Source organism: Ictalurus furcatus, chromosome 2 (genome assembly GCF_023375685.1).
Source record: "Ictalurus furcatus strain D&B chromosome 2, Billie_1.0, whole genome shotgun sequence".
NCBI lineage: Eukaryota > Metazoa > Chordata > Actinopteri > Siluriformes > Ictaluridae > Ictalurus > Ictalurus furcatus.
Window position 1 is genome coordinate 25,410,533 of NC_071256.1, and position 60,197 is coordinate 25,470,729.

The 60,197-nt window shown below is 38.7% G+C and overlaps 1 protein-coding gene across 1 annotated transcript; it reads left to right on the forward strand.

The window, feature by feature from the left end:
• Positions 1 to 2,479: 2,479 nt before the first annotated feature.
• Positions 2,480 to 27,343, forward strand: LOC128599237 (ral guanine nucleotide dissociation stimulator-like 1). The gene is made up of 17 exons (XM_053610738.1): positions 2,480 to 2,877; positions 10,383 to 10,672; positions 12,084 to 12,128; positions 12,882 to 13,051; positions 14,705 to 14,850; positions 16,034 to 16,264; positions 16,514 to 16,617; positions 16,861 to 16,945; positions 18,402 to 18,473; positions 19,455 to 19,541; positions 19,808 to 19,840; positions 20,584 to 20,705; positions 21,692 to 21,790; positions 21,907 to 22,030; positions 22,674 to 22,934; positions 25,394 to 25,508; positions 25,603 to 27,343. Exons 1-17 carry the CDS (start codon positions 2,854 to 2,856, stop codon positions 25,746 to 25,748), a joined length of 2,154 nt encoding a protein of 717 aa, XP_053466713.1. The 5' UTR covers positions 2,480 to 2,853; the 3' UTR covers positions 25,749 to 27,343.
• The last annotated feature ends 32,854 nt before the right edge of the window (positions 27,344 to 60,197 follow it).

Consider the following 60,197-nt stretch of genomic DNA (forward strand, 5'->3'; position numbering starts at 1 on the left):
TGTGTGTGAAAATCTCAGATCAGCAGTTTCTGAAATACTCAATCCAGCTGATCTGGCACCAGCAACCATGCCACGGTTAAAATCACAGAGATCACATTTTTTCCCCATTCTGATGTTTGATGGGAACATTAACTGGAGCTCTTGGCCTGTATCTGCATGATTGATTGTATGCATTGTCCTGCTGCCACATGATTGACTGACTGGATAACTGCATAAATGAGCATGTGTACAGGTGTTCCTATTAAAGGTACACTTTCATAGTGTTCTGTTTAGAATTCTATGCCATGTGGATGCTATCTAATCTGGTCTATTAAATATTTTTGAACCTTTTGCTTTAATCACATTCTTAGAGAATCATTTCTGACTCGTGTAAGAAAACACACTGTGCCTGTATGTTGTGCCACAGTTTGTGTTATAAAGCAACGAGATCCTTAGAAGATCTTTAAAAAAAGAAATAGAGATATTTTCACATACCATAGCACTTAAGGCTGAACTTGGCCTAACCATGTTTATCTTCTCATTAAAACAGCTGTGTTACCTGCCAGCTTGTTATTAATCGGATAATGAAATGGCTTCCTGAGAAAATTGAGTGGTTTAGACACTTCACCTATTTGCATTGGTAATACAGGTACATTTATCTGTCTCTGTATATTTGAGATACATTTAACATATGAATGTATTACATTTACATTACATTTATTCATTTATCAGATGCTTTTATCCAAAGCGATTTATCCAAAGGAAATACAAGAAAAGCGATATATCAAGCTGAGAACAATACAAGTAGTTCTACCATACAAGATCTTTTAATTGAGTTCTAGAAAAGAAAAGTGTGCAGAGTAGAGGTGTAAATGCCAGACTAGGTATTATTTATTTATTTATTTATTCTTAGGATAATGTGGGGTTATAACAAATATAACAAATATCACATGCAAAAAATTATGAATTTAAACGTATGGATGATGTAGTATAGTTTTATTTTAATACATTTTTAAATAAAAAAAAATCTTTAAAAAAAAGCTATGCTTGTTTTCTGAATAACAGTGGCTTTAATATTAATGGCATTCCTTTATTTAATAGGTAAAGTGTAAGAGCACTAAGTTGGCCATATGTTGTTTTGAACTTTTACTAACCATTCAGTTTATGTATCCACAGGAAGGGTTATTTCCTTTTGCTCTGTCATAAAGCAAAAAGTCTTCCTGGCTTCTTTTCCTCCCAATGAGTGACTGGACTGGAAAAGGGAGGCTTCAGGAACTGGGGTTCCTGAAATAAATAATATTACAAACAATGCAAACTTATATAATGCACTAGGTGGGACTTGAAGTGGCATGCAAATGACTTGTGACTAATGAGCAACCTACACATTTATCGCACATTATTTCAATTATATTGCGCTGTAATTTCCAAGAAATTACATGCCCTTGGAATCTGTTGATTACCTTTATTTTATGTGTGGTCTAGTTTTTATTTGTTTACAACTTTGTACCACTGCTTGGTTGCTGTATGTAGTGCTTTTTATTCAAGCAGTGTATTTTGTTTGGTTGCTGTAACCGTCAACTCCCTTTATGGACTCAATAAAAAATTAAAATTTTATGGACTCAAAAAAAAGAAAAAAAAATTAAGAATTCATTAATATGTGAAATGTAAGTAATATGTAAAAAATAATATGTAATATGTACAAACAGATCATGCCTGATCCTATCAAATTGTATACAGTAGAAAAAGGAAAAAAGACAGCTATGTGCAGAGATTTTTTAGCCATTAGTGTCTAAACCCTTCAGTAAATCCACAGAACTCAAGATCTTATTTATATCATAATGCAAAAATCATTGGTAGCAAAAACAACAACAACCCCTAAATAAATAAAGTAACTGCATCATTGTTATAATGTGAGAGGAAAAAAAAAATAGCTCTTTTAAGGATTAATTTTTTTTTCATTTATTTCATTCATAAATAAAAACATTCATTTATCCTATACGTTCTATTATATAACTTTTTATAATTTATTTTCACTACTTGCTATTTAATTATACAACACTTTGAACTACCACATGTAAACTACTGAAGAGCTTTATAAAAAAAAGATTATTATTATTGTTGTTGTTGTAATAATAATAACAGCAATAATAATAATAATAATAATTATTATTAGTAGTAGTAGTAGTAATTTATCCACTACTTATTAAAGTGGATTTGTTGCATTTGTTGCTACTTTTATAAAGTAGTAGTTTATCCACTACTGTAAACTGACACTAAAAGGATATCCGAGGTCGCATACTACAGTGCTAAGAAGTATGGCAAGGAATTTTACATCCCTTCTGTGCGTTGCATATTCTATAGTACGGTAGTCGGCTGTTCTGGACGTACCCGGAAGTTTTCCTTATGAAATATTAGCTTAAAGACTACACCCACACTAGCAGTGACCAATGACAGAGCAGGCCGTTCTTTTGGCCCCGCCCTCTTGATGACAGGTCCAGTGCGCTCGCAGTCACTGTGCTGATGAGTGCAGTGGGAATTGGCGTTGGCAAGAAGCTCGCACATAGGGACAAGCCGAGGCACAGAAGGAGCGGCTTTGACATTATAAACAACAAGAGACCTGCTACTGAGGGTTTTAAAATGGGACATTTCTCTGCGTTTTAATATGAAACATTAAACTCGAGCAACCTTTACAGATATACAAGTCGTGTTCTTCACGAACATAGTTTTAGGTCTATTATAACGTGTTATATCTGAAGGAATATTGAGCGTTTTGAAGGTCGGAAAATGCAGAGGTAATAGTTTGATGAGATTTTAATTAAACATAAGATGGACGCAGTTGCACCTTAGGTTTCTGGTTGGACTTTGCTGTGAGAGATGGGAAAATGGGAGTTAACCATGGTAAGGTTACATTTATTGTTGCGTTTGTGTCAAGAGTTTTAATCTACTAATACTTTGAACAATCTCTACTAATGCTACTGCTCACAAACCCAGCTGTACACTGTGGCTTCTTTAGCTGTCTGATTAGGACATAAGTAATATACTGCAATCAAATGAATGCTCTTGAAATAGTCCTCCCTCTCCGCACACCTGTCCTTCATATATCACCGGTGTGTGTGTGTGTGAGAGAGAGAGAGAGAGAGAGAGAGTGTGTGTGTGAGAGAGAGAGAGAGAGAGAGAGAGCGCGAGCGCGAGCGAGCAAGAGTGCAGCACTTGGAGGGAACACAGAGCACTTTTGTGCCCTTTTTATAGTTTGGGTTGAGAATTGTAGAGTTTGGGTTGGGGTATGAAGGTAGAGTTTGGGTTGGGGTATGAAGGTAGAGTTTGGGTATGAAGGTGAAGTTTGGGTTGGTGTATGAAGGTGGAGTTTGGGTTGGTGTATGAAGGTGGAGTTGGGGTATGAAGGTGGAGTTTGGGTTGGTGTATGAAGGCGGAATTTAGGTTGGGGTATGAAGTTGGAGTTGGGGTTATGAAGGTGGAGTTTTTGTTGGTGTATGAAGGTGGAGTTTGGGTTGGTGTATGAAGGTGGAATTTAGGTTGGGGTATGAAGGTGGAGTTGGGGTATGAAGGAGGAGTTTGGGTTGGGGATTTAGGGGGGAGTTTTGGTTGACTTGACCTTGCACACTATGGTCGAATGTTGTAAGTGAAGGCTACAGTTTGGGTTGGGGATGATGGTAGAGTTTGGGTTTGGGGGATGAACCCATGGGTTGGGGATGAAGGTGGAGTTTGGGTTGGGGGATGAAATGGAGTTTGGGTTGTGGATGAAGGTGAAGTTTGGGTTGGGAATTGAGAAGGACTTTGGGTTGTGGGATGAGGGGGTGTTTGGATTGGGGAGGAAGGTGGAGTTTGGGTTGGGGATTGAGAAGGAGTTTGGGTTGGTGAATGAAGGTGGAGTTTGGGTTTGGGGAATGAAGGTGGAGTTTAGGTTGGGGGAGGAAGGTGGAGTTTGGGTTGGGGATTGAGAAGGAGTTTGGGTTGGGTAATGAAGGTAGAGTTTGGGTTTGGGGATTGATGAGGAGTTGGGGGAATGAAGGTGGAGTTTAGCTTTGTGGGATGAAGGTGGTTTCCACAAGCTTGCATTACTTTTTCACTGTGATTGAATGCATATGAGCTAAGTACAGAATTTGCATTCATTTGAATGTTTCTCTGAATATGTTGCTTAACAGACTCTAGGTTGGCCTTGTTGACAACTGAGTTGTGTTGCGTGTTTATTACTGGAGGTTATTTATTCACATTGCCTGCTCTCTCTCTCTCTGATCCATGTTGTTTCTGTTCCTTATTTCTTGTAAATGCTGTGTTAAATAATGTAGCCTGTGCATGTTTGCATGTGTATAAGGATATAAGGATTAAAAATGATGCTTGTAGTTGACCCACCACACAGATCCCCTATGCTATCAACTGGTTATTCCATAAGAAAAAAACTGCTGTTTTTAATACTGATAATGTTTCTGTAGTTCTGACGCAGCACTGCTTTCTTTCTCTTTTTGTCATTGTGTAATGGTGACGCACAGCCAATGCAAAACTCCCCCATGGTTGATTTGTCTTTAGGCCATAGGCATTATGTGCTTTTGCCTGACCACTTTGTGCCTTTGTCTCTCTGGGACAAATATGATCCATCAGTGTGTATGAAAGCAGATTGTTCTGCAGTTTGCATTATTGACATTGTGACTCAGTGCTTGGCTTAAGGACCTAATGATCTGATTTCAACATAAATACCCACAACTGACTTTTGAATTTCTTTTGAGTCACTAAAATGGTATTATCCAGTCTAACTATCCAGCTTAGCAGCATTGTATACAGTGCGTGCAGAAAAGAATCTGGATCATTCGACCCACATCTCTTATTTGTCCTAACTCTCTTTGTTCCTGAACATTTCTTCAGCCAGAATGCTCTGATCTGACGCTCTGATCAGTAATAACGTAATAATGAAGACGTGTGTTTGCATACCAGTCAATAAACCACGTTATTGGAATGTGTCAGATCACCATATGATCTGTGTGTCATGTGAAAGAACAGAGATTTGTGAAGTGATAGAGTTCAATGTTATGCTGTACTTCTGGCTGTTCTTTCCATGCCTGCGTGCTAGAGATGGAACTTGACACTCCTGACCCAGATTGTATCAAGCACGGAACCTGACTTGACCTTGCACACTAAGGTCGAAATTTGTAAGTGAAGGCTACGTTTTGTACATTTTGGATTTCTGATCAGAAGGTCCAGAGTTCAAAACCCAGCACCGCTAAGCTGTTACTGCTTGGCCCTTGAGAAAGGCCCTTAACCCTCAACTGCGCAATTGTATGAATGACATGAATGTAAGTCGCTCTGGATAAGGGCGCCTGCCAAATGCCACAAATGTAAACGTATGTGGTCTGGACCCGGTTTTGGAGGTTGGGAATATAGAGCACTTGGCCTGTTTTATTTAATTGTCTTTAAATGTCAGTTTCAATCTTATTTATTTGTGTAGCACTTTGAAGAATAGATATTGTCACAAAGTATCTTTACAGAAATATGAATGTACATTTAGATCTCTAATGAGCAAGCCAGAGGCGACAGTGGTGAAATGACAGACTCCCTGAGACGACATGAGGAAGACGTCTTAAGAGGAACAAGACTCAAATGGGAGCACATCCTCTTCTAGGTGACACTGGATGGTGGAATTATAAATCATTCTATAAGTGTACACTTTAAAGTCAAATTATTAATTACCCGTCCCCATTTTCTATTTGATCAAGCTAATGAAGCTCTTCAGCAGAACTGAACATCAAAATCCAGATGTGTTAGAATTGGATTATAAGTGTTAGCTGGAAGTGTGGAGATATACAGCAACAAAACAAACAGCTGGTAGAAACATTCAGTTGGTCTTGGAAATTAGTAGTGTTCAAAATTCAGGGAGCAAGGACAGATTTGATGTTTAGTGTTAATGCATGCTTATTATTATTATTATTATTATTATTATTATTATTATTATTATTGCTTCTGATGCCACCCACGTTGTCCTTGTGAGATGTTGTGTTTTAATGTTCCAGGTGTTTCTTTGAACTGTGGCAGCGTGTTTCCTAATGATCCTTCTTTGGACTTGTTGGATTCATTCATTTACATTAAACAAAGGACACCCCTAATGCATATTCATCAGAAACTATAATGAACTCTTGTCCTCTCTTGAGCTGGAGATCAATGGCTTGCACCTGGCTTGCACCTGAGATCTGGCAATCAAAAGTACAGAAATGTTCACATCACATGTTCTTAATAGTAAAATATAAAAGCTTCTGATAGTAGAATACATGCTTAGTGTGGCTCACAAAACAGATATGTGGAAAACATGTCAACATTTTAATATTCGAATATGTTGACATGGTTATACTAGTTTGATAAAAAGTGACCAATATCACGTCGTCATATTGTTAAACTTTGTAGCCATGACCATCCCCTGTCGAGTTCTCATCTATGGACACAGTGGAGTAGCCAGAAATTAATGTCAGAGGGGTTGAGGACATATGATAAATAAAATAATTGTGTGAGCTGTACAATTAGAAGTGTGAGCACGCTCACACATTTTGGGTGGATGTCAGATGCAGTAGAGGCACAACTTACCATCAGCTAATCTTACCATATTAATAATGTTTTTGTGTAGGAAATAAACTAAAAATGATTAAAATAACATGCTAGTAATATTATGGAAATTACATTAAAAAGCTAGATCTACTGGAAAAAAGCATGATTTCGATTTTGGTTAATATTGTTTCTCACCATAGTTGGTGGTAGGCACCAAAATATGATTAAACCAATTAACACACGCTTGTTTTACGTTTTATGAACATCACTATCGCAAAATAACTGCAACACAGTGTTATTTGAGATGTACATAATTAACTGTGCTGAATGTGTGCTATGTTAACCTCCTTATGAATCAGCACAGAACTGTGATAAAATATTTCAGGGGGTTTAAACCGGAATCCACCCTCTATCCACATTTGTGTGGACTCATGTGTTTGCCTTGCTGTTGTCTCTGTCCATATAGCTTGACACCAAAAGACCATAAACAGTAGTCTAAAACAGCACAAGTGCTCATTATGAGCTTTTCTGGTGGTGTGCAGTTCGGTTACTCAGCAGAGACTCGTGATTCATGTGTTGACTTGTACCGTACCATCTCTTTTGCTGACATCACTTGTTGGACCAGATCTTTGAGGGGGTTAGCGTGTGATGAGACTCTCTTTAAGTGTTTGCTGTGGGTTACATGGCTCTTCTTTTAGCTGACTGCCCAGCCCTTGCTGTTGTTCCTGCAAACAAAAGAGCCTAGGGGCTGCAGGTAGCTACTGGTTCGACTAAACAAAATGGTTGGAAATGGTTGAAGTTCCTATGAGAAAATGGTTTCCCATTAAAAGTTTTTATTTCAGGGAAGACTTTATCTACAAATGGTTGCAGTCTACTGTGAAAAACTACGCTTACTGTACATACTAAATCTGTGCAGTAGCAGTGGCGTACAGTGTTGACGCTATTTATGATTTCAGGGTTTTTGGGTGGTTAACCGTTGTGGTTTTCTAGAGCGGTTCTACTTTTCTAAAAGAATTATTCTCTGAATAGGGTTCTAGATAGAATTATGTTCCTTTAATGGTTCCTCAGGCCATGTCATATCAGCATTTTTGTGAGTACATGAAGGGCCAAAAACTATGCTATTATCCTATTATGCATATATTGTCCTAGCTGATTTTATTAATGAGTTATTTGTTTCATAACAATGACAAACAATGTTATTAATTCCTGCAACAGCTCATTTCCTCTATTATCTTTGCTAATAACATGCTATATGTCCTTAGTCTCCCACTCTCCATTCTTATTTCAGCATTTTTTTAGTCATTTGGGGTCAAACATTATATTAAAGGCCAGTTAACATCGGAGGCAGTTCTGAAGTGTTATTAGATGTGCACACATGAAGCAGATATATATCTATATTCACCATCGAGATTTTTTTCAATCCATAAGCACTAGGGCTGGGTGAAATGACAAAAATATCATATCGTGATACTGGACATTTCTACGATACACTATGCGTATCACGATGTATAATTTAGCTAACAAACTGTCTGCAAAACAGTAGTAAAATAAACAAAAAACGTTCAACTGACTTTGATACTTTTTTTAATGCCTATTAAGGCAAAGAAGATTAAGATTTGTTTTTGAATGGCGTCAAGTCAACAGCATCCATTCAGTACCATTTAATTTGTAATTATTAAAAACATTTTTAAAAAATCCATCACCATACCAATTATATTTCAGAAAAGTGTCACAATATCATAATCATTTTTCACAATATCAATATTATATCAATATCTTCCAGCTCTAATAAACACTCTGCTCTCTGTTGCAGTTGTTTTAAACTCCGTCAATAAAAATGCATTGAAAGCTCCCATGTCCACTTTTTTCTGTTTCCTTTTCTGCAGTATTCTGTGTGCATCTCAGTCTTGGTTTAGATACAAACACTACAAAATACAAAATGGTTTTTACTGCAGTGTATGCCATCATGTAAACAGAACATGAGCTATATTTCAGCCTGCAGTCCTACAGGGGCACTGTTTTGACTGACACAAAGTGTAGCATGGAAAGTCCCTCTGGATAAATATCATAAATCAAGGGGACATACATAATGCTGAAAATATGTTTGTTGTAAAAAATACATTTCTTATATCTATATATTTGTGTTTGTAAAAAGATTTGTGTTTAAGATTTCACTGTTTCAGGTTTTAGATGGACAAAACTCACCAGTAAAAACAATAGCCTAGATTATCCCTAATTGTGTATTTATGTCTATTTTATGTCTTATTGAAAGACTTGTTTTGTGTGTGTGTGTGTGTGTGTGTGTGTGTGTGATCAGACACAGTATCAGACACGATGGTACATATAATGATATTACATCACACATGCTCAAATCAATATGTAAAAGCTAATGTTCCAAAAACTTTGCCCATCCATGGCCTAAATACATGGGTACTGCTGCAAAAAGGAAATGAATCCATTCATATTTTTCACAGTTATTCTTCTTCTAAGCACTGTAGAAAGTCTGTTGGTTTTTAAAAATATATATATTTTGGCGAGCCTGGGTAGGCATAGTGCAGAATTGAGAACATGGCTCAGTATGAATGCAAGCAGTTGATTTAGCTTATAGTAATTATAGCTGATGGTACTACATTGAATATTGAATCAGCATATTTCTTGCTTTAAAAAAAATTACAGTCACAAAGTTACACTGACAAAGTTATTTTAGCTGTCTACCACAGTATAATAGCGTATATTACAGACCTTCAGCTTTCAGCTGAGGGTATTTCCATCCAAAGCAAGTGAACAGTATATGAATTATAGACATGTGTGTTATTCTCTCATTATTACGCTTACAAGAAAGCAGATTAAAAGATCTAGAGTTGATTTCAAGTGTGGTATTTGCATTTGGAATTTGTTGCTGTTAACTTTCAATATGAAGTCCAAAGAGCTGTCACTGCCAGTGAAACGATCCCTCATTAGGCTGAAAAGTCTGACAGATAGCAAAAAGATTAGGTGTGGCCAAAGCAACTATTTGGTGCATTCTTGATAATGAAAGAATGCAATGGTGAGCTCAGGAACCCCGAAAGGCCTGGAAGGCCACAAAAAAACAACTGAGTTGGATGACAGAAGGATTCTTTCCATTCCTGGTGAAGAAAAACTGATGAGATCTGATGAGAATTTTACAGATCTGGAAGCCTTTTTTTGAATATCTTGAAGGTGATTACTGATCGCTGATTTCAACACTTTGGATATACTCTTTAAAAGGTTTCTTCACATACCCCAGCATGTCAGGAAGCTGGGGTCAGAGTGCAGGGTCTGTACAGTGCCCTCCACTAATATTGGCACCCTTGGTAAATATGAGCAAAGAAAGCTGTGAAAAATTATCTTTATTGTTTAACCTTTTGATCTTTTGTTAAAAAATAATCGCAAAATTACAATTATTGGCACCCTTTTAGGCAATACTTTATGCTGCCTCCCTTTGCCAAGATAACAGCTCTGAGTCTTCTCCTATAATGCCTGATGAGGTTGGAGAATACATGACAAGGGATCTGAGACCAGTCCTCAATACAGAATCTCTTCAAATCCTTCAAATTTCTTTGCTCATATTTACCAAGGGTGCCAATATTAGTGGAGGGCGCTGTAGGTGTATGTACATGTGTAGATGTTTCTGTATATGTGCCTATGTATGTATAGATAATACATTTATTTATTTATTTATTTATTCATTCATTTTTTTTTTTCTTTCTTTTTGGCTTCTGATTGTCTGGCATACTGAATCAATAGAAATAGGCAGGACATCATCACTCAGTGCATGCATGCACAATTTCAGCCTTAACTGAAATCTAAGGTTTGTTCTGTTTGTGGTTTTATATAAGGACCCAGTTCAGGAGTGGGGTGAGGAGTTTGAAGATGGCGCAGTGTTCGGCATCACACTGCGCAGAGAGCGTGTGCAGCAGTCGGGCGAGGCAGCCGAGGCCTTCCCCTGCTCTGCGTACGTTCAGTACCGTACATCTAAAATCCGCAGGCTGAAAGCAGCCACCCTGAACCGGGTGGTGGATCACCTGTTTGATCCCTGCTGCCAAGAGCAGGACTATGGGAGGATACTGCTTTCTACATACCGCACCTTCATCAGCACCAACAAACTCATCGAGCTGCTTTTGCAGAGGTGTGTTTGTGTGTGTGTTTACATACTGAATGCATGTGTTTATGTGTAGGTTTCATACTGTGTGTCAGAAACTGCTGCACAATGGGTGTACGTCTCAACGTGTTTTGCATCAGTCTGTTTAGGGTTGCAACTAAAAATTATTTTCATAATTGATTATCAGCGTAATAATAATCAGCTGATTATTATTTTTTGATTAATCAACTAATCAGGTGGAGAAAAAAAACTAAATTTCAATACCTTTTTTTGTTTATTTAAAATAAAATACACAAACAGAGTGTTACAAATATAAACTTTAGATTAAAACTTTACATTAACACAACTGTTTGTCCAGTTTATATATTCGTCACTTGATGATTACATTTCTGTTTGATGGTGACTGAGGTCATGTTGGGCATAAAAGGGAATGCTGACATTAACAGTAAACTGAAGAAATTAATTTTCATTGACGTGGTATTCTGCAAAAGCTAGTGGCGTTGCATAACGTGCATTTGATGTCAAGTGCCATCAGTTGGGATACGGCTTATTCTTCCAGTCAGTAAAAAACCCTGCTGGTGTTCCATTTAGACGATAGAATACATAGTGCATAGTGTAAGTGTATAGTACGTAATTTGGGACAGAATTTGGTCTGTGCTCTCTGATGCGTGTTTTTGGAACAGAAATAACATAATGAGTTAATGAACCCCGTTCTGTGCGCAGTCTGACTAATCGATAATGAGATTCGTCGACAACGTTTTTCATAATCGATTATTATCGATTAGTTGTCGCAGCTCTAATTCTGTTCCATCTGAAGTTCCTGCTTTTTAAGTTATTATGCGTATGTCATTATTCATCATGGCATTTCATTACTAAACTGTTGCCTTGAACTCAGACCCCATGACTGATCCCCCTGGGACCCTTCTATTCCTGGAGGAATTATGAGCCAACAGTGATTTCTCATGAAATGTTGACAACACAATCAGGGCTAGGCTTTTCAAGAACCCTGTACTTGTGTGCCATAAGCCTCTTTTATCTTCTCTTTACTTAAAGCAGTCTCTGCATAGTAGCAGAGAGGTTATCATCCAAATTCTGCTCAAATTTGCCTTGGAAAAAGGTTGAAAGTCTTACTAAAAGGACAAAATTTGCATAAAACATCACTTGCAGAAAGACAGTGTTGATTACTTACATGCACTGTAAGATTCCTCATAGATAAAATTTCTGTATCCTGTGTGTGAAGACAGTTAACACTTGGTTACATGTTACATGTGTTATGTGTTGTATAATTAGACCTAGAAGGAGCCTGATTTTATGTAAATTAATAGGATAATGTTTCTGTAAAGAATTTAAGAATGAGTTTAATCAGTGAATGAATTTGAATTAAATTAGAATTTAGGCAAAAATTGTCCATGTATAACTTCTTTTCTCTCTGAAATAGAGACAGTCTTGACTCTGAGCTGGACAACAGCAAGTGTCATAAGAGGTAAGACACAGTATGAGGGTGCAGGTTTGCACCTCTGAAAGCCCTTTTAATGGAAATAAAGGAAAATGCTTCTCTCTCTTTATTTATTTATTTATTTATTTATTTATTTTACACAATCTGAAAAAAGTGAATTTCAAGGTAGACTATAACTGAGAGGATAAAAAACCCAGCTAAGAGAATAGGGAAAGGCTTTGGAGGTAGATATGAAGGCAAAGGGTAGGCAAGTCATCAGAGACACTTGTTTTACATTTATGAATGAAGACTTCAGTCAGTGTCAGGGCTTTGAGATAAAGCTATTTCTTTAAGATTTCCACTGGGGGAAAGTCCTCAAGGCAGAGGATCTTACGCTTTGTGGTTTCTCAGTTATGTGACAACCTGCATTTTTTTTCTAGTCTTCTTAATGTCAAGAGAGAAAAAGAGAAGCTGGTGAGGGAACAACTGTTTATAGCTGTTATAACGAAAGTGATAATGGGAACGGACTTGTTTTCTGGATGTTTCACAGCATTAGATTTAACTATAAATGGGTAAAAATGTTTATTGTTTAATAAATAAAAAAAATGATCATTGACAAATTGCTGTGGTATAAGAGGAATTAAACACAATAAACATGCTGCTATTAGAAAATGAACAATTTTGCTATTAACTAAATTCTTATTTACTCTAAGCCTCTATTTATCAGAAACTTGTCTCAGTAAAGTGTGGTAGGATTTTCTGCAAGCAAATACTCAGCATTTTTTTTCTTGTTGTCTTTAGCTCTCTATGGATTCTACTCCAGACATGGTTGGATGAGTTTGCTGAGGATTTCAGGGATCCTCCAATGCACTCTTCGTTGCGCTTAATGTGCCTGCAGCTGAGGCGACACACCTCTCTTTTGGCCCTAGCCAAGTGCTATGAGGATCTCCTCAAGAAATTCCAAGCAGAAGGTCAGACATTTGCTGCAACACTGTTTACTTGGAGTCCTTAAGTTATATAAGTCAGCTATATTATATACAGTGGAGATCAAAATTAGAGAACAACCTACAATTTCCTAAATTTCAGGGTCACTGCTTAGTCCTATTTGAAGTTATCCTAACAGGAGTAGAAGGGCAGTTTTTAAGCATATTTCATAAGTTGAATATATTCTGAAGGCCAGTATAATAAATATAAATTAAATGAGACATTTAATTTACATGTACTCTGATCAAAATTGGAGAACACTTTCAGATTCCTCCCAGTTATTGGTGTTAATCTGGCACCTGGTGCTAATTTCCTTAATTACTTGAGAAACCCTGTTTAACTGGCAGCATTCCTATCTGGATAACTTTCCAATTTCACTGACTTTGCAAGATGGTGAGCCACTCCAAGGTGACTGAAACCCTGTGACAGCAGGTTGTCCAGATGAAGGCCAAATGGATGACCCTTTCTTCTTCTCAACAGTAGTTGGTTGATCCAAATCTGTGATTTCTAGAATATTGCAGCTTTACAATGGCACAAATTCATTCAAGTCCCCCAAAAAGGCTGGTCGTCCATGTAAGACAAATGCACGGGGAATTGGTTCAACACTGCAGCTGGAATTGCTTGCCGGTTCAGTGCTGAACAGGGTAAGGATCTGTCTCAGCATCCAGTGTCTCGCCGTTTAGGAGAATTCAGACTGAATGCCCACTCTGCAGTGACCAAGCCTCTCATCAGCAGAAAGAATCTAAATGCTAGGCTAAACTTTGCTGAGCAGCATGTTGTGTGTACAGAGAGAACTGGTCCAAAGTTCACTTTAGTGATGAGAGGAAGTTTAATTTATTTGGGTCCGATGGGAAACATTATGTTTGGCGTCAAACTGGGGAAAGACTGAACCCAAAGTGTGTAAAGAAGTCAGTGAAAGGTGGAGGAGGAAGTGTCATGGTTTGGGGGATGTTTTCTGCAGCAGGAGGCCTTTTATATAGCTACATGGCAGGGTGAATGCAAATTTTATCAGAACCTCCTTCGGCAACATGTGGTTCCTTCCCAGCATCTCCCCTCCGAACATCTCCCAATCTGCCTGCAATTTTCATGAAAGACAATGCCTCCTGTCACACTGCAACATGGGTAAAGCAGTTCCTTGAAGCTAGAAGCTAGATCAGTTCAGAGTCCTGATCTAAACCAGATTGAAAATCTGTGGAAATTCATTGGCGACAAAGTTAAGGCTAAGAAACCCACTACAGTTACTGAACTGTGAAGAGACTTCAGATGTGCTGAAGTCATTCAAAGCAAGGGCCTCTACACTTCCTATTAATTTGTGGCAGCTGTAACGCTCAAAAATGTCAGTTGAAATCATCTTTCGTCCTACAATGGGTACCATTCTCTAATTTTGATCACTGTGTTTTCCAAAAAATAAAGGTTTTTGTTGTAGTGCCTTGGTTATTTTGTAAAACATGCTAGTAGAACAGTGGTAAACCCACAGCTAATGTTCCTTCATATTTTGAGCGATGAAGATTAACAATATTTTAGAAAAATCAAGTGTTTATAAATTGTTCTCTAATATTGATCGCCACTGTAGAGCTATTATATCCTGACACAGTGTAGCAGTGTCCAGTAACAAGCCTAACTCGTTCTCTTCCTCTCAGATGCTGCGAATAAAGATCAAGCTGGTGGGGAACAGGAGCAAGAGTCGAATCAGGGAGAGAAGGACTTGGATGATGTAACCAATCAGGCAGACTTCATGGATTTCTCTGTCACAGAACTTGCTGAACAGCTCACCAAACAGGATGCGGTGAGTGTCAATAGTTACATTTACATGCTAAGCCTATAAACCCAATAATAATGTATTAATGAAGGGTTTATTATTCTGAATGAACTCTTGTATACATGTATACAATTAAATATGAATAACATAGACCAGTCAGCCCTGTGATGGATGCATCCTGTTCAGGGTGTGTTCCTGCCTCAAACCTGGGATAGGTTCTGGATCCACAATAAAATGATTACGGAAGATGAATGAATTAACACCAGTCAAATTTCTGTCTAATGAATAGAGGTGGATAAACTGTTTACTGTCTAAACTTTGGAATCTTTTTGTTCATTCTGCACAGTCTAGGTGTTTGGGTTAGATGTATGCCAACCAATTTCAACTCTTGGGGAAAAATATGTATGTTATAAAGTTTAAAATGATTTAAAAATAATTAAGAGGTTTGATGGTGGTGGGATGGACATCTGTGGCCTTCTGTTTAGTGAGTACAATGTGAAATATCTTATGTTTTGCTCAGAATGACATTTTGAAAGCACAAGCAAGATGATTGAACATGCTGAGCTAATGTTAGCTACATGTTATATTCTGATCAGACTCACAAGCTTCTTGTTGTCATGGTAGCATTGACACCAATTTTTTGAGTGTGCATAAATTGGCTTTGTATTACAGTCCCTCCAGGACTTAACGCAAAATCAAGCAAACTCCGCAATATTTGCAGGAGCTTGCGATTTTTCAAAATTATTACTGATTTTCCACAGATTTGGGCCAAGACGTATCATGCGGTGTCATCACAGTGTGCATTCAGCCAAAACCCTTCGGCTTACCTGCATGAACATGAGTACTGTTAATAGGTCTCATTTACTAACAAACATCACTGCAAAAGATTGTGCAAAACAGTTTCAGTTCCAATTCAAGTCCACAAATTGCGTCACAAATTTTGGAGGAAAAAAAAAATCGCACAGAAAATCTGTGAATTCCTGTACGGACTGGTATTAAACGTAATGATATATAAAAGAAAATTTAAACAAATTGTTGCATTTATATTTAAGTTCATTCTGAAACTGTACTCAGACTGAATTAATTAAAACTGATAAAGGTCAATGTGTGTACACATAACCAGTGGCAAATTTTCCACATCTGTTGGGTTTTTTATTTGTAAATGACCAACAACCTTCTAAACTTCACACTTCTCTGTACGGTCTTATAGGAGCTGTTTGTGAAGGTGGTCCCCTTCCAGTGTCTGGGCTGCGTATGGTCTCAGAGAGATAAGAAGGAAAACCTCTCGCCCACCATTCGTGCCACCATCTCCCAGTTCAACTCTATTACTAACCGTGTCATCACCTCACTGCTTTGCCCCTCCACCTCGCCTTCTTCCACTCCATCATCCACTCCAAACCAGAGAGCAAGAATCATCGAGAGATGGATACGAGTTGCACAGGTTAGATCAGTAATGTTTTGATTATTCACTTTAAGCAACTTTCAGAGTAAAATTCTGTTTAAAATGCCTGATTTCACTGCGCCTTTGTATCCCATGCTGGATTTTCAGCTCATTGGTTACACAGTATTTCATGATCATGTAGGGGGTTTGAATGGTCACTTGAATCCATCACTGTCCAGAAAGCAGATGATATTTTTCAAATTTCAAGGCAGATGATACTTTTACACCATCTTTCATTTGTTCCCACAGGAGTGCAGGCAGCTGAAGAACTTCTCCTCCCTGAAGGCCATTTTGTCTGCGCTGCAGTCCAACCCGATTTACAGGCTGAGGAAGACCTGGGATGCGCTGAACAGGTGCACATTAAACCAACACACACTTACATGGTTTATTTAGCTGAGTGTTACATTAAATGAATCATATTATTTGTGTAATTATGACATACCCTATTTCTTGGAACTGGGTCTTGATTTCTCAGCAATATTATGTAAACCGGTTTGGGGCCTTGGCGGAAAATGACTTGGGGCCATTTGTAGACATTGGCAGTTTTATTGAAACTATGTTTAAATCTGACTTTATATCTGCTTTTTTTTATCCAGAGAAAGTGTGAGCACTTTTGAGAACCTGTGTGAAACCTTCCCAGATGAGAACTGTGTGTTGACCAGCAGAGAAATCCTTGTGGAGGTTAGAGAACACACACGCGCAAGCTGTGATTGTACAGTACTGTGCAAAAGTTGCATTCAAAATAATGAAATTAAATGTTTCTACATAAATAAAATACCGTAAAGACCAGTAGTAGAGAGTAGTAAATGAAACAAAGTCAATATTTGGTGTGACAAAAAAATAAAAATAGCAGTCTACGGTACAATTAGTGCAGTTTTATAAGGAAATGAGCTGTGTTACTGAGCATGTTGTAGAACCGGTCACGGTTCTTCTGGAGAATTTGATTGTCGCACTTGCTTCTTATTTTTGCAGCAAAACCCAGCAGCCTTCATTGTACTTTTTTTTTCCTCTGAAAAGTGTCTCTTGCATAATATACTGCTTTCTTTAATGACATACAAACATTTTTTCTGTAATATTTAATTTTGCACTAGAAAACCAATGTTTGGGAATCTAAAATGTTTTTGTATTGACTCGATAATGTAGAAGTCATAAAAAAACAAACTATAACAAAGTTTGTACAAAAAAAATAGGGTGCCTAAAACCTTTGCACAGTACTGTATGTTAACAAATGTCTAAAATATCACACCATGTCATAAACACACCTCACACCCACTGTTAATATGTGTCAAGAAGGTTACCTGTTATTAAATATTAAAACTAGCTTCACATAGTGATCAAGTGTTTATTTTCACATAGATACACACACTCAGAAGCTCTATTAGTACTTGTTTACACAATAACAGTTGTTATTGTCGATCCAACCGCCATGGTGTTGTTTCAGCCATTCAGTGTATCAGCAGGTTCAGGTTCTGTTTTTGGAAGTAAGGTGTGTTAACCACTGGAGATTATGATAACTGAATCGATAGTTTGTTCTCTATTCAGAACAAACTCTGAGGCTACTTTTGGCCTTAGTGCATTGAAGTGATCTATTTCACAATGCACAAGCTAAGGTCTATATTCAGGTTGCAGCCATATTCCGAATATGATGTTTACTGTACATGTATACAGGCATCAGAATATTCCCGTATACATGATTGTACTGAGTTGCCATTTGTAAATACCTAGCCTACAGCTAAGCACTCACATTTCCTTGTGGACTGAGCATGCACATATATCTCCTTTCAGTGGATTTTCTGGTGTTTACATGAAACAAATTTCTGATTAAAACAGGCAAATTCCAGGGGTGGGAATCAGAATATTGTCTTAATCTGAATTGGGCAATCAGATTGCGGCATTTCCATGACTCAATATTAATTAGAATATTGCCAAATTCCAATTAATATCAGAATATTGATTTGTGTGTAAACATAGTGAGTGATGTTCATAGAAATGGGTAGCTTTGTGTCTACAGTATGTAATCAGGCTTTGCTGATTTTCCATTACTACATTTTTTCTCCTAGTCAACACCCTAGTGTGTGTGTGTGTGTGTGTGTGTGTGTGTCTTAGTTATCTGATAACTGTTTCTGATGTGTTTTAGGAGGGGAGCCAGGCAGCCATGGACAATATTTTACCCAAGACATCCAAGCAGTGTCCCATGTCCAAACAGATGGTAAAGTCCTCAAATAAACATGCAAGCACATTTCTCTAATTATAAAAAATGAAGGAAAAGATAACTGAAAGTCAAACAGGAATGTCCACTATTGGGCTCTTAGATGCCATTAAACTAGACATTAAACAGAAAAATTTCTGTCTACTTAGAGTTTTTTAGGGACCAAATGTTCTGAGAGAAATGTGCGGTTAACCACATCCTCATCTCTCTCTCTCTCTCTCTCTCTCTCCCTCACTCACTCACTCACTCACTCACTCACTCACACACACACACACATACACACACACACACACACACACACACATACACAAAAGCTTTCCTAAACAACATATAGCCACTTTGATGATTCATTGCATTGGAAATTGGGATAAAATTAGTTTTTACCCTAAGTCTGTAGTTGTTCTATGATCTTTGTTCTAGTTATACACTATATGGCCAAAGGTTTGTGAACACCTGATTGTCACAACCATATTTGGGCCCTCCCCAAACTTTTGCCACAAAGTTGGAAGCACACAATTGTATAGGATGTCTTTGTATGCTGTAGCATTACAATTTCCCTTCACTTTTCTTCAATGTGAGGTCCATGGTTTGCCAAGGTTGGATTATAAGAGCTTGCACGGAGCCCTGACCTCAATCCACCTGAACTGTATGCGGAGTATACTCCAGGCCTCCTCACCCAACATCAGTGCCTGACCTCACTAATACTCCTGTGGCTGAATGGACAAATCTCCACAGCCACACTCAATAATCTAGTGCAAAGTCTTCCCAGAAGAGTAGAGGTTATTATAACAGCAAAGGGGGTATTAAATCTGGATTTGGGGCGTGGGATGTTTAAAAAGCACGTATGGGTCTGATGGTTGGGTATCCACAAACTTTTGCCCATATAGTGTATATTATTGATCTATCACTGTCTGAGAACTGATACACGTTTTGTCAATTACTTACTAATTCATCCTGTTGCTAATGGCACTTTTTCTGTAGAGCACCAACAATGGAGTCGTGCCTTACCTGGGAACATATCTCACTGTACTCACCATGCTGGATACAGCACTGCCTGATACTGTGGAGGTAATGTCTGAAATGCTACTTCAATGTCTCCTTGACTGCATGAGTGAGAAAATCATGTTTGTGTTATTTTCCTTCTAGTGAGTGAACATTTTGCCCAAAAATGACTGTCAGTTTAAAAACAGTGTCTGATTTATAGGCTACAGTAGAAGGTTGTAAGCAGATAGCATTTCTTTTTTAAAAGGCTCTACTATATAAGTAATACATTGTGAAGTTTCCTATTCTTATAATAAGCATCTCATTATCGTATAATTCTTTTTTTTAAACAGCGTGACTTCATAAATTTCGAGAAGCGCAGGAGGGTGAGTGTCTGGCTTTCTCTGACGATTGACTTGGGTGTTACGTTGCACATGTTAAGATTACACACTGGTGTGCTTTTAGAGATAAGACTTTTCTAAAGTCATGGAAAATCTTCCAGCAGGGGTGGGCGATACAGACCAAGTTTTCTATTGCTATGTTATGAACATTTTGAGTGGCATCAGTATATGTAATTGAATACACAATTCGCTATCTACAAATGACAACCAAAAGACATAAATCTATAAATGTTTTTTTTCCCCACTTATACATTCCTGTAAACTGGAATGAAACAAATCAGAGATCAAATAAATAAATAAAAAAAACACCAAGGAAAAACATCTAATGTTCTTAATATATTACTTAAAGGTCTACATTGTTAACTTCAAGCCAGTATTTTTGTTTGCATTTTGTACATCAGTTTCCTTTGATGTTTTTGCTGAACTTCAGTACAAATAGTATTTGAAAATCTTTGTTGATTGACAAATTCTACCACTGTCTCATTTATACTGGTATACTGCTGAATACTAAGCTCCACTATCCCATATTGAACTGTAGGAAGGGGTTTCACAACTCATGGCTTTGTGAAACATCTGTCTAGTTCTTCTGTAATTCAGGGAGGTCCAGTATAATCTCATGACTGCTTGGTTGTACCTTGTGGAAGCAAGATGATACATTGGCCCCTACCCAATGTCCCCCAGCAATGATACACTCTATACACTTGTATTTTTTTTTTTTTTTTTTGCAGGAGTATGAGATTTTGTGGCAAATCCGTCAGCTCCAATCATCCTGCTCTCAGTACACTTTACCAGACCATCCTCAGATTGCAGCCTGGTTACAATGTCACAGTCTGCTCACGGATCAGGAGAGGTGAGATTCTATGTCCCTGCAGGGGGGTTTTGTATATTTTTTGCTTATTGATTAAATAGATGCCGTTCTATTTGAAGTTCAAATCTTGAATAATACCCTGGGTCTGTTCCACACCTATAAAACTTGAACAAACTACCATAACATATGTTCTAGCTGTCCAAATTTCCTCTCACCATTTTTTATATACTATAAGTATCATTGTAACCAGCAGATGGACTGATTACATTTTGGAATTGATACAAACAGGGTCAAGGTCACAGCAAGGTCACATGTCTGAAATAGTTTTTATTCAGTTGCCTCCTTTCTGTTTGCAGTATATTTTAAGGGCATTTCTGACATACAGTTAGTAACAAGAGTGACTAGACTAGAAGGTGGTAGAGGAATCCCCATTGACACAGTTGGCGCCAAGTTTGACTTGTCTTTGATGTTCTCTATCACTGATCTACATTCACTGACCACTTTATTAGGTCTTGGCCTGTCAGCCAAGAACAGTATTTTGAAGCTACAGTGAGCATCGTTGAAACTGGACAGTTGAAGATTTGAAAAAACATCAGGCGATGACAGGATTGAAACCCGATGTAAACTTTGACTATTTTAGCCCATCCACCTCAGGGTTTGACATGTTGTGTGTTCTGTGATGCTTTTCCCTCCACCATGGTTGGAAAGAGTTGTTGGCATAGCCTTCCTATAGCTTGAACCAATCTAGCCATTCTCCTTTGGACTGTCTCATCGCCAAGGCATTTCCACCCACAGAACTGCTTGTTCGCGCAATGTTTTTTTTTTTTGGCACAGTTCTGTGTAAACTCTGTTATGAGTGAAAATCAAAAATATTTCTGAAAAACTCAGACCAGCTCATCTGGCACCAACAACCATGCCAATTGTGTTGCTGCCAAGTGATGTATGGGTGTTCCTGATAAAGTGGTCAGTAAGTGTATTTTATAGTGGAAACTTCATGAATCTCATTTTTCCTGTATATACATCCTCAGTTATGAGTTGTCCAGACAGCTGGAGCCTCCACTTGACAGCTGTTCGCCGTCCAGCAGTACAGCCTCAAATCACGTTTCACTCACCAAAAGGCTCACTTCGTGAGTATGAACAATCACAGAAAAGCATCTTCTGATTTATGCAACAGCAAGGCATAAAATACAAAATACAGCATCTCACACTGTATGTGTGTGTGTGTGTGTGTGTATGTATGCAGCCTCCTGAATGTGACTGAGACCTCCAAAAAGAATGCTGACCAGATTAGTGTCTCATCTTCTGGATCCAGCAGCTCTGAAATGGAGGATCTCTCCACAAATCAGTCATCTCCTCTTGGAGCACAGGTACTAAATAAACATCTATCCTTCTACCCAGCACAGCACAGATAGGCAATTTCCCTGCTGTAATATTATTAAGCATGGTCAAATAGTTAAATCTTTGAGCAGAGAAATCACCAAGCAATGCTGGACTTTGGCCCTACTGGACTGGAGTTGTGAACTGCTTCCTTTGCTACAGTAAATCATCCACTAAGCACTAAACAGATTATTATCTTAGATCATCATCTTAGATGAATATTTGGAGTGTATAACACATCTGTCATAATCCTCAGATTTATAACATTCATTATAATGACTCTTGTCTACTTGACATCCTGTTACAACTTAACTGGGCTTGACTATGGAATGTATTTCATTTTATATTAACCTGGATCCTGGCACTTGACTAGAGGGCTGTTTTCGTAGTCGACAGCACTTGAGCAAAGCACAGTTGTCTCAGTACATCAGCCATCACACTCCCTTTGTAAAGAACACACTGTACTTGAGACCCACTCTCAGAGACACGCCTAATATTGCTAGACTAAATTAAGTCTAGACTAAAAAACTAACGTGAACAGTGTAGGGTGTGGTAGAAGTTTTGGACCATTCTGAACCAAATCTGTATAATTCAGTTGACATGACACATCACATTCCTTCTTTCTCCTTCTAGTCGCTCTCGAGCTCCTGCCAAAACATGGCTGACAGCGTTTCTACCTCATCTCCTACGGGCTCTTCTAGCTCCTCCACCAGCTCCAAGGCCGACCTCATTCTCTCTCCACTGTCGACTTCGTCAGCTCCATCCAAGCCTGGCCATAAGCGCTCGGTTTCCATGACCGCACTGCCCCTGTACAACAGGCAGGTGGCTGACTCTTGCATTATTAGAATCAGTGTGGAGAGCAGCAACAATGGAAACATGTACAAGAGCATCCTGGTGAGTACTGAGAATCCAGAAACATTTTGATGAATTAGTAATGAACCAGCACTATACTATAGTAGCTAATATTGGAAAGTTGGACATATGAATGTATCATTTTTGCTCAGCACATAACTGGATCATCTGGATATGGTCAGCATATTTCAGTTTCATTTTGGATAAAATGTATAATGTGTAGATGTACAGCAAATAAAGCCTCTATTCCCACATGTACAAAGCTTAATCAGTAAGGTCCTTTGTCAGAAATGGGTGTTTTGTTTCCAATACATCATGCTAGTACTGCTTTAACACAATATACACATCACTGCAAGTCAGTGGTAAAAGGAAGAGAGAAGAAGGGGTAGTACTGGGACAAACTGAACCAGAAATCCAAACTATCATGGATGCAAAAAATCTGGTGACAAATATGATGAGGGCAAATAAACAAAAGAAAAACAATCCAAAGACAAACTTGCTTAAACAATTCACATTAAAGGCAGTTCTGAAGTTGTATCAAGCTTTCATTTTAATCGCATCCACATCAGCTTTACAAACAATTGCAGAATGATGGAGTCTTTGGATGTCTTTTAAAATGTGTTCACATCACCAAAACCACGTCGTATGTAAGGTCATTAGAAAAAAAAGTAATTTAAGTTTTTGGCTATGTAGCTGACTGCTACAACTGGTATAAAGCCTCAGTTTATATTTTTCACATGCCACAATATCATAATATCAAAAGACCTACATTTTATGTAGGTCTAAGTTAATCTTAATGTTGTGTGTGTCACAAACAAGTTTTATCATAAAGGAGACCAGTAGGCTAACTAACAGGTCAAACTGATATTTTATAAAGTATTAGGTTTTACACACCATGTTTTGCATGAAATAATTTTAAAAACTACACTTTTAACACATTTAACAAAATGTGTTGGGGACAAATTCTGGACACATGAAAAAGTGTAGACATGTCTCCAGTGTCCTCAGCACAAGTTAACCCTATGCAAATCAAACGTCTTGCAATATTTGTAATATTTGGTGAAGTTTGCCTCACATTATGGTAGCTGTCAATAAAATATCTACTCAGAGGGTTAAATACAGTTGATGTGCCTCTGGCTCTGTAAATGGAAGAAAGAAATCAATTATATGGACCACCATCATTCACCCAATTAGGACAAGGACTCATGTCTACTTGCACTAGCATTTAGGTATTTGAGCCTAGGCAGGATATGGAGTAAAGGGTGAAAGGAGGGGCTGAACTTGTTTGGATTGTAGATTTTGAAACAGCTAGCTTCAGCTAACTCCCACCAAAATAAGACCTTTTTAACTTAGAAATACAGTGCCTCCACAAAATATTCCCTGGCCTTTGACTCCACCAAACCACAAGCCTTCTTTTTTGAAGCCATTTCTTTGTAGTTTTGTAGGCCCTAAATGCAGATGTCTGGCTGACTGGAACAGGTTTTCCTTAAAAATTGCTACTACATATTTGGCTAAATCCTTGTTGCCTGGGATGGCAACAAGCTTTCCCGTTCCTCCTGCTGTGCAAGTGCAACCTTGAGCACATGATGCTACCACCATCGTACTTCTTACCTAGGTGTTGGGCTGTATTAGTTTGTGCCAAACATTATGCTTTGGCAATTGGCTCAACTTAAGTCTCATCAGACCACACAATCTTCTTTTTTTCCCCCCAAAGCTCTCAAATTTGGGGGAACCTGACCTTTCTCAGAAGTGGCTTCCTTAGAGGTCAGATCTGTGAAGAGCTGATGATATTGTTGAGGTCTGCACAGGTTCTCCTATTTCAGCCAGTGAGCTCTGCAACTCCTTCAGTGTTGTTGCTGGACTCTTGAATACTTCTCTGGCAATTGCCCTTCTTGCCTGAGCACTCAGTTTGACCTGATCTTGGTAGTGTCTGGGTTGTGCCATATATTTTCCACTTTGTTCTGATGGATTTTACAGTGCTCTTAAGGTACAAAGCTGTTCAGCTGCTTTAAGAACCTTATCCTTCTCCTTTATTTGATTTCTGTAGGGTCACTTAAAAAACAAAAACAAAATCCCATTCTAATACAAAATTCTTAATTTAATCTTGCAATACATCAAAAAGAAGCAATAACTGGGGGATGAATACTTTCTGGAAGCACTGTAGTTTGGCACCAGGTTAGTTTGTTCTGTTATGATCACCACTCTTTCACTGTAAATAGCATACATCTTTATAAGCATTCAGTGCAAATGAAATAAGAACCAACCCATTTTTATTCTGGTGTAAGATTTTGGGATGATGTAGCTCCACAGTTCCTCAAAGTACCAGTAATGTCTATATAGCGAGTAGCACCTGGGTGCCGTTTCTGGGATTGATACAGACAGTAAGCCTAAAAAAAGAAGTCTATATTGAAATTATTGAAAAAAAACACATTAGAAAAAAATACCACCCAATTTTCTACATTTGTGATGGTGTCAGTGACCATGGCCGTGTTGTTTCGTAGCTGACTAGTCAGGAAAAAACAGCCCAAGTGATCGAGAGGGCCCTGCAGAAACACAACCTGGAGAATGCCAGTGTACAGGACTTCAGTCTTGTCCAGATGTTGGCTCAAGGCAAAGGTGAGTGTAAATAGTGTTAAACCTGTCTTAAAACTTACTACCACAGTTACTGTCCTGTAACCTTTATTTCTAATAGATTCATTTGTATTTCCAGAGCTGATCATTCCAGACAAAGCCAATGTCTTCTATGCCATGTCTACTTCAGCCAACTATGACTTTGTTTTACGCCGTTGTCCAAAAGGCCAGCGGAAACAACTCGCACGCTCAGCATCAATGTCAGCAGGCCGGTCTACGAAATAGCAGCGCTCTGGAAAACTCAATGAGAAGAAACTGAATTTGCTTAAAAATCCGCACAATACTGAAATGCCACTGAACTCGTTATGATTAAAATTTTATATCCAAAATGTACATAGAATATATGTATATAGTCAAACATATTTATGCTTATTTAATGGTAGCTATTTGCTACTTGACAAATATTTTTCTAATAATGTTAATAAGTTAATATCTGCTCGCTTTGAACTTAACTGAACACTGTTTTCACTGTTTTCACATGGTTCTAAACTGCCAGAAATGTAGAAGCTTTATATTTATAAAGATCTAATAGTGGTATGGGTTGTAGCAGTAAGATTCCTAATCCTACAAGTCATCAATGTCTTTGTCACAGAATTGCAGCAGCTACAGTACCCGACTGCATAAAATGCAGCTCACACATGGCCTGAGTTTCACTAGTTTCACTGTCAGTTTCTGTCAAACTGAGCATGACTATCACCTCAGTCAGTTGCAGTCTTTGCATACCAGGTTACATAATTTAGAGCTTCATGGTAATGTACAATTCATTGCCTGTACTGTTTTCTCATAATGCATACTGAAGTTACACAATCACTTACAAGATACTTCTTTTAATGTGGACCTGAAATTCATTTCTATACTAGTGAAGCTCTTTTCCCTGATTATTCGCATCCTTACTGTTTATATTATACAACATAGGTAATACTTAAGAGGCTGATAAAACTTAATATAAAAAAAGGCAAAGCAAATCTAGTTGAGTGTGTATAACATGTAGACATTACATTAACATTTAATGTCAAAGGCCATGTTTATACCAATAAGTTTCTTTTTCTATCCATATATCTGATGTTTTGTTGATCTGTTCAGTTTTTATTATTTGTAGAACAACCTGCCTTTTAAAAGTAAGATGTGATGCCTGCCTTTAAAGTAGATATAGGTGATAGAGGCAGTCATTATGTTCCCTTCCCATGGCTCAGCACCATGATGATATATCGATTGGGTGTGTACGTTTGTGTGTGTCTCTCTCGCTCTCTTTCTCTCTCTCTGTGTGTGTGTTTGTGTAAGATAAAGGTACTGCACTGACAGGCATAGTGGCATTCCACCATCACATTGTAAGAGTGGTAGAAGTCTAATCAGCAGTTGCTGCACTGTTTAGCAATTCCACTGAAATGTCTTGCACTTTCATCCACTTGTTCCTGACTCAGGCTTTACAGAATCTCTGCGACTGATGTCTTCTGATGTTATTTATTAGTGCTTTAAAATAACGTTAAATTTCTGTGCAATTATTATTGGAGAGATATATTTTCTTGTTCTTAACCACAGATGTATTCTTTGACTCTGCTGTTTAAAGTAGATTTTTTTTCTTCTCAAAAAAGAGAAATATTGTTTAGTATCCGATTAATTATTCTTAGGAGAATCACAAACAAATGTGTAACAGATTTTGAGAAGAAATCATCACACTGATTATTACTGTATTATAGTGTACTGTATTTTAGACTTATTCTACTCTGCAATTCATAGCATTTCTTTGGTTTACTGTACATACTAATTATGCATGTACATGTAGCACTTCTCAAAAGATTAAAATGAACTTAAACATTGTATTTTGTTTGCCTGTGATTTGGATATAAATTTCACTCACTTTCAATAATCGCTTTATACTGATCAGGGTCATAATGGATCCAGAGCCAGGGAGCACTGCACGAGAGAGGAATACACTTTGGATGGGATGCCACCTGCCACCCATCCCCCCGACACCCCCCCCCCCCCCAACACACACACACCCACACACACCCACACACACCCCTAGGGGCCATTTATCTTAGCCAATCCACCTGTTAGCATATTTTTTGGGAGATAGGAGGAAACAGGAGAACCCAGAGGAAACCCATGTGACACAGGAGAACATGCACAGAAACTCCACACAGACTGTCACCTGAGCTCAGGATCAAACTCCGGATCACTGTGCCACCCTGAGATCCTGTATATAAATTGACATTTTCAAAATATTTATCCTTTTTTGAAAAACTTGAATTCATAATTCTAAATCATGATACACTCTTTAACAAAGAGTGATTAGTGGTTCCAGTTTTTTAAAGGGATCTACAAATCCTCTCTGAAAGTGAAACACTCTGGTCTGGCGGTCTACATAAAATAGTTAAGGGTTCCCTAGAATGACATCCTGAACCCTTTAGGGTAATATATGGACCTATGTACAGTCCCCTCTGAAATTATTGAAACGGCAAGGCCAATTCATTTGTTTTTGCTGTAGACCTAAAACATTTAGGATCAATATCAAAAGATGAATATGAGAAGAGAGTTGAGAAATTTAGCTTTTATTTCCTGGTATTTATATGTAGATGTGTTAAACAACACAGAACATAGCACATTTTATATCAGACCACCCAAATTTTAGGTGAGCAAAAATATTGGAATATGTGACTAACAGGTGTTTCTTGTTACCCAGGTGTGTCCTGTTAGATCAATTTTCAGCAGTAAATAGCTCTGACCATCTGTTCTTGGTTTTAGCCTTCAGTTTCACTTGTGAAGACTGCATTTGTTGTTAAAAAGGAGAGATGTATATGGGAGAAAAGCAAGCCATTTTGAAGCTTAGAAAGGAGTTAAAATCACACAGAGTCATTGCATAAACATTGCACATATACAATACAACAATTCAGAATGTCTTGAAAAAGAAAAGAACCACTGATGTACTGAGCAACAGACATGAGTGGGTCAAGTCAATCAACAGACCTTAAACAAATTGACAATGCATTTCACCTCCTGAAGATGAGACTGAGGGAAAAAACCCTCCTGAAACGAACAACAACTGAAAGTAGCTGCAGTACAGTTCTGGAAAAGCAACACAGTGGGTTAGTGGGTTATGATTTGCTTAAATTTCCTGGACGTCTATCTGTTCCTATACTTCTGCTCACCTAAAAATTGGGTGGTCTGCCACCAAAGGTGCCATGTTCTAAGTTGTTTAACACATCTAGATGTAAATATTAGGAAATTAAAGCTGAAATTCCTATCTGTTGTCTCTTATCCATCTTTTGATCTTAAACCCAAATGTCTTCAGTGTATAGCAAAAGCAATAGGATTGACCTTGCTATTCCAATACTTTCACAGGGGACTGTATTAAGCCAGAGACTGGGCAGTATTTGGCTCCCAGTAAAATTTTGCATTGATTATAAAATACCATTATTGACCTATAAAGTACTGAATGGTCTCGCGCCACAGTACCTGAGCGAACTTTTGGTATTTTATGATCCACCATGCCTACTTCGATCAAAAGATACAGGCTATTTGTTGGTACCTCGAATAGTGAAGGCTATAGCAGAGGGAAGAGCTTTCTCTTACAACGCCCCACAGTTATGGAACAGCCTTCCAGTTAGTGTTCGGGACTCAGACACAGTCTCAGTGTTTAAGTCCAGGCTGAAAACATATTTGTTTACTCAAGCTTACCATGAATAGACTTTCTTTTATGCAAAGTACACAGTCTTATCCATCACAGGATAGTAAGCATACCTAACAATCTCTCCCTCTCTTTACCTCCCTCTCCCTCTCTCCTTCTTTTGAGCCACACATGATTTTATGGAGATGCCAGTGATCCTGACCCTTTCTGCTCTCCGGACCTGCCTGATCCATCCTGATGCCCTACCTCTGGATGGACCTTTCATCAACTGGAGGCTACATTCTGCCCATTGAGGATGACTCCAAGCAGTGCAGCCTGGAGATTGCTGAGGATGGTACCGCTTGAAGTACCATGGAAATGGTTTTGGACCTCATTTCCACATGGACATTCTCGCTGTGTTTGCTGGGACTATGGTTGCTGCTATGCCCTTGGGACTGCAATTACCACATACAATTTTGCACTCAACTCTCCTTTGGTGAACAGTGTAGTAGTTCAACAAACAGACTTCATATAAAAACCACAATGAACTTTCTCTTACTTTCAGACCATCCGTTGTTACCCAGATGAGGACGGGTTCCCTTCTGAGTTTGGTTCCTTTCAAGGTTTCTTCCTCATATCATCTTAGGGAGTTTTTCCTTGCCACCGTTGCCATCGGCTTGCTCAATAGGGATAAATTCATACACTTAAAATCTGTTTTCTGTGTTTATATGTTTCTGTAAAGCTGCTTTGAGACAATGTCCATTGTTAAAAGTGCTATACAAATAAAATTGAATTGAACTGAATTGAACATGATATAAATTGCATCATGTAATTCCTAAAAGTCATGGATGATGCAATCATATCAAAGCTTACATAACTCTGCTGAACAAATTGCCCTTGCTCCGTAGAAAATTTCCAAGGTTAAGTGAAGCTAAGATAAAGAAAGATGTCGTTGTTGTTCCTCAAATTTGTGAACTTCTTCGAGATGATGCATTTAACCATGCACTGTGTGGCAAAGAAAAGATGGCATGGAAAGCCTTCCAGTTTGTGGCAATAAATTTTCTCGGAAACAAAAATGCAGACAACCACAGGTTGTTGGTGGAAAACCTAAATGCATAAAAAAGCCTTGGTTGCAACATGTCAGTAAAGATACATTTTTTACACTCTACAGTTTTTCCACCGAACTGCGGAGGAGTGAGCGATGAGCACAGCGAGGGATTTCACCAGGACATTGCAACAATGGAGAAACGCTATCAAGACAAATGGAGCTCATCAGTGCTTGCAGACTATTGCTGGTCAGTGACAAGAGATGCTCCATTTAATGAATACAAGAGACAAGCCAAGAAGTGCAAAGTAGACATTGAATAGGACTAAACTATGTACATAATAGTTTTTGGCCTTTTGTTTCATAATAAATTTTATTTATATAACCCTTTGGTGGATTTTTAAAGTGTTGCATAAACAGGACAGGTAATATGTACTATATACATAGACTTAAAATGTAAAATCTTAAATATCTTGGAAACAGTAGTCAATCAGTTGTTTTAATGGTCATATTTGAATTCAGCACATCAAAATACATAATAAATAGCACATTTGATCTCTGAAGCAGGCAACTTCTAAAAAATTGTAGACCAGAGTTATCTGGATCAAGTGTTGTGGATTGGACTTGGATCTAAAGCTAGAGATCTCCTAGACAAAAATCTCAAAAATGACACTGTTTTAGTGACTTTTTCTTTTTTTGTTGACTGCAGGTCAGATGCTCGAGTAGTTGTTGGTACACTGACAATGTAGACACGTCTGGGTAATGGTCCATGTCAGCAGTTCTGGGGGAGAAACAGGATCTCTCTTACATGCTCTCATCTATTATTTATGCACATTTGTGTGTGTGTGAATGGGGGGGGGGGTAATTCTTTGCACATTGTGGGGACTAATGTCTCTGTCATTATAGAAATACATGCCACGTTTGACCTTCAGATTATGCTGAATGATACCTGCATCTATTAAATGGTAAATGGCACACTTATACAGCGCTTTTATCCAAAGCACTTTACACTGTGTCTCATTCACCCATTCACACACACACACACACACACACCAATGGTAGCAGAGCTGCCATGCAAAGCGCTAACTTGCCATCGGGAGCAACTTGGGGTTCAGTGTCTTGCCCAAGGACACTTCGGCATGTTGAGTCACGTGGGCCGGGAATTGAACCGCGAACCCTACGGTTAGTGGACAACCCACTCTACCACCTGAACCACAGTCGCCCCTTTAATCTATTAAACTTTTTCTGGTGAACTGGTAAGAATATGAAATCATCACTAAAATGATTCAGAGATAATAGTGCTTTTTTATTATTCCTGTGACCTGCCCTTTGAGCTGAATTAATAACAGATGAATGAACTAAGATAAAATGTGTAGGCTGCGTTTGCTCTGAATGACCACAAGGGGGCAGCGTGGACATTAATTCTTACACCTGACTAAATACATGTTCTCTGTGTGGTCCATGAATTCTTGATGTACCTGTTGGAAATCTCAAGTTGTTTCCTGTTGTTTCAGTTGGTCCGTTCTAGCATCTGTATGTGAAATGCTACTTTTCCTCTGATACTTTTTTGTGTTACCTTCTGCATAGATTTGACTTATCGCTGACAGGCTGAATCCAGGGAGAAGACAAACCAATAGTGTTTATTGTCATTGTATAGGCTATAGAAAAGTGCAACAAAACAGCAAATGTCTATTTCACTTGTCATATCTTCGAAGTGCAGCTTCAACATAGCATGAAGCAGAGACAATTAAAGGTGCATTTGGAAGAATATGCCTCTAAAGTATACTGTAGCAGAGTCCATAAACATTTGATAAGAACTGGATGTAGTTCAGAGACTCTAGTTTTCTAAACATGCCCCAGCTTGGCTTCTTTTATAGCAGATCCCTTGTTGTGCCTAATCACATGAATTTATGTAAATGATTTAGCTTAGGCTGCTCAGATTTATTTAAAATAGATTTTTAATTTTATTTACCTTCTCATCTCATCTCACTAGTGAGCTTTTGAACTGGCTTGTTTAAAGAAAAAACAATGAATAGTATAACATATGCATTTATTCTCACCAAGCCAAATTCCAAACAGATGAGTAGTTAAGCAGTAATATGATGCACCATCTGAAAACAAAGCATAACCACTGCAAATTGTCTTATTTATAGCCATAAACTAGTGACACATTAAGCACATTACTATCTCATTCTAACTGTCTGTTTATGACAAAGTTACACATACTGACATGCCCAATAAATTCTGGAAGTTTTAAAGCTCTTTAGCCAGCTTTTGTTAGAAAATTTGACTAACTAGTTTACTAGCACTGTTGTCTCATTCTACTAGTTAGTTACAAATACGCAAAATAAGAACATGTCATTTTATTAATTGATTTGTTGCTGTTGATCTAAACAGTTTGGCAGGTTATAGCATTAACTTAATTAACTGTCCAGGACAAATTTAGCTAATTCATTTTCCATCTCCTTTTTGTAGAATCTTTGACCAGTCTGACTATGCTGATCTCTTAGCACAGGAGTCGGCCATGTTTACCTTTCTGAGAAGTAGAATGGGGTCAAGTCTATAATATGACTGACAGTATGGTGTGTGTGTGTGTGTGTGTGTGTGTGTGTGTGTGTGTGTGTGTGTGTGTGTATGTGTGTGTGTTTTTTTCAAGTGCTTTTTTTACAGGCTCACAACAATTATTTTGTTTATGTTCCCCACATACATGCATTTCCTTATAGTCAGAAGAACAAGCATTTTTAAGAACACAAATGAGGCAACATAGTGCTGGGAAAGAGAAAAGGAGATATAAAGAGACACTGACATTCCACTGTGATCGGTGTGTCTGGGTGGAACGGTCTGACTCATTTTCTGGCAGGTCAGTGGGATTTTCAGCCTCGGCTCTGAGCCAGCCTCGACCTTCCAGCACTGAGAGGCCCTGAATGGGCAACCACTTAGCAACCAACGCCCGAAGTCAGGCTCACAAGTTTATTCACATACCCACTAGTCTGTAGAGACCATAAATCATTCCTAAGTTTGCATATTCCAAAACTGGATTTGGACCATAGATAAACATAGTTATACCTGAAGCCTTTCATTAGGATTGAGTTCAGAAGTTGAGGGTTTAGAAGTGAGAGCTGTTCAACAGTACTGTCTTTGTTCCTTCACAGACAAACTATCATCCACTGATTAAGAGCCCCTCCTTTTCTGTTGAATATGTCTTTACTGGGACTTTTCGGAGGCAGCATCAAATGAAGATTTCTTGAACGTTAATCACCACAGGGCAGAGCACCCACGTGGAGCTCACAAGAGTTGGTAGCATTTTATCATGGTTTCCGCTTTATTGCTTTATTGCTGTTGTAGGAAGTCATTATACTTGTATTGATTCCAGATACCTGATCCTGAATCAGTGGGATGTTTTGTTATGTGCTTGATGCACATTTCATTCAGTGTGTATATGAACACTTACATATATATGGCTGTCATAACACCATGCAAATACACTGCATACATAGCTAACCACTAAGCCACCGTGCACCCCATACATAGCATGCTTTACATAAATGTCCTGTAATGCTGCCCTGTTAAGTTTGTATAAACTGAAAAATAGCACTTTATCACACTCATATTCATTCTCTCTCTCTCTCTCTCTCTCTCACACACACACACACACACACACACACACACACACATTGCTTCCATATTTTTCACACTAAATTGCAAAATATTGCACACACTCTCACTTACATACTAAATGTGACACTCCCTCTGAATAAGGTCAGCTTCCTCTTTTGTGAATGTGCCTGCGCAACCTATGCTTACATTTTTCATAGTGCATATCACACCCTAAACTCACTTTGCATATAGGAGCTGAAATAGATAGGCTTTCTACTTCCAAAATATTACACAAAAACAAACTTTCACAAAACTGTGTGTACAGTGGGCAAGAAAGACACACATACAGATATTAAGCAGAAACATACAAATGAGGAATTCTGATTCACCTATATAGCTAATTTAATTCATGTGTGTGTGTGTGTGTGTGTGTGTGTGTGGCTGAGTTCTAATGATATACAATATAAGTAGGTGAAGTTAATTCAGAGTGGCGTAGAGCATTACTTTTGGCTTATTGTGTTTTAAGTCCAACTTTTGTATAATAGAGGGTATTGTTATAGGGCCTGCAATCAGTGTCCAGAACAATCAGGTAAATGAGCACTACATCCAGAGATCTTTAGGCTTCAAAGCCCTGTTGGCATTCCATCCCTGTTACTCGAACTTGACAGGAAGCAGAAATTCTTAAACAGACTTGTAGTGTTAAAAGTGGCTTGGTCTGAAAATGAATCAGAACGTTCACGAATATGTTTGACAGAAGAGGTTTAGGCTGTAAGGTTCCAAAAATGATGCAATATCCTTAAAATCTAATACAATAGTTTTTACTTCACATTGTTCTTGCAACATTATTCACACAACATTTCTAGTTAGACAGAGATTACTGTCATGTCATGGAAACAATTCTGCTTAACATTTTAGGAACCAAAATATTTCTAGAACCATTAGGTCCGGAAAACATTTTGTTTTTGTTGAGGTTTTAGCTGATGACATCGGAATAATTTATGCCCTTGCAATGACACTAATTATCAAAATATATATTCATTCATTCTGAGTAATTCATCTTGTCCTCTGCAGGAGATGTGCATTTAAGGTCTCTATCTCAAGAACCAATAAGTCTGTACAGGATTTTGCAGAGTTTCTTTGTGATTGTTGTAACCAAAAATGCTTGATTTTGCTGCGGCTTTTGAAAAAAAAATGTATAATGCAACTTGCAATGATCTTTCACAGTGATGTTTGTTGGTAAATTAGACCTTATGTATATTTTAGGCTTACGCTTACACTTACGCTTCTGCCACATGATTGGCTGATTGGAGAATTGCATGAATGTACAGGTGTACATGTGTTCCTAATAAAGTGGTCGGTAATATATAACCTTATAATTTATATATAGGCTAACATTAGCTAGCTCACAAATGGAGACTATAAAGGACTTTGTCTAAATCTGTGTTTAAATAATATTTTGGGAATTTTTTTGGGTGACTACTGCAATAACATTAATGGTTTTAAAAAAAGTATTTCCATTCTATTTTTTTTTTTAGTATTTATCTATCAATCTATGTAGCTAACCTATCAATAAAAAAGCAACCTCTGTGGCTGAATACTTGGCGATGAAACATTAACTTTGGCTATTAACTTTAACATTAACTTTTAACTATTAACTATTATTTTAACTTTAACATTAACTTTTAACTATGAGATGACAAAAAACTTTTACCTCACATAATTTTAATCAATATTGACACTTCTTAAAAAGTTACTTAAGATGCACAAAATACTAATTCCTCCTATATTCTTGCTATAAACAGAACAGATTTGACTTCAGTGGCAGATTGTACATGTGATTTGATTAGAGGAGACCATGCATGTGAGGCAGAGAGTGCATGTCTGCAGCCAGACCCTTCTCGACCCTTTACGTGTCCTTGTGCATGCGTGACTCACAAACCGGTGCTGATTGCTGTACACACTTGCTGATAGCACATGGCTTGAGGAAAAACACATAATCTGCTTTAACTTGGTGATCTCTTTAAGGATCAACGTACTTTCCTCTTCAAACAGTTGTTGTTCTTCCACAAAACAACAACAACAACAACAACAACAACAGCAACGCAATATATCCAGTTCTTTGTTTCACTTCAACACATTTCATTCAAGTCATAAAGGGTTTTCTAAAGTGTTTTACTTTTTTTCTTTCTTTTTTCCCCCCAGGGAAATTATCCTCACTCTTCTATTGCAGTTATTCATGTAGAGAATATTTTCATTTGCGTGCAAGCCTTTTAAAAACCAGAAACATGAAAGGCTTTCTAATGTTTTTTGATTGTGTCATCTCTGATTATCAGAAACCCAATGCTTCATGGAAAGCTGTGTGCTTTGGCTGGACGACAGGTTGAGGTCATGGCTTCTCTAATCTTACTGTGGTGTGGAAGCCCAATGTCTGTTTAAGAGGTTCCCTTCTTTTCAATCTTATCATAGATTAACTCATTCTCAGCCTAAACCCAGAAGTATGTGGATCATCTTTATCTTGTTTACCCATACTCTCGACTCTTAACATTCATAAAGAATGTCTTCTAGACTAGATAACCGTATATATAACCTAGATTTGAGCAAAATATAAAAAGTGAGGTGTATTTCTATAGTTCTGAAGATTACCTTGAGGAAACACGTGACTGTGGGCAGCTACCTAACATCATTTTTTGTCTTGTAAATGACACAAACAAACAAACAAACAAGCAAAACTATACTATATCAAATAATAATAATAATAATAATAATAATAATAATAATAATAATAATAATAATGAGTCAAACCAGTTATGAACAGGTAACTTTAGATTTAGGCTGAAACTCAGGATTGCCAGATTAAATAGTTTGCAGTGCAGTATAGAATTAAAGCAGAATTATGTTTTTATTTGGCTGTTATTTGTCACAAAATGAAATAATGAAATGGATAAAAATACACCTGGCATTATATCAACTAAAATCAGGAAGCTACAAATGGTAAATGGTAACAGATAATATATGACATACAGTGATACTCAGGTTGTAACATTGCAGGCTATTACCAACACAACCTCTGCTAATCAGGATTTAAAATGCATTGAAAGAAAGAAGGCAAGTGTAATTGAATTATAGGTATATTATGTGATCCAATTCCAAAGCAATTTAAAAACAGAAACTGGCCAATCCAGCAACACAACCCGCTGACATTCCTGTTGTCTTTCTTTCCTTCATAGCACTGCCCTTGGCACAGTTTCTAGGCTTTACGTAACTGCGCTGGCCTCAGACACTGTGTTACACTGACACGTTTACCTCCTGCTGCATGTGAACTCGCTGTCACATGGCGATGTTCTCGCCTCCCTCCTCTCCTCCCTCCTCTCCTCCCTCCTCCCCTCCCTTCTTCCCTCCCTTCTTCCGTCTCTGCTTCCCTCCCACTCTCAGGTGTTTAGGTTAAAGAAAACATGAACCATTACAAAATGTAAAGCATCTGGCATGGTTATAAATTACAAAAATAACAGTTCTGAGCTAATATACATAAATAATATACAATATGCATATATTTTATGTGTTGCTGTGTCTATGAAAATTGCACTTGTACTTTGCTTCACAAAGGACGTGATGTCACTTCTCCTCACCACTCTCACACTAAAAAACACTTGTGTTTCTAATAATTGTTTTGTAGTGTGTACAGGATTTCCAGATGTTCTTAATTTTACTTTTGTTTATTTCTTTTTTAATTACATGATCTGCTGTGCAGCTGTAGTCTACAGCTACCTCTTCAATAACAAAAAGATAAAGTGAAGGATTTACAGACTCCTGCTAGCCAAAAAGACACATATTGGTTTGCCAGTTTGAAGGGGAAAATATTCAGTCCTGGTCAGTATTGCAGTGGATCCGGAGCCTATCTCTGGAGCAGTGGGCACGAGGTGGGAATACACCTGTGACCCGGTGGGGCACCAGTTCAGTTCACAAAACAGACTTAATATACAAAATTTTCCTCGTATCCCAAATGTAGTCAATCAGCCACAATACGTGTAGTGTCTGACACTTTACATTTGCACAGAAGTTATGAGGCTAAAAGGTAATGGAATTCCAAATTAGAAGTGTGCACGGGACAGTTATTTTTATCCTACTCACGCCCGCTTTCACAACAAACATGTCCTGCAGCACACGTGACACAAGCCACCTTATGTAAATGAATGTGGCCTTTCTTTGTGGCACAATTTTATATCTGAATGTAAAAACTGCCACTCAAACCGATTCATTTGTTGACTACAGCAGGATCCCAGTCCTGATGCAGACCTGTGGTCCAGCTCTTTTGCATAAATAACTAGATATTCATATAATTGCTTCAAACAGCACTGTTAAGCTACCAAAATCACGTTTTTTTTTTTTTAAAAAAAACCCCAAACTAACAAACAAACACAAAAATATGGGTTGTCAATATCTGTGGTTGCCCTAATCTATTTGGTGCCTTTGGTGCAATTTTCCATTGAAACTTTCCATTTCCACTGACACGTCAAAGTAAATGTATCTTAGCTGCACTAAACCAAATATATTCGGTTTTTGTTTTATGCCTCAAACTTAAAGACATTGGACATAGATTATAAAGTAATCTTTATGAGGACTTATAACATTTGCAAAACATAGTTTTGACTAAATGGCAACTTTTTTAATGTAATTTTTTTTTGCAGTAATTACACTTTTGGCCTGAGTTTGACACTGAGTCTGTGACGAGGCAGCATTTGATTGCCTTTAGCCAGTGCTGTGCCTGTGTTGGACAATTTCAAAGACTCTTACAGTATGATACACAGACAATTCCTTGGACTTCATGGCTTGGTTTGTGCTCTGACATGCATTGTGAACTGTGGGACCTTATATAGACAGGTGTGTGCCTTTCCAAATCATGCCCAATCAACTGAGTTTACCACAGGTGGACTCCAATCAAGTTGTAGAAACATCTCAAGGATGATCAGTGGAAACAGGATACACCTGAGCTCAATTTTGAGTGTTATGGCAAAGGCTGTGAATACTTATGTACATGTGCTTTTTTTGTTTTTTAGTTTGAATAAATTTGCAAAGATTTCAAACAAACTTCTTTCACGTTGTCATTATGGGGTATTGTTTGTAGAATTTTGAGGAAAATAATGAATTTAATCCATTTTGGAATTAGGCTGTAACATAACAAAATGTGGAAAAAGTGAAGCGCTGTGAATACTTTCCGGATGCACTGTACCTATACTTACCACCTATCCACTGCCTTACTGTTACTATTGTTGTTGCTTTAATAACCTGTCATGTCAAAGTGCAAACAAATAATTATTCTAAGTTTATTCTGTGATTACGATGATCTGTAAATAATCGTGAAGCTGTGACCTATTAGTACCACTTAATTTATAATTTTATTCTTAACAAGAAATTAATAACTGTGAAATAGCTACACTGTTATGTTACTAATGCCTACAACATTACCCTAAAGACTTTTTTATGTTAAATAATAAGGCATTCCTGCAGTCAGAACACACACTGCCTTTTTGATGATTAGCCTTTAGTTAGATAATGATAATGAGTCTTTATTGGTCACAAACACATTAGAGCACAGTGAAATTCTTTTCTTCAAAGCAGATTCATTCATTAGCATGAGTCACACCTAGAGAAGATTTTGAGGAGCTAATCCACCCACTGGCATGTTTTTGGGAGGTGGGAGGAAACCTGGAAAACCCAGAGGAAACCCACAGACAGTAGCCTAAGCTCAGGAACTGGGGACACTGGATGCTACCTGCTTTGACCCCATGCCACCTCCGATATTTAGATGTAAATTAAAAAATATATTTAAAGTATGTTTAATATTTTGACATGCAGTAGTATTCTCTGTAACATGGAATCAGTCATGTATTTTCCCAAGAAGCTTAAAGTGACTGTATGTTTTCTACCTCTCAGAAGGAGGAAGTAGAGAGGGTGGAGGGTGACGTCTGCTCCCGTAATCTGACTCTCTCAGTACTGCTGCACAGCAGCTATTAATATAACCTCATTGGCCTCAATGTTCCAGGGTTCATGGTCTCTGACTATCTTTCCCTCTCTTTCTGAGAAAGCAAGAGGTTTCATGGTTACAATGTTGCAATAATGATGGAGTTTAGAGTTTTTCAACCACTTTTTTTTTCTCCATGTCCTGACTGAACCCTTAATAGAGCCTCAATGGCCTCAAGGTTCAAGGTTCTCTTTCTCTCCCTGTGTGTGTATGTGTGTGTGTGTGTGTGTGTATGTGTGTGAATTCAGAACTCAGGACCCTATCCTTCCTTCCTTTTATCTAATATTTCTTAGTGCACAACGATGAAATATTGATCAGTTTTAATTTCAACAAGTTTTATTGGTTGATATACGAAGTATGATTGATTTTAAGGTTTCTAAACACATGTATTATCAGCTTACATGCCCCAATATCAGTGGCCTCAGAGTTCAAGGTCTCTCTCTGTTTACTCAGCCATTTATTATTGGACATGGGTAAGGCCTATAACTGCACAATCATTAGAGATTCTTTATGACAGGGGACAGAATTGGATTTTTAAAATAATATCTAGACTCTAACAAGAATTCTGACTAATCTAAATGCGAGAGTGAAAGTTTGAGAGTCAGACCTGTATTTATATAGATGCGTGCTAGACAGGATCTTGTCACATATCAGTTGCACATATTACACTATTGTTTAAAGCTATTAATTATTAATGTCAAGCCGAATTCATAGATATTAAGTTATTCATATCTGAATCTAATTTATATTTATACTGGTATCTTGACCTCTGCATGAAATAAGGAACTCTTTTGTAAAAGATGACTTTGTGCTAAAACCAGGAAGTTGACAATTGTCCAATTTATATTGTGTCGGTGCATTTCCTTCTTAGAAGAGCCAAGCATACTTCTAAATTAAAAGAGAAATAGTTGAATACGCACAAAATCAGTTCTTTGTGATGGCCATTTCAGTCTCTGGAACCCTACTGAGATCTGAATGGAAGAGTGTAGCTTGTACTATTTGTACTATATATTGTACTATAGGGAAAAAACACTTTTTCTGTTTGAAAGAACATGCTTAGACAAGAGTCTACAATGGAAATGAGCAAAAAAAGAGAAAAAACCACCCAACCATATACAGTTCAAGGTATCACGTATTGAATATGTTCAAAACTATGTATATATATATAGTTTTGCTCATTTTCATGATCTAAATAGACATAAGTATGCATTATTTGTCCAAATTAGTGGTGTGACAACTATCAAAAACAAATAGATAAGTTGGTTATAAAAAATAAATGCATGCTGTATGAAGTCCTCATCTATTCACTCTGTATTGTATTGTCATATGTCCTTTTCAGATCAAACAACACATTCTAACTATTTCCTCATAACTCCCTTTGCTCGAAAGGGCTTTATTGTTTGGAGTGGTTATGTGACCATGGTGTTGTGTAACCTTCACACACACCACCACAGTTGTTGCCAAACACAGATAAGAGTGGTTGAATCATTAACGAGCCTAAGCCGTGTGTGTGTGCGTGTGTGTGTGTGTGCGTGTGTTTATGTGTGTATGAGTGTGTATGTGTGTGAAATGGAGCCAAAGGAAGAAGAGAGAGAGAGAGAGAGAGAGAGAGAGAGAACCAGGTCAGCAGTTGCATGTGAGAGGGAATTTTTGCCACCTGCTAAGAAAACTGAACGTCTGTCAGGCATCCAATCACACACACGCACATGTACGCACGCATGCACACGCGCGCTCACACACACACACACACACACACACAACCTTCTTCTGGCTTTGGCAGGTTAATCATTCAATTCACTCTTCCCTTTTATCTGTGTTTGACAACAAACCTGCCGCTGTGGAAGAAAGAGACTGTACAAACCATTTGAACGCAGATTTCAGTGTTGACACATATAACAGTTATATCTATACAGGGTGGCATGGTGGTGTTGCGTGTAGTGTTGCTGCCTCACAGCTCTAGTGTCCATGGTTCACAGCTGAGCTTGTGCTACTTGTTTTACTGTCTGTGTGGAGTTTCACTTGTTCTCCCTGTGTTTGCGTGTGCTTCATCCAGGTTCTCTGGTTTCCTTCCACCTTCAAAAAACACACCAGGAGATGGACTGGTGACTCTAATTTGCCATTAGATGTGAGTGAAGGTGTGAGTGTGTGTGAGCATGGTGCATGGAGCATCTTATCGGTGGTGAACTCTTCTGGGATAGGGTTCCTATTCACTGCTACACTGATTAGGATAAAGCGGTTACTGAAGATGACTAAATGAACTAGTAATGGAATTACAATAGCAGATATAATAGAATTTATGGCTGTCAAATATCATGATTCAAAAATAGCATTAGGTCAAACCATGAGTATAAAAAACTGATCTTGGTTTGATGAAGAAAAGGTATGAATATTAATGTTTCATACAAATTGAGTCATAGGAATTGTTACAAATTTGTAACAATGATTGATGATGACTTATATTCAATTAGTTTTAGTATGACATACAGTTTATTATGACACTTAACTAGTTATTGTTGCTTACTAAAAATGGACTATGTATCTTATTATGATTTGAGTAGGAGATGATAAACAGTGATTTGTGATTACAGGGCATTGTTGCTTTTTTTGCATTCATGCCCTGAGGTAAGAATATATTTGTCTTAAGGTGGTAAATTTATTTTTAAGGGAAAAGGTAATCTTTCTTTAACTTTTAGAAGATTAACAAAGTTCAAAAAAGTGTTTACCAAAAGCCTGGATTGATGGGGGTCTATTAATTACTCCCGAGAAAAGCAGTAGAGGAGAACTGTGTAGTTGATTAGCCAGATAGGTTACAGTTTACTGAATAGGAACAATACAGTTACGGAATAGGAATTTATTCACCACTTTCCTTCCTTCTCCTGTTATTTGCATCTACTATAATAAGCTATGACTAAAGCTAATAGTATTAGCAAGACTAGTACACCAGCAGGAGATGTAGGTCAGAGAGAAGGAGGCGATGGATTAAGGAGAGAGAGAGAGAGAGAGAGAGAGAGAGAGAGAGAGCAAGCCTTTGTTTAGCAGTGATGATGCACAAGGCATATAATATAATGTAGTCCAGGCCCATGTCTAAGGTCACTGCCATCCTCTGAGATTTATTCAATATGTATTTATATATACAGCGTATGGGATCGACAGATAAAGACACAAATATGCACACTTAGTTCCTTGATGTCCAGAATCAGTATTCATGTCATATCATATGATGCGGGCATTTTTGGTTTTGGGACTGCTGTTGCCACAAACAATTGCACAAACAGACTTTGCACTCGGGTCTCCATCAGTGGACAGTTCATGACTTCAGCGGAGTAGACTTTATGTTGAGACTGTGGTGAATTTCCTGATTACACAGTTGCACTTTTGGTTTTTATCGTGTAGCACACTGTTCTAGAAAGGAATTATTTATAATCGCACTATCCAGTGTCACCAAGATGAGGATGGGTTCCCCTTTGAGTCTGGTTCCTCTCAAGGTTTCTAATTTAGATCTGAAATTTATATATTAAAGCTGTAGTAAAGATGCTTTGTGACCATGTCCATTGTTAAAAGCACTATACAAATAAAACTGAATTGAATTGAATTGAATTTCTTCTTCTTCTTGGTCATCCTCTTTATTATTATTTTCCCTTGTGTTCATAATTTATAAATGAACAGATGACAACACTACTGTATTGGGATCATAGATTAGTGTGCATATAATTAGTGAATATAGCAGTTATTTGGCAACATGATGAGCACTCTAAAAGTAAAATTTGCAGTAATTTAGTCAATTTAGTGTTGTCAGGACACAACTGAGCAGATCAGGCTTAAGGGTCTCCCAAAACATGAGAGCTTGGTGGTGCTGGGATTTAAGCTCACGACTTTCTGATTCTGATCTGATAACAAGTTTGCACTGATTCAGCCACCGCTACCATTTTATTAACTCTCACTGAAATATGAATTTCAGTACTTTACTAAACTAATCTAGCATGTAAATTTACATCAAAGAATGTTTGTATTGGCCTGAAATAGTTGTTTTAATAAAGGACACAAAAAACACAAAGAAAATCAAAGAGACACAAACAGAATCTTTACTATTCTTACTCCAGCATAAACCACACAAGACATCCCTCTATGTTGTGGTTTTCTAGTATTTTACTGTAAACCAATGCACTGCTCTAATTACCCAATCAGTTAGAGTACAATCCTGTAAAATACTAAAACATTATTTTGCTGTAAAAGAAATACTGTAAATGTGCAGCAATTTTGTACATTGAGCATATTCATGCTTTATTCAGTGTTCTCATATTCTGACATTATATTGTACTTGATTTTCCTCAATAACCAGTTCATGGAAATGTATGTGACTCCTAACTGTTACTAGTATTTTTGTACTGACATAAAATTGGGAAATCTTTTCTCTTTTTAATGTGCTCATTCTATCACGTTATCATTTCTCTAGTAACAACTAATTCACGGTAACTTGGATGGTGTACAATCAAAAAGATGCATTAAAAAAAGGTGCCGGTTTGCGCTAAAGCTGTTCCAGTTTTCAGACAGGAAAGTTTTCAGGATATATGATAGCATGACATGCCACATTTTTCTACAACTTCAAGAGAAAAAAAAACAGTCTGTTGTGGGAATGACTGTGTTTAGCTGCTATATTGTAAGTGATAAGAGGAACAAAACTTGTTTTTCACGGACATTCCACTACATTAAATGCAACTATAAACAGATCAAAAGTATAATGTGTTGTCCATTGATGGAGTTTTGCCTCAAGTCCACATCAAACCACCCTGTCACTGATTATTTTCTCTTTAAAGCAAGCCCTATTGTGTTTTTTCCCCCCATAATCTGGGACTGAGAGCTTTGGCAGGCTGAGCCAATACCTTATTTCATCCCAGAAATAAGTTATCATTTCCAAGTTTGATTATTTTATAGCAGCAGTGTCACTACATTTGAGGCTTCCAGTACAAACTCCACATCTAATAAACAAAATAAATAAAATATATTGAATAATACTGAGTCCAAATAGTCCATTATGCCTTATGTAGAATTTGTTACTTTACTTAATGCATGCTAATGGGAATAAGCAAGTAGGCTACCAAGCAATAAAACCTTTTATCTAAATTGAAACATCAGTGCAGGTGTTGCTATTTTAAGTCAGCTGTCAGGTTCATGTATTCTGGGAACTCTAATTTCCAGAACACACCTTTGCCAACCTTTAATCATGCACAAGGGCCAACATGATAGTCAATAATTCTGTGACTTACACAGACCAATTATCATCTTGGGTTCTTCTCAGTATCTACACTAAATCCAGGCTATATTTGAGTTGTTACATGTATTTGATTTGGCTGCAAGCAAAAACATTTTCAAAATTCCTTCCTTCCTGTTTCTGTTGCTTTACTCCTTTTTGAATTAAAATAAAGATGGAGGTGGAGATACAGTATCTGTAAAAATTTTTTGGAATTTCTTCCTGTCCACATATTTGAATGTCTGAGGGAATGCCTCAATCTTCCATTTTCTCAGTAATATTTTATATTCTGTTTTTTTTTTCTTGCTTGCTATATAAATTCTGATATTAGAATTCAGTAGACCTGTTGCTACACTTGAATTCTCAAAACAGACAAAAATGGGGTTTCGGTAAATAAGTCACCAGTTTAAATGATCAGTCAACCAAAGGATGTTAAATTTCTAGCTTGCTAGCTAAGTGTGCTCCTCTCACACATTCAGTGTCATGCTTTTATCAAGTTGTGCCATATCAAAATAGACATAAACCTAGCTTCAGTTTGTAAACAGGCTAAATACTAGCTGTCAAGTGATTTGTGATAAAGCTAGAGAGACTGATGTGGATGTCACTTACGATCAGAGTGTCAGGAATGCAGATGAGGACAGAAGTGCAGGTGGACAGGTTTTTAATAATCGCTGCAATCAACACAAATACATGACCTAAAAATAGAGTCAAGGTGCCTTCAAAGGTCAGGTGATTACCGAACAGCATAAACTATGTTAGGCAAGAACAAGTCGAGGAAACCAGAAACAAGATTGTCACGAACCAGAGTTGGCACAGAAGCAGAAGCGGGTGCGTAGTAAAGGCTAGTTCCAAAGACGTAGTTGTAAAACGAGCAAGGGTCAGGCGATCGGACAAACAAAGCACAACGGAACAGGCAGAAAGCGTAGTCGTAAACAGGAAAAGAGGTCGAGATAACAAAGATAGCAAACGAATGTGAAAGGCTTGGAAACACAGAGAACAAGTCTACTGAACGTATACTTCGCAATGAACATTTGGCGAATGACTTTCTAAATACTAGTGGAGAGAGTGTGTGTGTGATTAGTGACAGGTGTGGGAGATTAGAACTCCGGGGATGGTGAGCGCATGCGTGCATGGGAGGTGAGTGTTGCTTCTTGGGAAACTGAGTCCTGGCCAGGTAGAGATATTACAGAACCCCCCCCCCCCCCCCCCCATAGGGCTCACTCCGGGAGCAGAGTTCTTTCTTGGTCTCCCCTGGGGTCGTGGACCCGGGAGATCAGGATGAGTTGCATGAAAATTTCTAATAAGCTGAGGATCCAGTATGTCCTGTTTAGGGACCCAGCATTGTTCCTCTGGTCCATAGCCCTCCCACTCGACTAAATATTCCAGCTTGCCCCTCCTGTGTCTAGAGCTGATGATCTTCTTGACTAAGTAAGCTGGTTGTCCATCAATCTCCAGAGGAACCGGGGGGGGGGGGGGGTGTTTCAGAGGGCACTTCTGTGGCTAAAGGTCTGTTGATAACTGGTTTAAGACGTGATACGTGGAAGGAGGGGGCGATGCGGCTGTGTCGTGGTAGTTCTAGATGGTAAGTAACCTCATTGATTCACTTGAGGATCTTGAATGGTCCAGTGTATCTTGGAGTTAGCTTCTTACAACTATGTGGTTGCTTTAAGTCCTTGGTGGACAACCATACTCTATCGGTAATTGGTAATTTGGATGTTTACTGCGGTGGCGATCAGCCTTGCGTTTGTATGTGTATGTGGTCTGTCTCAGACGTTGGTGCGTGTCGGCCCAGACTTGTTCACTACGTAGAAACCACTGGTCAATGGCAGGTGATTCTGTGGGGGTCGCATTCCATGGGAATAGTGGGGATTGGTATCCAAGTATGCATTGGAATGGGGTGAGATTAGTCGCAGAATGTTGGAGAGAATTTTGGGCGTACTCGGCCCATGGCAGAAACTTGCTCCAATCTTCGGGGTTAAAGGCGCAGACAGAAAGGAATCGGCCTAATTCCTGATTTACTCGTTCAACTTGGCCATTGGCTTGTGGGTGATAACCTGAGGTGAGATTCACTGTAACTCCCATCTTCTCCATAAAGCTGGACCATACTCTGGATGTGAATTGAGGACCCCTGTCGCAGACAATCTCCTCTGGAATGCCGAAATATCTGAACACGTGTTGGAAAAGGAGTTCAGCTGTTGTAAAGGCGGTGGGCAGGGCGGGTAATGGGATGAAGCGTACTGATTTAGAGAATCGGTCCACTGTGACAAGAACAGTTGTGTTTCCCTGGGATCTTGGTAAGTCAGTTACAAAGTCGACAGATATGTGTGACCATGGGCGTTCCGGTACAGGTAGGGGCTTGAGCTTTCCAGCGGGGAGTGTCCGAGGTACCTTACTCTGTGCACATGATGAACAGGATGCCACCACTCTGTGTATCTCTCTCCATGTTGGACCACCAGTACTTTTCCCGTAGGAGATGGTATGTGCGCTGTGCCCCTGGGTGACCTGTACCGATTACTGTGTGGGCCCAGATAACAAGCTCCTGACGGTATTCTTCGGGTACAAATAGTTTGCCTGTGGGACATGTTTTTGGATCTTGTGACTGGGGAATGTTTTCCACTTTTTGATCTAGTTCCCATTCTAGAGCATTGATGATACATGAAGAGTTGATGATATATTCCTCATGGTCATTCACACGTTCCGTGTGGTCCAGACGAGACAGGGCATCGGCCTTTGTGTTTTTGGATCCTGGTCTATATGATAGGGTGAAGTGGAACCTGGTGAAAAACAGGGACCATCGGGCTTGACGGGGTGTGAGCCTCTTGGCAGTGCGTAAATACTCCAAGTTTTTATGGTCAGTGAAGATGACGAAGGGATGTGTAGCTCCTTCTAACCAGTGCCGCCACTCTTCAAGGGCTAATTTGACGGCCAAGAGTTCTCGATTGCCCACATCATAATTTCTCTCAGTGGGGGAAAACTTTCGTGAAAAGAAGGCCACTGGATGGAGCTTTGGCCTTTCTCCGAAACGCTGGGAGAGTACAGCTCCTACCCCGGTCTCTGACGCGTCGACTTCCATGATGAACAGTCTAGATGGGTCTGGATGCTTGATAATGGGGGAGGTTGTGAAGGCTTTCTTGAGCTGATCCAGGCAGGGCTACTTGGGCAGCTGGGTTCCACGGCAGGCGTTTTGGCTTCCCTTTTAATAAGGTCATCAAGGAATTGGTGATGGTACTGAAATTTCGAATGAATCTTCTGTAAAAATTGGCAAAACCCAGAAATCTTTGTAATTCCTTCACTGTTGTGGGTGTGGGCCAGTTCACTACTGCCTTGACCTTTTCTTGATCCATAGAGACCCCTTAGGGGCTAATGATGTGTCCCAGGAATGAAATGGTGTGTTCATGAAATTCACATTTTTCAGCTTTGACATACAACTGGTAATCTTTGTAGAACCTGGCGGACGTGGTGGACATGTTCCTCTTTGGAGTTGGAATATATTAGGATGTCATCGATGTAGGTGATTACATGACGGCATGTCCCGTAAGACGTCGTTAATAAGACACTGGAAGACTGAGGGAGCGTTAGAAAGCCCATACGGCATGACCTGATACTCATAGTGACCGGACGTTGTGCTGAAACCCATCTTCCATTCGTCCCCCTCTCGAATCCAGATCAAGTTGTAGGCACTGCGTAAATCTAGCTTAGTGAAGATGGTGGCAGTGCGTAGTTGTTCCAGAGCGACTGGTACCAGAGGCAGTGGGTATCGATACTTGATGCAGCACTGGTTTAACCCTTGATAGTCTATGCATGGTCTCAAACCTCCTCCTTTCTTCTCCACAAAGAAAAACCGTGCTGATGCCGGAGATGTGGATGGTCGTATGTAACCCTGGTGTAATGCTTCTTGAATATATTCTTCCATGGCCTTTTGTTCAGTTAGTGTTAGCGGATATATTCTTCCTCAAGGTGGTGTAGTGCCTGGAAGCAGGTCGATAGCGCAGTCGTAGTGTCAATGAGGTGATAGCCCGCTAGTCTTCTCTTTACTAAATGCTTCAATGAGGTCGTGGTATTCACTGGGTATTTGAACGGTGTCAGCCCTGTTAGGGCTCTCTATGGACGTGGTACCTAATGTTGTCACAGGGAGTTGAAGGCAGTAGTTGATACAATGCGATGACCAGTGGGTGATCTCCCTTTGAGTCCAAGAAATTTGTGGGTTATGATGTTTGAGCCAGGGAAGACCGAGGACCACTGGATGACAGGCAGATACAATGACATGGAAGATTATCCGTTCTTGATGGAGAGCGCTGGTGCGGAGGTTAATGGGTTCCGTGCAGTGGGTAATAAGCCCCTTTCCAATAGGGGCTCCATCAATGGCTTGAACACGGCGGGGTGTGATAAGGGGACGAACGGGGATGTTGTGCTGCTGTATGGTGTCTTGATCGATGAAATTCCCGGCCGCTCCTGAGTTGATCAGCGCTTCTAAAATACAAGATACGCCTGAGTACTCTAATATGACTGGCATTAAAAATGCAGATTGAATCTAGTGTTGGACTGTGGAATCCAAACTCACCCCTGGCTGCTGTTGCTTAGCAGTTGCGTTGTCCCATCAGGCGGGGCGTTGCTTGAGTGGGCATTGTTGCACGAAGTGCTTTTCCTCACCGCAATAAAAACAGCGATGTTCACGGCGCCTTCGTTCTCTCTCCTGCATGCTAACCTGTGTCGGACCCAACTGCATGGGTTCCACGGGAGACTCCTGCACTGGTACTTTCACCTCGCTGTGTATAGGGCGGCGGCTTCGTAGTAGACGATCCAGGCGAATTGCTAAATCAATCAGCGAGTCGAGCGCATGCGTGCATGGGAGGTAAGTGTTGCTTCTTGGGAAACTGAGTCTTGGCCAGGTTGAGATATGACAAAGATCAAGAGCCAGGGACAACTATCACTACCTAAAAGGCTTGGCAACGACTGGTGAAAATCAATATAGAATAGAACGTAGTCTTCATAAAGTATAGGTGCAGTGAAGCTGCTTATATAGTGTATGTGGATGATAGAATCCAGATGTATGCAATCAGTAGTTGGGTTAGTGTGAACATTAGAGAGGCTGTGATGGCTGTGAGTTGTAGTCCTTGGCAGCCATGTTTGTAAGTCATGCTGTATTCTGTGAGCTGTAGTTCAATGGCAATTCAATGCCCCCCCATGAATTGGGTGGCAGGCATAAAAGTGGGTACATCATGGCCTAGAACCCAGCATCTTTCCTCTGGTCTGTAGCCTTCCCAGTCTATGAGGTACTGTGGTTTTCCTTCTCTGCGTCATGAGTCTAAGATCTCCTTGATAAAGTACGCAGGTTCTCCTTCGATGTCAAAAGGACCTGGCTTAACTGGCTTGAGGTGAGAGATGTGGAACAAAGGAGATTATTAAAGGGGTTGATGTAATGGTGTGCCAGCTTCCTGCAGCCTTCTGTGATATGTAGATTCCTGGTGGAGAGCCACAATCAAATGCCAGGCTTGTAGATGGGTGTCTCCCAACAATGTCTGTCTACAAATTTCTTAGTGTTAGTTCTTAGGCTCACAGATACCCTCAGTTTCTCCATGAATCCTCACCAAACTCCTGATGTGAATTGGGCCCCCCAGTCACTCAGGATGTCCTCTGGAAAACCAAAGTACCTGAAGACATGCTTGAATATAAGAGACTGGCCATTTCAAATGCCAATGGTAGGCCAGGGAGAGGTATTAAATGGAGGGACTTGAAAAACTGGTGTATGATTACTAGGATAACTGTGTTGTGCTGGGATGATGGCAGGTCCATGTTGAAATCAATAGTTAAGGGTGACCATGGTCATTGGGGCATTGGTAGTGGCATGAGTTTGCAGGGTGCAAGGTACTTTGGCCTGGGCACAAATGGAACAGTACGAAGACAAATTTACAGCATATTTGGCCACCAGTATTTCCTTTGGAGCAGCTGTTGTGTTCTGAGAGATATGGGCCCATGTGATCAACTTGTCACAGAAGGCTGATGGTACAAACTTCCTCCCCACTTGTCACTGACTAGGGATTCTTCCTTTTGATGCATTATCAATTTCCCAGGTTAGAGGTCCTATGAAATGGGATTCAGGGAAGATACATGCCTTGGAGGCCTCACGAGGGGGAGCAGGGTACAAGAAGGACAGAGTGTCTGTCTTGGTGTTTTTAGACCCAGGACAGAGAGGGAGAGGATAAAGTTGAAACGAGCGAAGAAGAGTGCCCAGATCACCTGACGAGAGTTCTGTCTCTTGGTAGATTTAATATACTCAAGGTTCTTATGGTCGGTGTAGATGATGAATGGGTGCAGAGCCCCCTCTAACTAGTGTTGCCATTACTTCAGGGCTAGTTTGGCAGTGAGAAGCTCTCTGTTGCTGATGTCATAGCTTGGGCATTTGTTCAAACCGCTGTAAGAGCACAGCCCTGCCTCCTGTCTCGGAGGTATCCTCGTCTACAATGAAGAGTTTGGATGGATCAGGGTGTTTCAGTAGTGGGGATGATGGTGAATGCTTCACTGAGCTTAGTGAAGGCTTGCTCTGCTGGCATGGTCCACTGCAGCCATTTGCTTCCATTTTTTAGCAAGGTGGTCAGTAGCAAAGTGATGCTAATGCCGAATGAAGCTGAACCCTCGGATGAACAGTAAAATTTGCGTTACTAGAATAAATATAGGTACTTATATAGTGTGTAGGTGATAGAGGCCAGACAATCAATCAATCAATCAATCAATCAATCAATTAATTAATTAACTACATTTGTGCTTGAAAGTTTATGAACCATTTAAAATTTTATATAAATCTGAATAAATATCACCTAAAACATCATCAACATCAAAAAATAAAAGTAGACAAACCAATCTTAATTAAACAAATCAGACAAAAAATATTATACTTGGTCATTTATTTATTTTGGTAATTAAATTCATTCATTTACTTGGTCATTATGTTTATTAAATATCTGTGAGTGGCAAAATATGTGAAGCTCTAGGATTAGCAGTTAATTTGAAGGTGAAATTAGAGTCAGGTGTTTTCAATCAGTGGGATGATGATCAGGTGTGAGTGAGAACTTTGTTTTATTTAAAGAACAGGGATCTATCAGAGCCTGATCTTCACAACACATGTTTGTAGAAGTGTATCATGGCATGTACAAAGGAGATTTCTGAGAACCGCAGAACAACAGTTGTTGATGCTCATCAGGCTGGTAAAAGTTAAAAAACCATCTCTATAGAGTTTGGACTCCACCAATCCAAAGTCAGACAGATTGTGTTCAAATGGAGGAAATTCAAGACCATTATTACCCTCCCCAGGAGAGGTCAACCAACAAAGACCACTCTAAGAGCAAGATGTGTAATAGTCTGAGGTCACAAAGGAGCCAGGGTAACTTTTAAGCAACTAAATGCCTCTCTCAGATTGACTTATGTTAATGTTCATGAGTCCACCATCAGGAGAACAGTGAACAACAATGGTGTGTGTTGCAGGGTTGCAAGGAGAAAGTCACTGCTCTCCAAAATGATCATTGCTGCCCCTCTGCAGTTTGCTAAAGATCACATGGATAAGCCAGAAGCCTATTGGAAAAATTTTTTTGGACAGATGAAACCAAAATAGAATTTTTGGTTTAATGAGAAGCGTTATGTTTGGAGGAAGGAAAACACTACATTCCAACATAAGAACCTTATCCCATCTGTGAAACATGGTGGTGGTAGTATCATTGTTTGGGCCTGTCTTGCTGCATCTGGGTCTGGACAACTTGCCATCATTGATGGAACAATGAATTCTGAATTATACCAGCGAATTCTAAAGGAAAATGTCAGGACATCTGTCTACTGAATCTCAAGAAAAAGTGGGTCTTGCAGCAAGACAATGACCCTAAACACTCAGATCATTCTACCAAAGAATGGTTAAAGAAGAATACAGTTAATGTTTTGGAATGGCCAAGTCAAAGTCCTAACCTTAAGCCAATAGAAATGTTGTGGAAGGACCTGTAGCAAGCAGTTCATGTGAGGAAACCCACCAACATCCCAGAGTTGAAGCTGTTCTGTACTGAGTAATGGGCTAAAATTCTTCCAAGTCGATGTACAGGACTGATCAACAGTTACCGGAAACATTTAGTTGCAGTTATTGCTGCACAAGGGAGTCACGCCATATTCTGAAAGCAAAGACTCACATACTTTTGCCACTCACAGATATGTAATATTCAATCATTTTCTGCAATAAATAAACAGACAAGTATAATATTTTTGTCTCATTTATTTAATTGGGTTTTCCTTATCTACTTTTAGGACTTGTGTGAAAATCTGATGATGTTTTTGGTGATACTTATGCAGAAATATAGAAAATTTTTAAGCATCACAGTAAATGCAAAGTAAGTCAAAATAAAAAAAAATAAAACTTAATATACCTATGAGCTGGCGCCAAAAGAATCGACTAAGCCTGTAAGTCTGGTGTTGCGCAATGCCATTAAGACTGAATTCACTTCTGTTGTAGAATCTGAACTTGAAAGTGGACGACCTATTTGGACCACCTTCATTCATGCACAAAGGCCAGCACAATAGTTAAAATTTATGTGACACACACACAGACAAAAAATCCTTTTGTATTCTTCTCAGTATCTACAGCTAATCCAGGCCTTGAATGGTTACACTACAGTGCAACTCCTCTAATTAATTAATATACACGTCCAATATGGACAATAGTTACCTGTACAGTGCCCTCTAGTAATATTGGCACCCTTGGTATATATGAACAAAGAAGGCTGTGAAAATAGTCTTTATTGTTTAACCTTTTGATCTTCTGTTAAAAAAAAATCATGCTGTTAAAAAAAAACCTATGCTTTCATGGATATCAAACAACTGCAAACAAAACCAGATTTATATATATAAAAAAATCTTTGTTAAATATGTGTGCCACAATTATTGGCACCCTTTTAGTCAATACTTTGTGCTACCTCCCTTTGTCAAGATAACAGCTCTGAGTCTTCTCCTATAATGCCTGATGAGGTTGGAGGATACATGGCAAGGAATCTGAGTCCATTCCTCCTTACAGAATCTCTCCAGATCCTTCAAATTTCGAAGTCCACGCTGTGGACTCTCCTCTTCAGTTCACCCCACAGGTTTTTTATGGGTTTCACATCAGGGGACTGGGATGGCCATGGCAGGACCTTGATTTTGTGGTCAGTAAACCATTTTTGTGTTGATTTTGATGTATGTTTTGGATCGTTGTCCTGATGGAAGATCCAACCATGGCCCATTTTAAGCTCTCTGGCAGAGGCAGTCAGGTTTTCATTTAATATCTGTTGATATTTGACAGACTCCATGATGCCATGTATCCTAACAAAATGTCCAGGTCCTCTGGCAGAAAAACAGAATCAAAACATTAAAGAGCCACCACCATATTTAACCGTAGGCATGAGGTACTTTTCCATATGGCTACCTCTCTGTGTGCGCCAAAACCACCTCTGGTGTTTATTGCCAAAATGCTCTATTTTGGTTTCATCTGACCGTAGAACCCAATCTCATTTGAAATTCCAGTAGTGTCTGGCAAACTGAAGATGCTTGAGTTTGTTTTGGATGAGAGTAGAGGCTTTTTTCTTGAAACCCTTCCAAACAACTTGGTGGTTGTGGTGATGTAGGTGACTTTGGATTGTAATTTTGGAGACTGTCTGACCCCAAGATGCAACTAACTTCTGCAATTCTCCAGCTGTGATCCTTGGAGATTTTTTGGCCCGTCTTCACAGTGCATTGAGACAATATAAACACACCTCCAATTCCAGGTTATTCATAACAATTCCAGTTGACTGGAACTTCTTAATTTTTGCCCTGATGATAAAACTGCCAGAGCCATATCACCCTGTAGCTCTCACCTGGTTTCCCACTGAAGCTAAGCAGGATTGAGACTGTGGGAAAACTAAGGTTGCTGCTGGAAGTGGTATTACTGAGGCTAGCAGGGGGTGCTCACCCTGTGGCCTGTGTGAGTCCTAATGCCCCAGTATAGTGATGAGGATACTATCCTGTAAAAACAGCAATGTCTTTTGGATGAGGCGTTAAACCGAGGTTCTGACTCTCTGTGGTCATTAAAAATGCCAGGACACTTCTTGTAAAGAGTAGGGGTATAACATTGGCCCCCCATTAGCCATTATCTATTGTGGCCCCCTAATAGTCTTCATCCCTGTATTGGCTATATCAATCTCTCCTCTCCTCTATAACAATAGCTGGTGTGTGGTGGGCATTCTGGCGCACTATGGCTGCCGTCGCATCATCCAATTGGATGCTACACACTGGTGGTGGTTGAGGAGATTTCCCCCATACAATGTAAAGGACATTGCTGCCTAGAAAAGTGCTATATAAATGGCCATTTTCAATGTTTTGCTATATTCTTAAACCAACAACCTTTTGCTGCACATCACAGCTATATTCCTTGGTCTTACCTATTGTTATGAATGACTAAGGGAATTTGGCCAATGTGTTACCTTATATTTATACCCCGGTGAAACAGGAAGACATGGTTGAACAATTTCTTGTTCCTAGTCACCCAGGTGTACTAAAAACTAATATATATATATATATATATATATATATATATATATATATATATATATATATATATATATATATATGAGAATATACTTCAAATATATTTTTCCCATATGAATTCATAGAGGTGCCAATAATTGTGGCACACATATAGCAAAGGTTTTTTTTTAAATATATAAACCTGTGTTGTGTTTGCAATTGTTTGATATCCATGAGAGCACAGTATTTTTGTGAGTTTTTTAAACAAAATATCAAAAGGTTATACAATAAAGACAATTTTTCACAGGCTTCTTTGCTCATATTTACCAAGGGTGCCAATATTAGTGGAGGGCACTGTATGCTGTATAATACATATTTATGCTAAGCTGTTTATTTGTCTTCAGTCAAATCAACATTAATCTAAATCTTTGATGTCATGTAATTAAGTCTTCTGTCATAGCCAGTCCAAAGAAGAGCTGTATAAGGAGTTTCAGTTGGGGTTATATTTGTCAGTGAATCTAAAACAGTGAATCTAGCTAATGTAGGCTAGGACAAAAACACTGGCTTTTCTCTCAAAACAGCACCATCGTTAATAAATCTGTTTTATTGTGGTTTCATGCTGTGGTCACTATTGCAAAGTGATATAAAGTGATATAGTTAATAATAGTATGGTTCATATACTAAAAAATACCAAGCCTTTACCAAATTAAATCTTTACTCAGACACATATAGCAATTGTATTTGATTGGGCTGATCATAACTAATAGTGATCACTTTGGTCTACTGAATATGGAGCTTATAACTGAGGAGTAACTTACCCATCAGCAAAAGAATGTTCCATTCTAACCATCTGTCTGTTTATGACCTGGTTCTCCCAGCCATAAAGAGTCTATTAGGTGAATATATGGTTCCTTATCTTAATCTGGCAAATTATAATGTATGTATAATGAATTATTTAACATATTATATTAACCGGCTGGAACCATAGTAGCAGTAGAGTGTCAAAGTGCAGTCCAACAAACTTGGATAGGCTTTCCCCCCCTGAGAAGACTACCCACTCTTTCTGCTATTTGATGGTGGTTCTTGTCTAATGGACTAAAGGTTCTGCTTGTAGTTTATTATTTATTTATTTATCTATTTTTATCTATAGTGGGATAAATGTCCCCTGGTCTGCTTTATTAATAGCAACGCTAGTCAGATTTTGGTAGAGTATGGACTAAGATCCTTTTCCTTGTGGGAATTAATCAGGGTTTGTATTCCTAGGAGCAGAGCTGAGAACCCCTGACCTAAATGTTTTTATGGTAGCTATGTGTTCAAAATCTTTTTTTTTAGTTTGAATACTTACACCAACTGCCATTAAGGGCCTTGACTCACCAATCTGACATTGAAGAACTAACAGCAACCAAGACTTGCTGATGATTGGCAACCAAGCTTGCCCCCATTTCCAGGTGCTGTCAAGTTTGATGACTAGTGACGAGCTGACTAGTTTTTAGCTTTTGCTAGAGAGTCTGCTACTTTTATTAAAAAACAAACATGCATTATCTTGTTAAACTAGCCACTAACTGTTGTGCCATAACCTTTTTTCAATCCAGTGACTCAAATATCATGTTCAAAATTGTGTTTCTTTTGAAAACAAATATATAAATTAAATATATGGAAATGTGGATATCCAATCATATTGTAGTCTTCAAGATTCTGAAACTTGAGGCCAGAAAAGTGTATAAAAGGTATACAATAATTTGTGTCTGAGACTAAGGGCAGATTAGTGCCAACAGTCTGGTCACAGCACAAAAAATACAGCCTCTGACATGTATCATGGCCTTTAAAGAGCTCAGACTAATCTAACCTAAAATTTGGACTTTCACTTGATTAAGTAATTAAGTTTCATGGTAAGTCTTCACTGCAGACCCCTTTAAACCACAATACCTGGACGTCTTCATGAAAGTGTGTCTTTTGTTTGCTCTGTCAGAGCACGTAAAACTCATAAAAAGATACTTTAACTGCACTTTTACAATTACAGGCCTAAGTGGTTATTGCTACTGTTCTAGTGAACTCTAAACATTCATGCAACAGTTTGAACTGAAATTGCAGTACAGCAACAACAGTGGATAATAACGAGTAGCTCAGCTACAAATTAGCTAGCAGACAATAGAGAACAGCTTAGCAACAAGGCTAACGTAAGTGATAACTCTAATGTTGATGAGTACCTTCTCAAAACAGTGATTATTATGGTCAATGTTATAGATTTAAACAAGGACTGGCTCTGTATATTAACTAATCTAAAGCAAATACTAAGTAGAGAAGGGGGGCTTTACACTGTTCACAGTGTGAGCAGCCATGTTGATTTGGCGTCACTCTGTAAACAAGGAACTGGTAGTTGAGAGGACTACCCCTAGTTGGCGAGTTCAAATTTCAAATTAAGGGGCGTTTTCTGTGGCTTTTACTGGTTGTAGGCAGGGAATTACATTTGTCTCGAATGCAGCATTAGACCCCCTTTAGCAGCCTTTTAAAAAATGATTCACCATGGAGGGTCTTAGCAGATTAAGAAATGCATGGTATTTCTGTTATTGCCCACCTTTGAGCTTGGCAGTTGCATAACAAATTGATGAATAGAGATCAAGTACCTTATCTAATCTAGCTCTGAATGCCCCTCACCTCTCACCCATTAGTTTAACTACTTTCATCTGAAAATTACTCTGGCAATACCAGGGCTTTGTATATGACTTCCTGCTGTACTCAAAAGGGGAATCTTGCCAATGGTTTTCAGTGTGATTGGGCTCTGGTTTCAAACTGAAATCAAACACCATACTTTGTTCAAGTATGCATGAGAAAATGTCACATGCGGGAGTTGAGCTCTTTACACTTTATTATATGAACTATTATCCTAGTTGTTTCATTTTGTATGGCTGTAATTTTACTTGGCTTGAATTTAACTTGGCTATTAACTGTCCACCTTTCTCTTCATTGGTCCTTGAATATCAACCAAAAAAGGCAGATGGGGTCAAAATGTATGGTGGGCAGATAATACCAAGACTAAGACTAAGGTTACTTGTTTATGTTACTTTCTATAAATGTCAATGTCTCACTCCAGCATAGTAAATTCTATTGCCTTGAATGGGATTTTGGGGTACTTATGTAGTAGAGTCATGCTTTTTTTTTTTTTTGTATCATTTCAAGATAAATTTATCTTTTTAACCTATAATTGGATGTTGTGGGAGTTAGCCAATGATTAAAGATAAAAAAAAGGTTATTTCTACCACTGTTGGTACATAGCTTATTTAAAATAATGTTAGTTAGAGGAAAAAACAGCAAGAACAGTCCATTCTTTCAAATAACATGCAAGATGTGTGTTAGCAGTATGTTTCCATGTTAGGGCCTCAACCATGACCATCAATGTTAATCTTCCTTGGCTTCTCAAAATACACCCTCTTCACTATGCAAGATAATATTAGAGATTTCTGACATGTTACTATTAGGATCTCTATTTTGTTACATGTATGGATTCAACAAACAACAATGCTTTTTGCTTGCCACCGAGTGTTGTGTATGTGAGTGAAACCAGACCACCAGACTCATAAAAAGAAGTCTTTATCCCAGGCACTGACATGGCCAGCTGATGGGGCCCCCCAAAACACAAATGCTAGCATTCCATCTCATGCACCGGAAAACATCCACCCATTCCTCCCTCCCCTGCCTTCCTTCTCTTTCTGTCCTTCTACCCACTCTCTTTCTGACCACACGTGCTGCCTTTGTGTCCATGTCCTTATAAGGAGCTTTTGTTTTTGACATGCAAACACTGTCTAGCACCCATAGCCCCAGGTTAGCGTCAACGTAGGGATGAGGAACGCATTGAACACTCAGATAAAAGCTCAGCAAGGGTCCCTTGTTAAGGCAGACTGTGATAAAAAAGCAAGACACGTGGCTTTGATTGAAGCTGTGCACAGATTCATGGAAAACACAGCTGAGTTCCTTAGAAGCGAGGAGCAGGAGAGGGAAGGGAGGAGGAAAGGGACTGCATGTGAGTGGGTGAAAAGAGCGGAAGTAGGAGGGCCTTTTGGTGGCTAGAATGGCCTGGTTTGTCTGGTTCTTACTCAACTCTGCCTTCTCCAACTCAGGCTGCATTGTGATTGGCTTGAACTCTTGTCGCCATGGTGAACGGGTTCGCTCTAGGCTCTTTGGGTAAAGACGTGTTAGCTGGAGGGAGGGGAGGAGAAGGAGGAGGTTGGGTTGGAGGTGACCTACATTCTGATTTAGTTGCAGGCTTGACTGGTCAGCCCTCAAGCAACACGTTTTACATACTGCACACACAAGCCATTTAGTGTCTGCAGGGGAATTTTCCTTTGTGAATGATTTGGCAAAGTTTTCAGCAGTTGGTGCTTACCACATGATGTGTTTTATAATAATAAGATTTGATTAGACCGATCTTTCACAATGTGCCAATTATCTAAACGTTGTCCTTTCTTGATCCAGGATTGCTATTTAGTTTAGCCATTTCAAATGTGTAAAATTATAGTTATATAAAAATCCATAACGTTAAATATGCTAAATGTGTTTAAATAAACAACAACTCTCCAGTACCCTTAACTACACTAGCCATAACTCTAGGCTCTTTAGGCTTTTATCTTCTCCATGTCTTTCTCTCTCAACAG

What these genes read in the sequence shown, in the direction of transcription:
- LOC128599237 (XM_053610738.1), top strand. Translation starts at nt 2,854, where the DNA reads ATGGGAAAATGGGAGTTAACCATG. An exon ending in GAAAATGGGAGTTAACCATG is followed by an intron (nt 2,878 to 10,382) that starts GTAAGGTTACAT and finishes GTTTTATATAAG; the next exon opens with GACCCAGTTCAGGAGTGGGG. An exon ending in CTGCTCACGGATCAGGAGAG is followed by an intron (nt 20,706 to 21,691) that starts GTGAGATTCTAT and finishes ATACATCCTCAG; the next exon opens with TTATGAGTTGTCCAGACAGC.